This window comes from Alexandromys fortis, unplaced genomic scaffold (assembly GCF_014885135.2).
Source record: "Alexandromys fortis isolate MF-2015 unplaced genomic scaffold, M_Fortis_MF-2015_v1.1 scaffold_33, whole genome shotgun sequence".
Classification (NCBI taxonomy): domain Eukaryota; kingdom Metazoa; phylum Chordata; class Mammalia; order Rodentia; family Cricetidae; genus Alexandromys; species Alexandromys fortis.
This window is the reverse complement of record NW_026067917.1, coordinates 1,414,095-1,477,237: the sequence shown is the minus strand read 5'-3', so window position 1 is coordinate 1,477,237 and position 63,143 is coordinate 1,414,095. Positions and strand designations below refer to the sequence as shown.

Here is a 63,143-nt window from a genome sequence, read left to right as displayed (position 1 = left end):
TTGGACTTGAGTTTTGTGCATGGCGATAGATATGGATCTACTTCCATTCTTCTACAGGTTGACAACCAGTTCTGCCAGCACCATTTGTTGAAGATGCTTTCTTTCTTCCATTGAATACTTTTAGCTCCTTTATCAAAAATCAGGTGTTCATAGGTTTGTGGGTTAAAATCTGGGTCTTCTACTCTATTCCTCTATTCCATTGATCGACTTCTCTGTTTTTATGGAATGGCTGTTTCTTATGCCTTCTATGAGACTCTTTTCCTTCTGTTGGTTTGTTTTGTCCAATTCCAATGTTAGCTTTTGTTTTATATATTTATTATATTATATCATATTATATTTATTATAATCCCTTAGAAGTCCATTTATTTTCTAATGAGAGATCGAAAGGGATTGGATCCAGACTGGGGTGTGGGGAGGAAGTGGAGGAGTTGAGGGAGTGAAAATTGTTATCAGGATATAATGTGTGAAGAAAAACATATTTTCAGTAAAAAGAAAGAAAAAGAATTATTGTGCTAATGTGTTATTGGTTGTTGGCACTACTTTAGATAGTATGTGCTATTATTTTTACTTTTTAAAATATAAATAAGACTGAAAACATTTTCTTAGAAAACTCCAGTTTTGGCCATCTGGTATGAATTATTTTAATCTTGTTTTTCAATATCTGTAACCAGTACCAATAAAAAGTCAGAAAAAAACCTGCTTATACATATAATTACTTTATTTCCTTTCCCCTTGAATCCTTTGTTTCTCCATTATTTGGATGCAATTCTTAGGGGAAATTTTCAAGACAGAAATTGAAATTAAAAAATATTTTCTCAGAGTACTACAGATGCATATTATATGTACCACAGTGAAATATATGATTAAAACACACTATAAACCATGTTTTATATCATAATTACATTAAAGTTTTTATCAATAAAGAAATGAAGCTAAAACAGCATAAAAAGAATTTAGCACAAAAATAATAAAAATTAATGAATTATTTTCAAGTAAACTTTTAAAATGGTTTTAAACTTATTAAAGACACTTATCAAATTTGTAGTAACTAAGAAACAGCACAGAAAGGTAACATATAGCAATCTACATATTCTAAATATACACTATAAAAGATAAATGATCGAGGACCAATAATCTGAGTTTCTGCTTTGGGTAAATAGAGAAAGAAGATCAATTGGAGCTTAAGCAGGTATGCTAAAGCATATAGTAAGAACTAGGACAGAAGTTAATGAAATGTAAAAACTGAAAGGTTAACGGTGCTGGGTGTGGGGGGATTTAAAAGGTGATTTACCTGTAAACATCAGCAAGCCTGATCCGTCTCTGGTCATACCAACCATTAAAAAAGAAAGAAGGTACAATCTGTAGTTCCAGACATGAGAATGTTTAAATTGGTACTGATCCCATGGAGCCCTGAAGTATGGTATTGAAGTCTATGGCTGTGTAAATTCACAAATGTTAAGCCTGTAGAGTGGATTGTGTTAGCCAGGTTTTGGTCACTGTGGTAAAAAGTCCTGGTGAAATGTCAGCTAGCAATTAAGATTCATTAAGTTTATGGTTTCACAGGATTTACTCTATAATCAGCCATGCCATTGCTGTTAGCCCTGTGACCCACCAGACAGTAGTTGGTGGTGGAGCAGAGCTGATGATCTCATAGTGGCCAATAGGCAGAGGGAAAGAGATGGCAGGGGTAGTATAAATGGGAGTCTTTAAGACCATATGTCATATAGTTCTTTCAACTATGTCCCATCTCCTAAGGGTTCTTCTGTCTCCTGATAGTTATGGGCTAACTCATTGATGAGCTCAGAGCTCCCATGATCCAATAAACTACCACGACCCGAAGTTTCAACTCTAAACACTGCTACATTGAGCACCACACCTTTTGATATAAAAGCTTTACAGATATTTTAAATTCAATCGATAGAATAGAGAAGTTTCTCAAAACAAATGAACCAAGCACAGACAATTACTGAAGTCTAATAAATTTTTATATGTTAAATAAATTGAATCACTGAAAACCACAATTTCTTTCAAAATTGTGTGAGGCCTAGAGAGATTAACTGGTGAATTCTGTGTTTAAAAGCATTTATTTTCTAAGAATTTCATCCATGTATACAATGAGATATCATATCTAGCCATAATTTCCCCTTCTACTGCCCCCCATGCCATTCCATACCACTCAAATCCTCATTCCAACTTCATGCCTTTTTTTGTTTAATAACCCATGAAGTCCAGTTTTAGCTGCCCATGTGTGCATGGTTGTGGACCCATCCCCTGAGCACAGGAAACCAACCAGTGGCCACATCCTCAAAAAAGAATGAGTCTCTCTCTCCTAGTAATTATGCATTACCGATAGCTCATCAGTAAGGGATGGGCCCTGGAGGTCTTCTGCCTCATCTATGCTGGAATTTTGATTGGCTTGGTCTTCTTGTTCAGGTCACCGCAGTTGCTGTGAGAGCATGATTTCCGTAGCCATGTCATGCCCAGAAGACAGCATTTTATAGTACTGCTCTCTATCTTTCAGCTCTTAGATTCTTCCCACAACCTTTTCCTGGTTGTACTTTGAGGTTTAGTGGTGATGGGGTTAATATAGGTGTTTCATTTAGAGACAGGTGTTCAGTTGTTTTCAGCATTTTGACCAGTTATACCTCAGATAGATAATTTTGAAAAGATGTATGTTTGCTGTATAGCAAATAGACTGTTTCTAGTTATATCCAGAGTATAAACACACTTGTATGTGCAATAAGAACGGACAAAATGCTGTTCTCCAGAAATCTAAGAACTGGAAAGGGCGGGTTGCCTAGCCTGAGCCCTTTCCCAGGACAGATGCTTGTGACCGAGGTGTGAGGAGGATGTGGTGCTGGGGTTCTCAGCTTGGCATGATTTTCCTGTAGTTTTCAAGCCTCAGCAGAGCCCACAAGCTGCTGTATCATCACAACTAGGACTTAGTTTAGAGAAAGGAACTTGAGAGCATCTGTGCAGTGGTTCTGCGAGTTCTGGGAGTTTGCTTTATCCAGCCGGGTCTTTTTCTTTTTTCTTTCATCTCTGGTTTGGAGTTTTTGAAGTTGTGGCCTAACAAGCCAACATTTTTTACTGAGGCAAATTTTCTCTCTGAAGATTCTCACTTAGTTGTCAAGCCAATGCTTATTATAAAGCATCGTAAAGTTTGTGCCTTATCCTAATCTTTCAGAAGAACGTTTGTGAGCTTCGGAAACATGACAGTAAAATACCCAACTTCTGAGCACAGCATCCACATGACTCCCTCATTTCCCTGATTTCCCAATATAGTTTTATCTTCCTTTGCAGGTTCTTTTCCTGCCTGTCCTCCCCTCCCCTCCCCTTTGATTCTCCCCTCATCCATCCACTTCTCTCCTCTCCCCTTGCACCTCTTTCCCTCTCCCCTGCCCTCTTTCTCTAGTGTAGCACCATTGGAGGTTGCTCCTAGGCATGCCGGGAAATCACTCTCAGAACTATAGCATCATAGCATCATAGTCCCAGCTCTTCATTAGAGTTTCGTACAAGCGCTCTGTGGAGTTTTGTCTCACCAATAAGAGTCTTACCCAAATTTCCTGCAGGGCTCATGCTTGATTATGCTTTGGGCTCTCTTTGTTCGCACTAACATAACCAGTGGTCACAGAAATAAGTCACAGGGGAAATCTCAGTGACATTAAGAGGAAAAAAATTCTAAGCAGAAACCAATAGTCAACTATAAGTAACTGATATATGTATATATCAAACTATATATGTTTATACCAAACATTCCCTATCTATGTAGCTGTATATATAGTTTGGTTATAAATATTGAAATATTCTTGATATAAAAAATCATAGAAAGGAGTATTTGTTCCTAGTTCTTTGAATAGATTGGATTCCATTAATTTGCAAGGTTGAGAAACCACTATCATGCACCCAGATCAAAAAAAAAATCTGCCTTTTCTCCTTCCTTCCTTCCTTCCTTCCTTCCTTCCTTCCTTCCTTCCTTCCTTCCTTCCTTCCTTCCTTTCGTTTTTTAAGAAGAGTTTCTCTGTAGCTTTGGAGCCTATCCTGGAACTAGCTCTTGTACACCAGTCTGGCCTTGAACTCACAGAGAGCTGCCTGTCTCTGCCTCCCAAGTGCTGGGGTTAAAGGTGTGTGCCACCACCGTATGGCTGAGAATCTGCCTTTTCAAAATGATATCTTTTGTACGTTCCTTTTAAAAACAGTATTGTTGATTTTTGTGTAGTGATGGGAACCAGCTTTCTGCAAGTTATCTGGGTATAGTTCATACAGTACTGTTTGTGGAAAAACTGCAAGGAATTTGTTTTCCTTTCTTAAAAAAACAGAGAGAAATGAGATTATACAATATGAGACTTTCAAATTATATTATGTAAATGAAAATAAAATAAAATATATTATCTCAAAAGTGTCACTGGATATTAAGCAAAGCCTAAAGGGAGCCACATGAATTTTCATAAATCAATCTCCTCAGGTTGCTTGGGCTATGAGGCAAGGGAGAGAGAAGTTCAGTCTTTGACATTTATAAGATTGTTGTATGGGGGGGGGTCTAATACAGAAATCACTTACTATCATTCTTTATGAAATGACAGCAAGTTATAAGAGATTATGGCATCCACCACAGCATCAGTTCAGTGGCTATATTTTTTTCCTGACCCAGCAAGGCGGCCCTGTTTGGAAGATGAGGTGGGTCATTGCCAGGGCAACTGGAGGAAGCCAGTTTCAAGCCAGGCTGTTGTCACTGACAAATTAGAGTAATATTCTCTCTCATTTAGTAGAGGGGTAAAGTATTTTCCCACCCAAGCTAGAGACTGCACATTGTTATAAAAACCTTCAATATATAGCACTTATATATCTAAGTAATAAAGGTAAGAAGGCTGCTTAGGCCACCGAGTCCTGAATTATGAATGAAATACTTTCCTGAAAAGTTTAGATTTTATGAAACATGTATTTAGCAAAAGCTTTTCAATTAATTTTAAAGATCACTTTTTAGGTTTTTATTTCCTAAAGTCCCCTTATTCTTTCTATAATTCAATGATTTAATCTCTACTCGTAGATAGAAAATCATAAGCATTGTATTAATTTTAGAATGAACGCCTTTTCTACAGATTTTGTTATTGTAACTTAGGATGTGTGAGAGCCTGTTTAAGAAGAGCTTTTCTAGCCAGGGTTTGGTGGTAGATGCCACTAACCCCAGCCAGGTGTGGTGGGCACATGCCCTTAATCCCAGCAATGGAAGGGCTGAGGCAGGTGGATATCGGAGATTTTTGAGGACAGCCAAGTCTTCATAGTGATTTCCAGGAGAGGCAGCGCTATGTAGAGAGGCCATGTCTCAATTAACAAAAACAAAATCAATCAGTCAATTAACCAGTCAACAAACAGGCTTTCTGAGGTGGGGACAAATCCTGATGTATAATACATATTCCTTATTTCCAGTGCTAGTGTTTCCATCAAGGCTTATCTGAGGCTATCAAAGTCATGCCATTGAATGTAGAGCTAGAAAAAGATGTGTATTAATTCACTGTTACATGTACAAAACACACACACAAGGAATGTGTGTGTGTGTGTGTGTGTGTGTGTGTGTTACTTTTCTGTTGCTATTATAAAAGACCATGGCCAAAAAATTTTATTTTGGCTTAAGGTTCCAGAGGGTTAGAGTTTATAATAGAGGGAGAGGCACGGTAGCAGGAAGTTGGGAGATCACATCTTAACCGTCTCAGTCACACATAGGAGGCAGAGAGAACAAGGAGGAAGAGAGGGCTAAGCTATGAACCCTCAAAGTTGCCCTTCAGTGATGTACTTTCTCTAGGAGGGTTGTACCATATCCCTTAACAGTACCATTGCCTTAGTAAGGATTTCTATTGCTGTGAAGAGACACCATGACCAAGGCAACTCCTATAACACATTTAATTAAGGCGGTGGCTTATAGTCTCAGAGGCTTATTTCATTATCATCTGTGGCATGCAGGCAGGTATGGTGCTGAAGCTGGGATTAAGATACATCTTTATCAGCAGACAGTAGGAAGTGAACTGAGGTACAGTGTGTGACTTGACCATATATGAGACCTCAAAACCCACCTCTACAGTGACACACTTCCTCCAACAAGGCCACACCCTCTCTAAAAAGCCAGACCTCCTAATAGTGCCACTTCCATTTGTGGCTATTTCCTTTCAAACCACTACAACTGAAGAGAAATGTTCAATGAACTGATGGGAGGCATAGCTTATTCAAACCACCACAACACACACACACACACACACACACACACACACTCACCTCACTTTAATATACACAATGTAAAAACACAATATGCTTAACCTCAAGGGCATACAGAATAATAAAGTGTCACTGTTGGTTGACAATGCTTTTGGAGATCTTAGTGTAACCTCTGCTTTTGATAGAATGTGTTTGGTCTGTTTTTATAGAAATATAGAAACTATCACTATTATTAATAGCTATCTCTAACAACTGGTTCATAAAATTCTGGACAATTAGCCTGCTTGCAAATGAGGGAGGACTCTGTCCAGTCTGTGGCTGATGTGTATAATCTTTATGTCCCACTTTGATTGTCAGATACTCTCACTTTTTTGACACTTGTGAAATGGTGTACATTTTATAATCAAGACACAGTCTTTTCCATGGTGTATAAAATAAAGGCACAACTGCACAAGATATGGCATCATAGACTTGGCATCTGTGGAACTACAAAGTATGATAAATTGCTGATTTCAAAAGCACTGATATATTAACTATTTATTGCAAATACAAGAATGCCCTTGACATTCTAAGTATTTTTAAATTAACTCTAATATTGTGTTATAATAGAGTAATAATATTATAATATGTCAAGAAATGCCCAATCTGTCAAATGAAGAGTGTGGACGTTAAAATATTTTAGCTATTAAATTAAAATCAACACCATCATGTTTTGAGAGGAAAATATTATTTTTTCTTCTCATTATTGCATTGTTGTTTATGTCTGCTGTGTGAAGGATAAAATATGTGATAATCTGTTTTTGTGGAAATTGAGGGTATCTGTTTGGTGCTATAGAAATGGTAAATTAGAAGTTGTTAATACAGGAAAAAGCCTACTATTGACATTCAGATGCTGAGTTTGAAGGGCCAGAGAGATAATATGTTGTCTTGAGTTTATTTATATATCATATTTTACAGGTGTGTATAAATATATAAATCATATATGTATGTCAGACAGGTTTCATGTAGCCTAGGCTAGCTTCAAAGTCTCTACATAGCTGAGGATGACCTTGAACTTTTAGTCCCTTTGACTCCGCCTCGATGCCTAAGGAATATGTTTAATGAAGAGCCACATTCTGTGCATGTCCCAACAAAGAGATGTTCTGTGTCCTGTCTGTGTGTGACCTGCTCCAGAAAATTATTTCACTTGTATCATCCTCTATGACATTAGCAGAATCAAGGTAGAGAATGCAAAGCAAGAGTTCTTTGTGGAGTTTGATTGTAGGTTTATGCTTTATTCTCTAAAATAGAAACAAAAGTGACATAATTCCATCATCCAAAACAATAGTTTCACTCAGAAATAAAAATAACAAAATAGTGCTAGAAACAATCTTACACATTTTTACAGAATGTTTTGTGAATATTCTGATTTTTTTCCAATGGAACATTCTTTTGGATGATACCACTGTACCAACCAAAAGCACATCTGAAGGCCTCTGTGCAGGAAACGGGGCCAGTTTGCACTCCCAGAAGATGTGTATGAGTGTACCTTCTTCTCTGCACTGATATTAGCAGCAGATACCATCATTTAATTTCCTAGTTCAGACGCACCAATGGCATCTCATTGTTTTAATTTAATTTCTATCTATTTGATTAAGATGTTTTGGTGCTTAACATTTGATTAAAGTCGAGCTCCTTTCCCCATGTTTAATAGCCAGTGTGAGTGTGAATAGTTTTTTCATGTCCTTTGCTTTTATTTTCACATAGTAATATTTTGCATGCTGCTGCATTCTATAAAAAAGATCAAAAGCTTTCTCTCTGTGTGTCTGAAACATTCTCTTAAATATAATTTTTAAGGTATCTGCACATTGTAAGAATAAGGCTCATTTTTTTGTAGTTAGAAATTATGAAAAATATAGACAACACCTAAAATCATAATAAAAACTCTTTACTCAAAGAATTCTTACATTTTCCTCAGTACTTGGAAGTGGGTGCGGAGCTCATGCATACAAAGCAAGGTTAGTCATAGTCTGATGGATTCAATGGTCAAGTCAAAATATTGACACAGTGCCAAGAAAAACCAGAAACAGGAGCCATCTCTTTAGCTATTGTTTTATACAACTGAACCGAAGAGTACAGATAATTGCAGCACCAGTTGTAGGTCCGAATTTACACTGTTACCAGGGTTATCTATATTTTCAGCTGTTGTGAGAGGGCTGAGGCTGAAGTGAAGGTGATGAGAAATGGTCCTATGTCAGCTAAAAGGAGATAAGTGAAATGGCCTACATTAGCTCCTCACAGAGAATGATCAAGTATTGTGTCCTGATGAGTCAGTCACAAGACATCTATAAGAACTCGACCTTTGTGATTCAGCCTTTACTTACGTAGACATCTGCAAGACTGCCAAGTGCCACATATGATCTGTTCTCTTACAACAGACAATTTATATCGAAAGTGATTCCAGGAAACAAATGCCGTGCAATGAGGAAAGTCAAGCAGAGAAGAGCAACCAACAAGATGTCCTCGAGGGAGTAGGTTACCTCTATGGACATGGGGCTGAGGGCAAAGCTCTCATCACCCAGTGATGAACTCCACGTGTTGTGCTGTAGACATACTCTAGGATGGTGAAGTTGGGTTATTTGTCTCTCAACTGTGGTCCTTCATTGGAGTGAGTTACCCATCACTAACCCTTGCCTTTATAAGATGTTTTGTGTGGGGGTTAAAGTTTTGAGAGAAGAGAGTAAAGTCTTAACCGTGACTCTATGAACAGCTATGGGAGAAGTCACAGATGTTTAGATGACAATGTACTATGCCTTACACAGTGCTCAGCTCTGAGGTAGAAAATGCTCCAAAAAGAGACAAATGCCTCAATTCCATTATGAAACAGTGTTATTAATATTTCAGTCATATTTCTCTGCATCTTTCATAACTAGATTAGATTTCAGTTTCTATTTTGCATTCAATTTCTATATTCGCTACTGTTCTGCAATGATTTCATGCATTATGATAAATGCTTTGTGAACACATATATTTCCAATGGTATTAAAGCTTATTTAGGGATTAAATGCAAATGGAACAACATTGTAAGTGACACAGTAAATTAAGGAATCATTGCTTAGAATTTATGCAGTTTTTGGTTGAGATAAGTTATGAAGTGGTAGATAGACTATAAGGAGGAGAAGCAAGGCTTCATGGTGGAAAATAATCTTAGGCTGGTTGTTGATGACCTAAAGAGAAAGTGGCTCAGATGTTTATAAATTGTGGGCTTAATTGATCACAGGTGCAGAATGAATGAATATAGCTTCTGAAACACAATTCAGTGAACCCCAGGATGCTGAGATACACAGATTGCTCATCACTGGAAACTGAATGTTATCTAACCTGACAAAAGGCAATTTAGGTTGTGGATGGACATGAGGATACTCACTGACTGACCATAACTATACAGCTTGGCTGAACAGGTGGGCGTAGTCTCACCATTAATGTTCTCAGAAACAAAAGACCAAGGCCAGGGAATGGTCAGATTGTGTGGCCTGTAAGATGGGGGAGGGAGCCCACAAGCCAACTATGTGGGTGCCTTCCGGAAGCAGGAAAGGAAAGAGACCTACCCCAGTGGAGCCTCAAAAGTGGGGCGGGGCACAACACAGCCCTATCAACACGTTGCAGCTCAGTTAGAGCCCAGAATGATTTTGCTTGGAATGAGTGAATCCTTTTCATTGGTACACTTGTGTTTCCTTCCTTCTAACCAAGAAACTCCCATGTGTCTCTTTCCCCATCTTTAGTGTTCCTAAACTGTTGTGCAGAATCTCTGTGGAGTCAGGGTTTTTAATCTTCCAGTTTTTACTATTTTTATCTTTTCAACATGATGAGAGATTTTCGGTTTTGGTTTCTCTAACTTTATATTCTTCAGGGCTGGTTGCATTTAGCTGTAACATTTTTTTATTATTTCCCTGTAATTTTCTTATCTAATCAGTTCTCTTTGCCCTGTTTCTTAAATACTCATATTCTATAGTTGTCCTGCCTGATGTATTCTGTTTATGGATTTTTGCACCTGCAGAGAGAGAATTTTTCTCTCAACATCTTATTAAGGATTCTAAAGATCTGACCTTTGCCTCTTTGGATCTTTGGGCAAGTTATATTTAGAGGCTTTGAGGAATTAGAGATTGGTTTTTATGTAGCATTTCCCAATACATGAATTTGTGAGCTAGGCTTGAACCAATATTTTAGGATATAGAGTGAAAAATACAGAATGTGTAACAAAATTGCGATTAGAGGACTGGGTAAGAGTTTATAAGATACACAGGTGGGGGAAAGGCTCCATTAAAGAGAAGAAATTTAAGCTGGTGGAGTAGAACATAGTTCAAAGGTTCCCAAGTGTTTCAGGATACATTGATTTTGGTATAGTTTAAGGGCACCCTTAAAGCTCATTCTGAGCTCTCATTTTTATAATTTCTTTCTCACTTCAAACTTTATGTTTTTCATTGATTTGTGTCTCTGCGATTCATTATAGATATACCTTTCAAATTCACCCTCTGTTCCAGGGATTATTCTTTTTAAATCATTCATTGCATTTCTTTCTTAAACAATAAAGTAAAACAAATTTTTAATTTTAGTTTATTTTTCAAAAATTTTTGGTCAGTTTGGCCACATTGATAACTCATTTGAATAAATCTTTACTTTTCATAAACAGTCAGTTTTTATTTTTATTCATTTGTTTATTAGAAAATAACATTTATGTCATTTTGATTTTTATTCTGATAGTGTAAAGATATAGTAACGTTTGTTGACATTTATAGTGACTTATTTCTTTGTTAGTCTGCTAAAGTAATAATTGTGAATTCATATATGTTTGAAATGGTTCCGTGAAGTGGATCCTCATGCAATTGTGTTTCGTTCTATTTAAATATGAAAGCACAGACAACCAAAAACAGTCATGTAACTGAGGATTATGAATGAGGTGGTCTCCAGTGGAGCTTTTTATCACTGGTGCTGGCTTGAGGCAGTCTATAGGATTTCAGGCTTCAGAGCAGTGGCAGGTTGTTGACTAACAGGTGTACTTCTCATGATAGGAGAAATTCTTTTGCCCATGTTTCTTGTAAATATTTTTCTCTCACGTTATTCAACCTCCACGTGACATCTTGAGATGTGCCTTCTTCTGCTGCCAGGTGCTTGAATTACAACTCTGAATCGAGTATTCTTCAGTTCTTGTAAACCCTCCTTTATTGTGTCTCCAGATGTTTTCACAACTTCTGTCTTCATGGAGCTTTCTTTGGGACCTCTCTTGATACTTCCCAAGATCTCCTTCATATGGCTTCCTGGTAAATGTCTTCTGTTTGTCTTCTAATTTTCTAGATTAACGGGTCTCAACATGTGGGCTGCTACCCCTTTGGGAGTCAGATGACCATTTCACAGGGCTTACCTAAGGCCATCAGAAAACAGATAACTTACATTACAGCTCATGACAGTAGCAAAATTATAGTTGCGAGATAACAGTGAAAATAATTTTATGGTAGGGGACCACCACAACGTGGGGAACTGTATTAAAAAGATCACAGCATTAGGAACGTTGAGAACCACTGATCTAGAGCCATATTTTGTCTTCTACTGTGGCCTTCTTTATTTCATGATGTCTATATATTTTTATTCCAATGACCTCGTGTTTCTTTTCAAAGGTACTGTTGTGCTCTTTTTTTTTATTACCTTGGACACTCATTTTTACTTCTTGCTCTTTTCTAAATGAAAGTTACTCCTTTATCTTTTCGAGCATCTTGAGGATACTAATTTTAAATCCTGAGTCATGTCATTCCATAAAACTCTCCTTGTAGGACGTTCATGTTCCTGTATTGTAATGCTGTGTGTGGCTTTATTTTGTGTGCGGTTTTATTTATTTCGCTCTCCCTTATTCCCTGGGTCCCTTGTTTGAAATCAGATTTTTATTGTCATTTCAGGACTTCTGTCCAGGGGGATCAACGACTTCAAGTGGAGTTATTAGAGTCAGTGGCTAGCTTGATTCATTTCTTAATCTTTCAATTCTGTTTGTGACCTCTTGCTTTCTAGGTCCCACAGCAAGATGAAAAGGGTAGACCCAGGTGGTAGCTGGTAATCGTTTCCATTTAGCTCTCTTTCTTATGGCTGTTTATGTGCACCCTCAACTGCTGCCTTCCAACAAAGAACTAACCTACATTTTCTTTTAGCCGGGAGCACCTTTTACCCTCTAGAATGACACGACTTAACTGCCACCCACTGCAGACCCTCAGACTCAGAATCAGCAGGTCCGCATTGACTCCTTTGTAATTTTCTATTTCTAATCTATTCTACCCCTTTGAAACAGAGATGTTTTTCTAGGTTTTGTATACCAATATGCCTCATGTCTTTTTCAATGTTCTACGATGTTTATGTGTTCAGCATAAGAGTTTGATATGAATATGAACTCTTGCCATTGCATCAGAACTGGCAGCCTAGTTTCAGAAGCCCGTGTTGGATTAGCTGTGGTGATCTGCAGCTCTGGGCTTGGTGTGTGGCAGGTATGTATTAAGGTTAGTAAACTTGCTTTACACTGATGTACTTAGTCTATCTTGATACTTCCTGGGCTTACTAAGAAAATATTGTTAAACAACCCAGAGGCACAATATACCTCCTGGTCCAATAGTGGTGTTTTCTAGTGCAAGTGCTCAACAGTTTGTTCCTCTTTTATTGTAGCATTATTATTATTTTTTTTTGGGATGGTCCTTCTCCTTTACTAGATAAATTAGAGAAAAGGAATGAGTTTGACTGAGTGTAGCACTCTTGCAGTCAGTTTTACTTAGGGAGATTGGTGCTTTCAATACTTCACTCCCTGTTCAGTGAATTAGATCAGTGAACTTTTGTCGGGGAGTGATGGGTAGAACTTAGGTGTAACCACCAACCAGCATCTACCTGGGAGCAGTTGCAGCTCCTTGGCTTGTTTCTGTGAGTTCCTTGGAAAGATGTCTGGGTTGTGCTTCATCAACTGTCAAATTTCACAATACAGAATCAGTCCCAGTATAAGCTACAGATTTACTTGATAATAATATATTACCATGAGCTCATTAATTATAATAAATTAACTACACAGATACAATATTTCATTAATAGCTTGGAACCTTAGCCTCAGTTTTTCGATAAGTCTGAAAATGCTCTAAACGTAAATTCCATTATATATATTTCTTTAAAAAATAAAAAAAAACTTCACAAAACTTACATATGTAAAATACACATGGAGGTAGTAGAAGGAGTAGATAATAGATAGGAGATAGTAGATAGAAGTCAAAGACCACATATCACACAAAGACACAAACCTACAAATCTGGTACTGTGTGTGTGTGTCTGTTAGGTTTATGGTGACTTCAAGTTAGAAATCTCCTTTGTTCATCTCGCTCAACCTTCTAAACACTTTCCCTTTTAAATCTGAAATATATCCCTAATCTTGAACTTAGTTCAAGGGCAAATTGTCAAGGCAATGGGAAATTCAATTTCTTCAAATTTGACTTATGAAACTGACAGAGGAATAAAAACACTGAGGTCTTTTTTTTTTTTTTAAATTTTAGCCCATGGGCATTTTAACCCTCATAAATCACAAATAGCCACAGTTAAACATCCAGTTCTGTAGCTTGCAAATCTCATAGACAGAATGAAGTGGAAGAGAAAAATCCACTGTTCTAGAATTTGTTTATTTGTTTCTTCCCATCTACCAAATGTCCTCCAACACCGATGAAACAAGAGAGACTATGTGAAACCGTATGCAAACGAAAGCACGTGGAATTGGATGCATCATAGCGAGGTTGATATAAGACAGCCTGAGCTTCACCAAAAACATGCTGGTGGAGAATAGCAGTGCTAGGAAGCTGATGCTTTCTACATTCTTACTTCTCATTCTCATTATCCAGTCTTCAGACATATTTTTTTTTTTTTTGAGATAGGGTTTCATTGTAGCTTTGGAGCCTGTCCTGGAACAAGCTCTTGTAGACCAGGCTGGCAGAAGTTGGCGTGTGGTTTCCAGGCTGATGAGCATATATATGCTATGGGTTGCAGTGGCGTTGGTCCATAGAACAGCAGTGAAATATGAGGAGGAAAGCATTCTTTTCACATCAGACAACAGACAATAGCACATGCAATTACCGCATTCTGCCATCTGTTCGTGGAAATGTCTACCCAGAGCTTTGCAGATACTATTGTGTGAACTTGGGGACCTTCAAGCAAGAGTGCTTGGAGAAGTTTTTCTGGAAGAATTAAAAGACTAGTCTCCTTAAATATAGCCAATTGGCCTTATGACTTTTCTTTTAGTATTATCAGCCTTATTACTCCATATTTTATTGAAAATAAGAGAACATTTTGCATTTAGCTTTGTTATAAAAGCATTAATGTAAGATATAATATATGCCTTCATTATTAAGAACTGAAGGATGTGTGCACAAAGGCAAGATATTTTTGATGGCTTATAGTAATGTTTAATATCTACTCATAAAACTATATACATATTGATGTATACTTGCAACTTATTTATGTATATGTGAGGTATATTTATTTTTTCTATTAACAACCTATTAAAGTGTATTAGTAAATGTTTAGTATTTAACAACCAGGGTTTTGGAGAAAATTAAAGCTCTTATGTTGAAAATGCTTACTATTTCCATAGTATAAATACCCCAGGGCTGAATCCAAGCTACTGGCTCTCTCTGCTGCTGGGCATTGAGTTTAGGATGACAATGCTGGCTCCATTATTTGGTGTACTTCCGTTTAGTCAGCAGATGAGAGAACTAAAACATAATGTATGTATAGAATTTGCTAAAAGTAAAAGCTGTGTATTGAGAAACCCTATGTAAACCGAGGTTGCTTCATTTCCCAAATGCATTTATTACCACTTACCAATAGAACGATATTCTCCCTACAGGACCTCCTAGAGTGCCAGAGAAGCACCCTTATTTTTGTGGACATGCTACTCCTTCTATCTTATGTTTACATATGCACACACACACACACACACACACACACACACACACATACATACACACAAGTTTAGTATAAGCATGTCCCTTGCTGCTAGGACAGTGACTACCAGCTGTTCCCATGATATAGGTAACTTCCAGGGGTTTTCATGTGACTGTCTTGGGCATCATGTGATATTTTTGAGTGTGTCGGGGGACAGGGGAATGGGAGGTTAATGGAGAAGGAGAGGGAGAGGGTGGGAGAGAGAGAACGGTAGCATTGTGACTGTTAACTTACAACACATGACAGTTGTTTTCACCTCAGTTTGTCAGTTGTAACCATTGCTGGGAACTTGGTGACTACCCTTTCATGTTTAAGTGCTTTTAGCATATATTACTCACACTACTTACGCATGAACATAATGCATGTACATGTGTAAATTCTATGAATGTTTTGTATTTACTATCATGTTTTATGCATATTATTGTTTTGTGCTACTCATTTGTATAAGTATCTATCAGACTTAGTTCATTTTAATATCTGCCTACTATTTCATGTGTGTGTGTGTGTGTACATTGCAATGTGAGGTCTTTTTAAAATTGTATCTTCTGTATACATCTTTGTGTGGATGTGTGTAAGAACTCTGAGGTCTGCTTTAGGGGTTAAGGTTGCTGGAGTGTCAGTAGAAAATGCGTATTTACACTTTCCCTAAATACTAATTGTGTCCTAGGCAAGGTTGTTACGTCACTGTGTATAAGAGTACTATTTTTAAAAATTCCTGGCATTTTATTAAGTAAATGTTTTTGTCTGTATGATAAGAGAAGCGTATCGTAAGAATAATCAGCATTTATTTCTGCACTTCAGATTTCAGGAAAGGCTGATCTTTTTTCACGATTGCAACCGAGTTACTCTTTTGTAAATTACTTGTTTTATATGTTGTTTATTTTATGTTGACTTAAATTTTTTCACTGATTAAGTAAAGTTTTTTATATATTAAGCACATCATTTCTTTGTTAGGTAATGGAAGAGTATTTATTCTCTGACCTACATTTTTAATTTTATAAGTAAAAAAACCTCAGGTGTTTAAAAATGCTTTTTAAAAATTCTTGTGCCATAAGTATACTTTCTCAAAGTCTTAAAGATTTCTTATATATAATGATTCAGTGTACCTGAAATAGATTTTTGCTTATTGTAGAACAGGAAATTCAGTTTTCCTGAAGTCACTTTTGCTGGCATAATTTCTTGTAAGGTCTGTCCTTATCTACCTCCTTGATTCATGCCCTGTACATAGCTTGTGCCTGGCTCGTCTACATTCCTGGGTCACCCTCTGCTGCTGTCCTTCTTCATATGTTTATTTGACAGTTACACATTGATACCATACATTGTAATTAGAATATTTTTATGTTTTGTAGAAAACAACATATTTCCCAAAGTTGACATATCTGTTCCGTCATACAATAATTTCAGAGAAGGCTGCATAATTTTATGTGAGCATTGGGAGACATTATTTCTGAGTACTCCCAGCTACCCAAGTCCTTATGATCTTAAAGACTTTACTCCATATAGTTGTTGGTGTTTTGACCAGAATTTCTTCTAGGTTAAATAATGTTGCCACTGTGAACTGGAAGATTTTATTTTCTGTTTTCTTGGAGAACTCTTGCTGATGTAAGCACTGTGCTACTGATGTTCTTAGTGTTGGTTTTGTGTCGAGAAGCTTGACTAAACTTAGTTCTCACAAATGTTGGTACCAAGGACAGAAGTACTATATGGAGAAAAATCCAAATAGTGGTAATATTTAGTCTTTCTTTGATAGAGAGCAATATTCTGCTCTAATGGCATTTTTTCCACCAGGGGTGGGATAGGGATTCTCAACTAGACACGTGGCTATGCCTTCTTATACTTAGGTGTGATGAATGAGAAAAGGCTTTCTTTCTTTCTTTTTAGGTGGAGTCTCATTTTATTGACCCCCCCCCCAACAAACTCCTGGGATCAAGCCTTCCTGGTTTAAAGTTTGGGCTAGTATCTTTAATACCACATTCACGGAATCTGCCTTTGTGTACTTCTGCATTTATTGGGGATGTATTAGAAGGATCATTACTTGTGTGTGTGTTACATGACCTCAGTACATATCTGCATTTGGTTTAGGAACTGTATTCTTTTCTTACTTTCCTAGATCTCTAAATGATCAGGATTTAATTAATTCTTATTTATATTTTATTTATTTTTATTTTGTGCATACGTATGTTTTGTCCACAGGTATGTCTATGCACCATGTATATGCAGTACCCATGGAGGCCAGAAGAGGGTGTCACAGATTCCCCGGGTTACAGATAGTTATTATTACCAAGTGAATCCACTTTATACGTAATGGCAGCCAATGTTCTTAACCACTGAGCAATGTATCAAGCCCTGGGGTTAATAGTCTTTTAAAAGATTTGCATATCTTTTAGAAGATGGATGTATGATTGTGCACTGTGTTTGTCTAGGGGCCATGCAAGCCATGAGAGGACAACAGCTCCTCTGGAACTAGAGTTAGACAGCTGTGAACTGCCCATGCAGGTGCTGGGAATTAAATCCAGGACCACTGGAAGAGCAGGCGTTTCTCTTAACCATCAAATCAGCTTACAGGGTTCCAGCTTTCAGAGCTAACTTTTTTCTTTTTTAGGGTTTTTAAGACAGGGTTTCTTTGTGCATGATCCTGGAAATCCTGAAACTCACTTTGTAGACCAGTAGACCAGGCTGTCCTTGAACTCACAGAGATCCACCTGCCTCTGCCTCTGCCTCCCAAGTGCTGGTATTAAAGGCATAAACCACCACAGCCCAATTGGGCTAATTTTTTAAAAAAATAATTTATTTCTTTTAGCCTTTCTTGAGATCATGTAAAACTAAGATAATAACTATTTTTCTTTTTTAATAAGTCACTGTAATAAAGTATGCTGATAAGTATTCTAATATAAAATTAAATATATTAAGGATACATTTTATTTTAAGATTACTTCTGATTCTAGTTTTTTTAATAGTTCTGATTTTTCTAATAGCTTTGACACTTAAATTGAATTGATAGTTTTCTGCTTTTTAATAGTAATATAACCAATATTACGTCTGATTTATGCTATGAAATGTATGATTATTATTTTTGTATTTAACTATTTCAATTTTGAAGTGCTAGAGATGGAACCCAGGTCTTTAAGGATGACAGGCAATTGCTTTACTCCCAGCATAACCCCTCTAGCCCTTGCAACTTGTTTCATTTTTTTTTTACATTAGCAACACTAATTTCATCTTGGGTTGGTTTGGTGGTCTGTTTCTGTTTCTTTGTCTCTTGAGTGGTAAGAAGTATATCTAACTCAAGAAAGAATTTTTTTATTTCTTCTTTCTTCGAAATTTGTTGTCCTTAATTTGTGTCTTATGATATTTTTTAAATCTCGGAAGTATCTGTGTAATTATTTCGACGACTATATTTGAAGTTAAATTATTTTGTTGAATGATAATTATCCTTTTGGGAAAGGACATTTGCTATATTAGGGTTCCTTAATTTTCCACTTAAAAATTAAACTGTTGATACTTCCTTGGAGGAAAATGTAATTACCACATTAAAAGAAGAGTAAAGGGAAAATTTGTCTGCAATGGGATATGTACTGCAGTACATTGCAGGCAATAGTATTAAAGTAGTGAAGAAAAAGCCAAAAGTTGTTTATAGAGGGCATGGGAGGAAATCCGACAGCTTCATTTCTACTCCTTCTGAACCAACCCCCTCCTCTGTGAAACCATTATTGTTTGCTGAAAGTTACCGTCAAGTTAAGGCAATCTCTTAACTTGGTGGGATGACATGTGGTATATGAGAATCTTCATGGGCACACCACTGATACTAGCTGGTATGGAAATGTAGCTTGGGCAGTATCATTATGGCACATTCTGTGAAAGGCATCCCTAGACTGACTTAGTCCTAATTTGGGTATGTTGTTATCACCTTCTCTTTTACTAGCATGTAGGAGTTAAAGCACACCATCCGAAGGGGTGGCCTTGTCACCCATGCACAGTCCAGGGTATGAAATTCTCAGACTTCCTCCCACCTGGTCCCTTTCTCCACATTTTCCTTCCTTGTCTACTGTACATCTTTCGATAAATAAGCTGAGAAAGAAATCAGAGAAACACCACCCTTCACAATAGCCACAAATAAAATATCTTGGGGTAACACTAATGAACCTGTTCAACAAGAACTTTAAGTCTTTGAAGAAAGAAATTGAAGAAGATATTAGAAAATGGAAAGATCTCCCATGCTCTTGGAAAGGTAGGAACAATATAACACAAATGGCAATTTTATCAAAAGCAATCTACAGATTCAATGCAATCCCTATCAAAATCCCAACACAGTACTTCAAAGACCTTGAACTAACAATATTCAACTGCACATGAAAAAGCAAAAAACCCAAGATATCCAAAACAATCTTGTACAATAGATGTACTTTCAGAGGCTTCATCATCCCTGACATCAAGTTCTATTTTAGAGTTATAGTAATGAAAACAGCTTGATATTGGCATTAAAAACAGACAGGTGACCAGTGCAATCAAATAGAAGACCCTCATATTAGCCCACAAACCTATGAACACCTAATTTTCAACAAAGAAGTCAAAATTATACAATGGAAAAAAGAAAGCATCTTCAACAAATGGTTCTGACATAACTGGATGTCAACATGTAGAAGAATGCAAATAGATCCATATCTATCTCCATGCACAAAGCTCAAGTCCAAATGGATTAAGAATCTCAATATAAATCCACAAACACTAAACCTGATAGAAGAGAAAGTGGGAAGTAGCCTTCGGTGCATGGGCTCAGGGGACCACTTTGTAAATATAACACCAGTAGCACAGACACTGAGAGCAACAACAGATAAATGCGACCTTCTAAAACTGAGAAACTTCTGTAAAGTGAGGGACACAGTCAAAAGGACAAAAAGGCAACCTACTGAATGGGAAAAGATTGTTACCAATCCCACAGTAGACATAAGGCTGAACTTGAAAATATATATAGTACTCAAGAAATTAGACATCAAAATACCAAATAATCCAATAGATCTCCTGAGTAAACTGGGAGCATGGGGACCTTGGGGAAGAGTTGAAGCAGGGAAGGGAGAGGCAGGAAGGGGAGCAGAGAAAAATGTAGAACTCAATAAAAATCAATAAAGAAAATAAAAAATAGAGTACATAATTCTCAACAGAGGAATCTCAAAATGCTGAGAAGCACTTAAGGAAATGTTCAATATTCTTAGCCATTATGGAAACGCAAATCAAAATGACTCTGAGATACCATCTTAAACCTGTTAGAATGGCTAAGATCAAAAACACCAATGATAGTTTATGCTGGAGAGGATGTGGAGGAAAGGGGAATACTGCTCCTTTGTTGGTGGGAATGCAAACGTGTACAACCACTCTGGAAATCAGTATGGCAGTGTCTCAGAAAACTGGTAATCAACCTATCTCAGGACCCATCAGTACCACTCTTGGACATATACCCAAAGAATGCTCAGTCATACTACAAAGACCTATTTACCAGCAATATTTTTCTAAGCAGTCTGGTCTCTATTGTCTTCTTGCTCTTCCAGAAAACTTTGTGCTCTAGTCCAAATGTAAATTCGTTCCTCTTTTAAGCTTTATGTCTACCCTCAAAGGGCACATCACATTCTTCCTGTGCTTCCCTTATTTCTATTGCTTGTCAGGCTCCTAAAGCAGAGACTGCCTTACTACTCATCCGTATATTCCTGTGAACACTTAGCTCAGTACCTTGCATTTTGTCTCCATTTTTAAAAACAAAAACACTACTTTTTTTTTGTTAATTTAGATGCACTTCTTGTGTCGTGAAAATTTGACTAACATATGTTTCATACTAAATGTAAGCAATACTTTTCCTTACAAAAATATCATTGCTTCTGGTCTAGTTTCATTCGTTTTATTTTATTTGACCAGATGTGTTCTACTTTGAAATTGGAAAGTAGAAACCCCCAGTCTAAACACAGTCTGCAATGTGTATTATTTGGCTCCTACAATGTTTAAACATTTTGAATTAGTTGCTATCCATGAACTAGTAAAATTCATTTAAATGCTTGAACACTTGACTTTCCTGAAAAATGAGGCAACCTGGTGTCCTTGAACCATCCTCCTTTATGGTAACATATGGACTCTGTTTCATCACAGATTCTGCTGGTCTTGGCTCATTGATTTGTTGTGTCTCTGGGGACTGCTTACCCTTCAGAATTTGAGATCATTGTTTTATTCCAGCCTTTCAATGCCTGGGTAACTTGAGTTAGTGGCCAACTAGTAGTAAATTAGATGCCATTACTTCAGAATAAAGTCTTACCATGATCAGTCACATTAAGTATAGTCGCACTGGTGTGTGTGAAATAAAAAAGTGATTATAGCATTCAAGATGCTTTCGTTTTCTTAGCAGTGGTGAGAAGAGGTGGAGTTTGTAACGAAAGCAATGCGTCCATTTATCAGTTTTGACAGACCTGTTTTGTGATCATTGCACCACTTTGGAGCCAAAATTCTTCCTTTGTCAAGTAGGAAAAATTTATGTCCTTAAAACTTCTTATAGCTTTAACAACCTTTTATGAAGAATCATTTTCTTTACACGTTGTTTGTGCCATGACAATTATACAGCTGCTCAGGGTCTGTGGACTTGACATTCAGTCACAAGGCAGGGTCCTTTCTGTGTTGTGCACACCTGTTTGACACTTTTCAGGCACCCCATGGGTGCTCATAAGAGGTAATTAACTTGAGCACTGTTATTCTGATTATTCCTTCGCAGAGTGCATTTGATGGAGTTGTGCTGCGTGAGTCTACTTGTTTTGACACACACTTAGACTTCTAAATGAACGGGGAAAGTTCATAGACAAATGTCTGTTGATTTCATGAAAAGAACAATGATGAATTGTGCACACCTCTCCCCGTCTGCAGTGAGAAGATCTATGAGGACACTTGACAGATGCTCAGGGGCATTCTGGCTTTTTGCTGAACTTGACTCATCTGAACTTCTTTTTGGAACATCCTGAAGCCTACTCTCTCCCCTGTGTGAATTCATGTCAGACACGTTTGTGTGTTATACTTTATATCTTTCCTAGTAAAGTGAAGAATGGCTCAGTCACGGCTCCGAAAGCCCTCTTTGACTCTTAGGAAGGTGTTGTCTGAGCAGAAGATGAGGCACTCCATACTGCATGTGAGAATCTAAGTCACTTCATGCAGTCTCATCGATGAGCTTGTTGGAGGTATTGTTTCTTGTTTATATTGTCTCAAGAGAATGATGCCCACCCAAATATTGGAGCCTCAGAAATATAGGACGTACCTATAGAATTAGGATCAAGCACAGAAGATGTTCTTTATGAACTATATAAAACTAGCATCCAGAAGAAAATCCCTCCCCACTGTTGTGAAGCGTGTGAATTCATGCTCTCCTACTATTTAGAGAAAGTTCTTGTTAAAAGCTTTGGGGACTGATTTTCTCTAAGAGAACATCATAGCTATAATTAAGAATAGGTTTAAATTGTGCTGATAATTATCCTAGCTGACATGAACATCTACATAGATGCTTAGAGGTTTAAATTGTCCCAGGTGAGTTTTATAAGCAATATACTTTTTAGAAAAAGAAGCTGAAGTAGGTAAATAGGGTTTTTAAAACTAAAACGTCTGCTGTCTGTAAATAGGTTATGTTTAGAATTGCTCCTTTTGGACCTGTTTATCTGAATTTGGGCCTTGTAATACTGATAGTGAAGACCAAAATAAGACTCTAAATAAAGGAGGATCACTTGGATTGTTGGACATTGAAACAGAGGTCTTCATTATCAAGATGCAGTCACTGAAAGCTGTCCAAAAGCCACTGTGCTAGGATATTTCCAGCAGAGGCGTCTTACACTGTGACTCAAGAGTGGATCTGTGTGGATCTTCTTGGGATTGTGGTTTCCTGCGATGCCAAAGCACCACTCAAAACGTATGTTATAACACAGGACTCGGGTTTAGTAGGTGGCATTTTTTGGAAAAAAGGTTTGAGACTGTTTTCCTTTGGGTTTCTATTGCTAAATTAGAGCAACATAACTGAAAGCCACCCTAGGAAGGAAGGATTTATTTGTCTTACATATCCTGGGACACAGTTCATTGAGAAAAACCAAGGCAGGAATATAAACAGGGTGGGAACCTGGATGCGGCTAATGTAGAAGCCATGGAGGGTGCTCCTTGCTGGCTTTCTCCAATGGATTGGTCAGTTTGCTTTCTTATAGAACCCAGAGCCACCAGCCTAAGGGTGGCACCAATCATGGTGAGGTGGGCCCTCCCTATCAGCCATCAATCAAGAAAATGCACCACAGGCTTGCTCACAGGCCAATAGAGTGGGATTCTTTTTCTTAACTGATGTTCTCCTTTTCAAAATGATGCTTGCTTGTGTCAAGTCAGCACAAACCTAGTCAGCACAGAGAATCTTCATTTTTAAAATATGTTTAAGTCAGTCTTTCAAATCCATCCTAAGTTTGAGATTGCTGTTGCACCGGTTTGAACAAGTGAAATATTCCTTCTTTTCCCATTTATTCAAGCAAAGCAAACATTCAGGGACATGCGGGTAGAAACTTTAATTTTCATGCTGGGATTGCTTAGATCTGTAGAGGGTTACAATCTGGGTTTATAAGATACGCCTCATATCAGTGACCCTAGCCCAACTCTCAGGTGAGCTGGAATGGTCTTATCCCTGGAGGATGCTGTCTACATTGATGAGTAGATAAAGAGCTTCAGCCTGTGAGGTCAGGCAGATCCCTGTGGAAGAAAACGGTCCACAAACTTGGGTTCTTTCATTCAAAAATCAGTGTCCTGCTGAACTGGAGGTTTTCTCTTTCAACTTGATTAACCATTGGTGTTTATGTAACTTCAATTGCTTACACTCTTGGCATTCTAGGCAGGAATACAAGTTTTACCCTATTTCTAGATAGAGTTTTTTTTGGGAAATAAAATGGTGTGTTTGAGTCTGACACCTCAAACTTGACATCTATAATATGTACTGTTAGAAGGATATTAACATATAGGTGGCACCTTCAACACATGCAGATATAGTTTGACATGTTCTGAAAGGGGAAAGCAACAACCTGATTCTTGCTTTGGGGCTTTCATATCTAACAGATATAGGGATTTGTTGGTAGAATACCTGTAGAGATGTTTCTTAGTAGCCCTGGTTCTGTCTTATTTGGTCCCATAAGCAAGTGATAATTGATCACTTAGCATCAACTAAGAGTTAGAATCCTGAAGATTAAAGAAGTGGAACAGAAGGTGACCACAACGCTAACAAGCACACAGACCAAGCCTTGAAAGGAAACTCTGCCTAGTGTTAGAGAAGGAACTTTCAGACAACATGTAATCATTCTTCTTGTCATTACTCCTGGGCTCCAGGGATTTGCTAGGCATTTTAGAAGCAAGGCACTAGAATGTCTGGTCTTGCTCTGAGGGCATGCACACACGTTACAGAAAACAGAACAGAGTATCTGAGAGATTGGTGGGGGGCACTTACAGACTCAGTTAACACTTTAGGGAAAGAGGCTTTGTTTGAAAGTTTTTTTCTCACATATTTATGGGGGTAGAGTATAATCTTTAAATAAACTATGTGATAAATAATAATAATTACTATTTTCATCTCCTTAAAGATTTATTATCATCTCTGCTAGGGCAAAAGTGAGGCCTCACACAACACCCGCCTGGAGGATAACTTGGTTTTGCATTTCCAGATTTCAGAATGATAAAGAATAAGTTCTGCAGCCCAGACAGTATGGGATTTGGTGATCGGGTGCCACCACTAACACAGAGGAGGAAGGAAATCACTGAAGAACACCTACGTGCACTTCTACTTCCATGCAGTTTAAAAAGCAAGTGGAACTCATCAGTTTCAGCAAAAGGTTCTTTATTGGACCACCAGAAGTTTGTGGAAGTGGCTTATGCCTGATTCTTGGCCACAGTCCAGTTATGATTCAAGGACTTGTTTTTTTCTATAAAGCATTTACTTGAGAACAATAACAACAAAAAAGTTATCATCTCTATGTGTTGAGTCGTTCTCATTTCCTTTCTAATAATCCTTTATAAAGTAAAAAAAAAAAAACTCCTTTTTAGGGAAATCATCATTCTTCCCATGTAGATTAGTACACATTATCCAACAACCCGCCATCCTCCTACCCCCTCCTAGCCTCTGAAAACCACTATTCTACTTGGAAGGAGACTTCTATATTCAGGCTTAAGGAAAAGCCTTGCAGTATTTTGCACCCAAATGGGAGAAGAGCTAATATCTCTCACCGCAGCCATGGTTGTGTAAAGTAGCTGGGTGTCTTCAGACCAAAACTCTTTTAACATGCTTACCTGATCCCTGAAGAGAGTGGCTTGGGGGGGGGGGGCGTCTCTTCTGCCAGTTCTGTTCATGTTTTCTCCATCCGTCTGTTCACTGTCATCTGAGGACAACGATCTGATACTTTCTGAACCAATTTTAGTTCCCTTACATTGTTAAAAATCAAGATTCTGTGTTGGTAGAAGCATGGAGCAAGAAGGATGGCTTAGGCTGGGTCAGCTTTGGATGTTAAACACTTTATTTATAGGCTTTTTTGTTCTCTATGAAATATTAAACTATAAAAGCACAAGGTAAACAGATCTATTTTTAATGTGTGTATATGACATCTTATCAAGTTTTAGAGCAGGCTGAGCAATTCTGTGGTTTGAGGTCAAATGTACATCTGTTTTCTCTCCCCTTTGAGGAGACAACTCATAAAAATTCATTTTCAACAGATGGTTGTAAATGAAGACAAAATTACCTTATTTGGATTAATAACATTCACGCAGAACTTGTTGCTTTCTGATGAAACTAAATCAAGCCATAAATCCTATCAATAAGTAAATCTCGAACTGCTTTAAACTCCAAAAGAACATAGGTAACGACTGGTTGGAACACAGACTTGCACCTCCTCCTCCTGTCTCTAAACCTCATGTTTCCCATATTGGATCACCAATAGCTGCAAAACAGAGATAAATATATTCTAGGAGAGTTAGAGATCTCCTTGAGGCTGGAGAAACGAAATTATACTATGGGTATTCCAGGCACACAGAAACTACAACCAAATGTAAGTTCTAAGGCCTTAGTAAAATAATCTTTTTTTGTTATTTTGTTTTGTCTTCATTCATGAAAATTACACGATTCTATCGTTTTAATATCTTATATTACAGTATAATTATTTCTCTTTCCCCCTCCCCTTTCTCCCTCTAAACCACTCCATATATATCTCCTTACTCTCTTTCAAATTCATGTCTTTTCTCGTCATTAGTCATTGTTAAATATATTTCTAAAAGAATAACTACAACCCTGCCAGTTTGTGTAATTTTACTCATATGTATGGTTTCAGGCTTGACCATTTGGAATTGTATAATCATTGGTGTGTTCTTCTCTGGGGGAGGCTATTTTTCCCATCCTCAGTATTCCTTAATTGCCTGCACTTCTTTGTGTAGGGCTGATGCCTCGTGAGTTTTCTACCCTGGCATATCTTTTGATAGTGTCCCTGTTCATCTCACTTTTAGGCGATTGTGTTGGTGAGAATTTATGGATGTAGCTTCAGCACTCCGAAGAGACACTAACTTATAGCAAATTCCCTGTTCCTCTGGCTCTTATAATCTTTCAATTCCCTCTTCCTCAATGTTCCCTGATTCTTTGGTGCAGGACTTCTGTGGTAGATGTATTTGTTGGCACCAGGCTACATACCTCTTCGTTTTTTTTGGTTGTGGTTTTCTGTAATGGTCTCTGTCTCTTGCAAAGAGAAGTTTCTTTAATGATGGGCGAAGACAACATTTATCTGTGAGAATAAGAATAAATATTTTAAATGACTCAGCTATACCACTCCTTGTCATATGCCCAAAGGACTTGACATTCTACGCCACAGACACTTGCTCAGCCATGTTCATTGCTACTCTTCACAATAGTTAGCAGATAGAAATATCATAAGTGCTCTTTGATAGGTGAATGGATAGTGAAAGTATGTCACAATTCCATTCTATGGAATTCTATTCAGGAGTAAAGCAAAATGAAATCATGAATTTTGCAGGTAAGTGAATGAACCTAGAAAAGACAATATTGAATGAGGTAGCTTGAGTCCAGGAAGACAGACATCTCATGTTCTCCTTTCTCTGAGGCTCCTAGCATGAAGTCTTCAGATGTGAGCACACAGCCCAGAGTAACTGCAGAAACTCGTGAAATAAAAAGAGACCATTGCTTGCGGGGGCGGGGTCAGGAAGCAACAGAGAGGGGAATATCAGGGTACAAACAAATACAAAGGATAAATGGGGGGATCTAGTTAGAAATGCGGAGGAAGATAAGTACAAAGGAAAAAAGAGATTAAAATGACGGTAAGATGTCTGCAAAAGAAAATATTTACAATACATGTAAACATGCATTATAACACATATAATAAATTTGGAGTTTAAATGAAAATTTTTCATCTGGGCCAACAATGATCCTCCTAAAAGTCAAAGACCATCTAATAAAAACCCAAACACTAGACATGTGAAGTCCTTTTTTGGAGTTGTTGGGCAGGTTCATCTAAGAGACTCCCAAAATATTATAGGTTACTGTTATGTCTTTGGTTGCTCTCTAGAGGTGGAAGGTAAGTCCCTATTGCTGACGGCACCATGCACTTCAGACACAGGGCCCAGGGGCTCCTAAGCTGGAACTGACCTGAAAGCCTCTTCCTTGATGACTAGCTTTCATGGTATCGCCTATGATGCCTATAAATCCCAGAAATGGCCAGCATAGCAGGCTGAGTATAAGGGTGCAGCAGTGGCAGTCATAACTGGACAGTAGCCAACATCTCTCCAAATGGACTTAAGACCCCACTCTAAATAAGAAAAATTATGCCTAGTTCCTGAAACCCAGCTAGCTATCCAGGCAGAGTGAAATCACGGAAACTGTAGGAGAATCAGCAATTACCACTTTATCAAACCAGAATAACCTCTAAGTTCTAACAGAATCTTTCCAAATAGTTGGTTCTGTTAGTAGGATTCACAGGGTAAAACATTTGCTTTTTCCTTCTTCTAATCTTCACTCTTGTCCCAAGTCTGATAAAACTGGTGGCCAGCTCTATTGAGAACGCTTAGGCAGGAGGACCCAGTGGGAAGAACTTCAGCTGTTATCATCAGGCCCCTAAGGGGATCATTGGAGCCTTGGAATCCTATGCCTCTTTGCTTTCTGGCTGCTATAAGGTGGACAGATTTGCCCTACTACCTACTTCTACCTTGATGTCTGTCCTCACTTTAAAGTATTCACTCAGCTCTCTCTCACACCCATGCCAAGCCTCACTATTCCCTCCAAACTCCTTTACAAGGTTCAAGTCTTTTTTTGCTATTTTATTTCTATGACCCACGGAGTTGAACCATGGGTTGAGAACTATCCATTGGAATCTGATGAGCTCATGAGAGGTACCCAGCTGGAGACAATGACCCTCCTTGCCTCCCAGAATCTATAGTAGCCACTAGTTCAGCAGGGAAGGGTAGGGGGTCATGAAACCATCCTTCATCCAGGACTGATTATAATCACAGTTGCTGTGGGTCATGATTGCAGTGGGTATGCCTTGCCCAGATAGCTCAGTGATATAGATTAATGTGAAAATGCATTTTTAATTAAAATTTACTTATTTGTTTATATTGATAGAAGTTCTCTGTAGTACAGAATAACTTCAAACTCACTCATGATCCTATCTCTGCCTCTCTCTTGCTGTGATTGCAGACTTATATCAACACATTTGACTTGAATCTAATTCTTAAATTCTACACGAGTTTCTTTCTATAACTCAGTTTCCAAATTTATATTAATTATAAAATGTATGCATATAAATTAGTATCCTATGTTGGATCTAAATAGAAGATCATGTAGATTTGTTGGAGGAAGTGTGTCACTGTGGGGGCAGGTTTTGTGGTCTTAGTTCACTTCCTGTTGCCTGCAGGATCAAGATGCAGCTTCTTCTCTACCCTCAGCTCTTTCTCCAGCACCATGTCTGCCTGTATGCCATCATATCCTGCCCTGATGACAAAGGACTAAGCCTTTTGAACTGTAAGTCCCCCAATTAAATGTTATCTTTTATAAGAGTTGCCATGGTCCTGGTGTCTCTTCACAGCAATAGAAGCCCTAGCTCAAATTCTAAGAAAAGTCAGGGCACAAACTGAGGCAGAGACCATATAGGAACTCTGCTTCTTGGCTTCCTTTGCTTGGCTTGCTCAGCCTTCTTTCTTAAACAACACAGGACCAACTGTCCAGGGAAGGCACCTGGAGCTGTGCTCTTCCACATCAGTCATTATTCAAGACATACCAGGCACAATTGACCACAGGTAATCTTACGGAAGCATTGTCTCAATTAGCATTCCCTTTTCCCATTTATGTCAAAGTTTGTGTCAAGTAGACAAAGAACAGGCAGCATAGGTTAGAATATTTTTTTTAATTCAATTCATGTAGGTATCATGGTAAAAAAAATAATGTCACAGGTTTTCCTATGTACTTCTTTCTAGGATGGATCATACTAGTAGTATCCCTTTTTGTTGACATCTGACCAGTTCCAACTTCTCTCCTTTCAGATCCATTATTAAAACAGACAGTAGTTAAATTGCATTCAAACACAAATGTTCCTCTGACGTTTGTCTCTAGGAATGAATTATTGAATTGTGAGAAATCTCCTGCTTATCTTAATTAGCTGTTTGTACAAAACAACCTTATGAAGTTTGAAGTGGGAATATGAATTTTTCCCCTTCCTCGTGTGTCTTCAGTGAACTGTCTCCTATTAGAGATGGTATTTTTAAATCTTGCTCTTCTTTTAAAATCATTATACAATGTAGCAAATTTCCTTACAGAATTGTTATATTTAACTCTGATTAATTGTCCCCACCATGCTTCCTTCCCCCATATCGCTGGCCCTCTTGCATCCTTCCATCCCCAAGATTACCCTTCTACTTTATTTCACGTGTGCTCTCTCACCCCCTTCACTATTAGTGCCTCTTCCCCACCCAACCCTTTCTACATTTATGGAATCCATTCACCCTCATTTCTACATAACTATTCATGTGTAAAAATTAGATGTTAAGATCTGCATAAAAGGGCAAACACACAGCCTTTGTCTGTCTGAGCCTCAGTTTCCTCACTTAGTATGTTTTTTTTAATTCTATTGTTTTGCTGCAGATTTCATATCTTCATTCTGTTATGGTCAAATAAAATATATATTTATATATAGCACATTTTCATTACCTGTTCATCTGTTGGGGGCATCTAGACTTATCCTGTTTACCTGATATTGTTAACAAAGCAGCAATGAAGATGGACATACAAGTGTCTCTAGAGTAGAAAATGGAACCCTTTGGGTTTATGCCCAGGAGTGCTATAGCAGGGTAATATGGTAGTTCCAAAACAAATCCATTTTAGTTTACACTCACACCAGCAGTGGATAAATGTCTGTGTTCCTCCTTTCCTCATCTGCACCAGCTGCTGTCATTTGCAGTCTTGATGAGAGCTACTCTCACTAGAGCGAGATAGAACACCAAAGTCTGATTTTTATTGTCGTGTTGGCTGAGGATGTCGAGCACTTTAAAAATATTTATATGCCACTTATATTTCCTTTTCTTTTTCTTTATTTTTGTTTTTTGGTTTTTCGAGACACTGTTTCTCTGTAACTTTGGAGCCTGTCCTGGAACTAACTCTTGTAGATCAGTCTGGCCTTGAACTCACAGAGATCCACCTGTCTCTGTCTCCTGAGTGCTGGGATTAAAGGCTTGTGCCTCCACTGTTTGGATTTATTTTTCATCTTTTCAGAACTCTGTTATTAGTAGTTTCATTTATTTTGTGTTTCATTTTGGCATTTCTTTGTTCTTTCTAGATATTGACCCAAGTACCAAATTCAACTGGAAAATGGTTTTCTCCAGATACTATAGATTATATGTGAACTTAACTGATCTCTTCCTCCAATGTGTAAAGTCTTCTCATCCATGTAATCACATCCGTCAATTCTTGGGACTATTTTCTGTGCTTCTCTGCTTCTATTAGAAAGTTCTATTAGAAAGGTATATATCTGTACCTCTATACCAAAATGTATTTTTCTTCATTTTCCCATAGCAGCTTCAGATTTACTGTTAATGTATTTGACACAATTGAATTATTTTTTTTTGTGTGAAGTAAAGGATGAAAGATATGAATCTAATATCTTTTTCCTACAGGTAAATTTCCAGTTTTGCCAGTATCATTTATTGACAATGCTTTTTTCCCCAGGATATTTTTAATGCCTTTGCCAGAATTTGAATGTCTGTAGCATTATGGTTTTATTTCTGGGTGATCTGTTATGCTCCATTGGTCTACCTGTCTATTTTGGGCCTGTACTATTCTAACTATTCTGGTTTTTCTTTGCCCCAATGATTCTGTAGTACAGTGTGAAGTCAGTTAATGTGATATCTCTGAGAGGATATTTTCTGGTTAGGATTTCTTTTTTTTTAAATTTATTTATTTATTATGTATACAACATTCTGCCCCCATGTATGCCTGCATGCCAGAAGAGGGCCACAGATCTCATTACAGATGGTTGTGAGCCACCATGTGGTTGCTGGGAATTGAACTCAGGACCTCTGGAAGAGCAGCCAGCACTCTTAACCACTGAGCCATCTCTCCAGCCCCTGGTTAGGATTTCTTTTGCCCCTTGTGGTCCTTAACGTTTCTGTGTGAATCTCAGAATTAATTTTTGATTCTATGAATAATGTTGTGGAATTTTAATGGGAATTGCATTGACTATGTAGATTGCTATGGGTGATATAGCCATATTCACAATATTGATTCTATCAATACTAGAGCATAGGCATTCTTTTGATTGTCTAGTGACTTCTTCAATTTCCTTTTTAGTATCATAAAGTTTACCCTGTAGAGATCTTCCACTCCCTTATTAAGTTCACTCTTAGATTTTTAAAGCTACTGAGAATAGTACATTCTTAATATTTCTTTCTCAACAAGTATCAGTATATTTAAAAGCTACTGAATCTTGTATGCTAACCTGTAGCTTGCAACTTTCCTCAAAGTGTTTATTGGATCTTAAGTTTTCTGGTGAACTCTGTAGCTTTCTGTTTTGTGTGTGTGTGTGTGTGTGTGTGTTTCGGACAGTGTTTCTCTGTGTACACCCATTTGTTCTGGAATTCACTATGTAAATCAGGCTGGCTTTGAACTCACATAGATCGGTCTGCTTCTGCCTTGCAAGTGTTAGAATTAAAGGTGTGTGCCACCACTGGCCACTTCAGACTCTGTAGTTTGAAGTACAGAATCATGTCTATAAATAAGAATTACTTAACTTCTTTTTTCCCTAAATTTTATCCCTTTTATATCTTTCTCTTGTGCTATTAGTCTAGTTGAATCTTCAAACACTGTCTATACTGAATACTAGTGAAGAGGGGGAACAAATTACATTTCCCATATTTCAGAATTAATGTTCTGTTTCTTCCCATTTAGTGGTCTGCATGTTTGTTTTATGCAGCATTTATTATATTGAATATGATTTATCTAGTTATAGTTTCTCTGGGACTTATATCATGAAGATATATTGAATTTTGCCAAATGTGTTTCCTATATCTATTTGGATGGTTTCCATCTTTAAGTTTATTAATATAGTGTATAACATTTATTTGCAGATATTGAACAAAACTTATATCCCCAACTTGATCATGATATATGATATTCTTAATGTGATCTTGAGTTCAATTTGTAAGTATTTTATTAAGATATATTCAGGGAAACTGGTATAGTTTTCTTGTGTGTGTGAATGTGTGTGTGTGTGTGTGTGTGTGTGTATGTGTTTAATAGCTTTTTGAATCACGGTAATACAAATGTTGTGCCATGAGTTTGGCAGTGTTCCTTTCCATTTTGTGGAACAGTTTAAGAGGTGTTGGCTTATTAGATTTTCCTTAAAATTAATATTGTTGGGAACCCACACTTCACTTATCTTAGGCTTTCTTCCCTGTGGAGACAGCAGATACAACATTTCTAACTTCTCTCCCTTTTTGGTCTCCTGTTACCAGGAGATGTCAGTCCTTAACTGATGGATCAGTTTGGCTAAAATGAAGTTGGCGCTCTTAAATATAACCCTTCCTTTTTTCTTCGAGAGGCAACTGCCTATAGGAGAACCTACTCCCATCTTCCTAGTGGATGCTGCCATCATTACTGATTGATGTGGAGATAATTGCTGTATGGTCCAGTAGTGGGTGAGTTAGTTTGTCTAATTTGGTACAATATTAGCAAGCACACTCTCTTACTGATAACAGCTGCATTTATCAATTCAGCCGTTATAACAGTAAGTGGTCATATTAGCTCATGTCTACTTATACTTTCTTCCCCCACCCCCGATTCTATACTTCAGTAAGAAACAGGACTATTTTAACCAATCCCTAATAATTAGTGTGTACATTGATTCTGAGCACGTTAATCTATTGTTTCCAGACTAATGTATTATTAGGGAAAAATAAACAGCAGGATTTATAAAGCTAACAAAGGTGCTAAATTAGACTTACATTCGTGTTGTTAATTAGAAGAACACGTTTTAGCACCCTCGTCTGAAGTGTTGGAACCCCATATTAAAGATAAGAAACATGCATTTGTTCTATTCAGTTGTGGGCAGGAGAATTCTCCCAGCTGAGCTGAGTAAATGTGTCATTTACTGCTAGATATTTATGATTGTGGTCCAGCTTTAATCTTTGTAACAAAGTATGAGGAAAACCTAGGGGGAAAAGTTGACAAAGTCTAAGTGAACTTTGTCTCACAGGTTCCAGTTAGATAATTTCAGTTTCAAATAGAAGACTGTAGTGTCAGATTTCACTATGGTTTAACTCTGCCAGCTTAAAATCCATCCAAAGAATGTCAGAGAAGACCAGAAGAGACCAGAAGAGAGATGTTTGAGAACCATGATATAATGTCCTCAGTTTGAGTTAATTTAATTAGACCTTAAAGAATGTCTTTAATACTATTATCCTAGAAATATTTGAAATATAAAATATCTCTCAGATTTCTTCCCTTTATGATCATTAGGGAAATGCTCACTTCACATTTAACATTGTAGACATGATCCCAATGCTTCATTCTTTAAAATATCATTGTCCTACCACGCTCACTGGTGTGCATGTAAGTTGGGGGGCTTTGCTTAATGTCTCTAAACTTTGGTTTTGCCATCTTAAAAATGGAAATGACAATCTCAGCATTGTCAATGTCAAGTAAAATTTAACTTTATCCCCCTTTGTCTGTCAAAGGGGGATACCATTACGATCTTGAGTTCACTAATCTTTGTTTTCTATGACTCCTTGGGTTCTCTGTTCCATACTTGCTAAATGCCAGCACTAATCCCAACCACGGTAACTCAAACCAGCATCATTTCCAAAGTGGACATGTTTGGAACTATTGAAGCAGTGTGTATATCCTTTGTAGTACTGTATTTGGTACTTATCAAACAACTACTCATTCATATGTGAAAGAGCATGTTCACATGTATATTAATATATACACTCATATAGACACTTCTACGTAATCACTTGCATCATCCTAGAAATTTCCAGAAGTAATTGTTTGAAACCTCTCTAGATGGTCACCATATTCTCCAGCTTTGTATTTGTGCTGTATTGACATCTCAGAATTTGCCCTATGCTATGAGAGCTCTTTTAAGGTAATGGGATTAGATCTGATCAGATTTGGGCTTGTTGAAACCTGTTGCCTTTAGAAATTCGTTTGCTTAAAGACTGGATTTGATGGTCTAGCTTCCTGACACCAAGTTCACCACTGGAAACATGTAATACAAGAAACACCCTAAAATTGCTTCGGCCAATCTTGAAAAAGTTTGGCCCACATGGTTATTTCCATTTAAACTAATCCCTGCTGCTGGAGGCAACCTAGTCATTTAGTTTGCCTAGCCCCGTTTTTGCCAGGATTTCCCTAGGGTTGCACTATCCGTCTTCTCCACCATCAGGAAACTATTTGAACTGATGTTATGGTTAGGACTTGATTGGCGCATTGTTCAACATTTAACTAGTAGAAATAGAATTCATCCTACATGGCAAAAATTTCCAACTTTTACTCAAATTGAATAATGGTCTTATGTGCTTGTCCTTGGTTTAACTTGAATTGTTCCTTGTAGGAGTTCTTAGCTGTTTCTCTCCCTGTGGATGCTCTTGGTCTATGATGATGTTCAATTAGCCTTTCTTTTTTGACCCTAGCACTATGGTCTTCTGTTCTTGATAGGAAAAAAATATCAACATCACTTCTTGACAGAAGTCTGGTGAAAAGGCTGAAAAGTAGGCATAGAAACTATTGACTGAAATAATTTGAATTATCTTGCTTATACTAAATTACACTGATGAAGTCTACTTTACAAAGAGAGTCATAAGTTTTGAATTCCAGTGTGTAGTCAAGTGTGAACATCTCTGGAGTGGCCACCAGTGAAGATTTGATAATGAGATTGCTTTTGACCACTAAATGATGTGGGATTCCCCTCTGTATGCTGTGAATACCATTGGTTAATAAAGAAACTGTCTTGAGCTAGACTGAATGCTGGGCTTAGAAAGAGGGCAGAGTCAGAGATAAGTCATGGAACCACTGTCAGAGACAGACATGTTGCAACCTTGCCCGTAGGCCATGAGCCTCATGGTCAAATATAAAATAATGGATATGGGTTAATCTAGATGTAAGAGCTATCTAGTAATATGCTTAAGTAATTGGCCAAGCAGTGATTTAATTAATGCAGTTTCTGTGTGGTTATTTCGGGAGTCTGAGCAGCTGGGAAACAAACAAGCAGCCCCCTACAACAACCAAATAAGAGAAGAGACTAACTGTTGAATTGGCAGACTAAAGGAAAAAAACCCGGGGATCTATTTAGGGGTGTAAATTATGTCAGATATGGATACGGGTCAGATTTCTCTATTCTGTCATAATTAGTTTTATACCATGATCAATTATTGTTGCATTTCAACAACAATCATTACTCACACATTTTTCCCCTACATCTTTTGTTGCCATCCTCCATAGTTAAAAACGTGAGTTAACATTCACACTATAGACTGATTGGCCTGAGTTTAACTAGAATTTACTTACTAGCTGTGAGACTTTGAATATATGACTTCACCTCTCAGCCTAAGATTCCCCATCTGTAGGATAAGGATAATGATGCAACTTCATGAAGTGCCTGGGATAGATCATTGGAAAAGTATAAATAAAGATCTATGTGGAATGATTTCTTCATATGAGGGCTCAAAGTTATTGCCATCCAGGGAAATGTTTGACATTTCTAAATGGCTGCTCAACTGCCTAATTCAACTTCTCTCAGAAGTGAAGTAATATTCCTCATGCCTTGGAATATGCTCTGCTCATTTCTAGCTTGTCTTTCCTTAAGTCTGTTGCACATTCCAAAATTTCTAGCGCACATTCTTCATGAGGATCAGGCTGAGTTGGTGAAAGTAACAGTGAAATGCAAGAATAGGTGTTTTGATTTGAAATACAGTAAAACAACAGGAATTAGATGAATACACTGTCGCCAGACACTCCAGCAAGGGTTGTAATTAAGCCTGCATGCGTCTTTATTTTCATGAAGACCAGGGCGGTGTTTCTTTCACATTCATTTGATTTTGATAACGACAATGCACACTTTCATTAAAATAAGTCAAATACATGTGACTTTGAGGTCTATTTTGGAGTTTCCTTTAGTGTACAGCTGCAGTATGGAAAGCCAGTGCAGAATACAAAGCTGGTCTTTAAATGTCTCGAGTCTGCAAGCTCAATCTGAGTAAGGACTGTGCCTGCATCTGTCCAGTTTCTCAATTGTGTATTTACCGTTGACCATTGTACCTAGTATGTGTACTATAGTTACCAAAATTTTCAATTTTGTTCATTGTAATATAAACATTGATCTCTCATTGGCTTGAATATTTATGGTATAGTAGAGACGGCTCATTTCTCGGCCTGCCCATACCAAATAATCACACAGAAACTATATTAATTACAATACTATTTGGTTGATGATTTAGGGTGTATTTCTACCTAGCTCTTACATCTTAAATTAAGCTATTCCTATCAATCTATATATCACCATAAGGGTGTGGCCTATCAGCAGGTGTCTTTCTCCTTCAGCAACCACATATTGTTTCCCTAACTCTGCTACTCTTTATTTTCTGCCTGGCTTTACTCTGCCTTGCCATAGGACAAAGCAGCTTTATTCATTAACCAATAAGAGCAACACATATATAGACATCAGTGTAGTTATTGAAATATATAAATATGTTATTCACCTGAGAATATCTGTTGGGATTGTCTAATCTATATGCTTTCATGTGAATCAGTTAAACTTGGGTTATGACCCTGTCTTAAGGAAATAGCCTTCAGTCATTATTAGTTTGTGTGACTTTTTCCCCAAAGGACATTTTATTCTTAATGAAAAATTGGTCAGTGTGCTAATTTTCAGACTTACTCATGAACAGTTCTGCTATGTTACTTAAAACACTGATGTGATTAAATTAATGCGGTGGTTCTAGGGGATAAACTAAAGGATACCAGGATGTTTCATTACATAGAAAGAACAAGAAGGTTTAAATTAATAATAAACCAATCTAAATTGGGTTGTCTTGAAAGCCTTAACAAAGGTTGTGCCGAGAACTGATGATAATATGCTTTCAAAACTTTACTATATATGAAAATTAACTTGATTGGAGTACTGTTGACAGATTCTGTTTAAAAATAGAGTAGCGAAATGTTAAGATTTTGTGAAATAATGGGATGATTTTCCCTTTCAATGAGAAAGCTAGACTATAAACTTAATATATATTTCCTTTAAAGTGGTCATTTATGCCATGGATATAGTCATGTTTTGATTTTGTAATTTGAATTTGTCTATAGAAATAGGAAAATAGAGGAAAATTGTCATGATTGTTTAATGGCCTTTCTTCATTGTTGAACTTATGCACTTTTGTCAGTTATACCGTGTAGTACAGTTGACTATAAATGATGTTGATTGTTCATAAAAATCAAAGGCAACTTTACAGGTTGAGGGGTTGCTGTTACTGAATACAAATCCTCAACCTATAAAGCTGGCTTTGATTTTTATGAACAGTCAACATCATTTGTACTAAGAGCGGCAGGCTTTGATGATTCTGTCTTAACAATGCTAATGTTTTGAGAGATTGAAATATCATTGGAAGACCGTCTTGCTGCTGAAAATAGCATCACTCTTAGAAGAAAACCTTGGAGAAGTGTGCTGCCTTCTTCATAAAGAAAACAGTTTAACTGGGCTGTGGTGGCATATACTTTTAATCTCAACACTTGGGAGAGAACTGCAGGCAGATCTCTGGAGTTCTAGTCTAGCCTGGTCTACAGAGTTAGTTCCAGGACAGCCAAGGCCACGTAGAAAAACCCTGTTGTAGTGGGTATTCACTCTGCCCATGACCTTGGGCTATCTGGCCATATAGAGGGGGTGCTTCCTATCTGCAGATGTGACCTCTTAAAAGAAAAGAGGAAGGGGGTCAGATCCATTGGAGTTGGAGTTCCAAGCCACGGTGAGCCCCCAATGTGGATGGTGAGAACCAAACTCAGATCCTCTGCAAGAACAGTACAAGTTCTAAACTGCTGAACCATCTTTCCAGTCCTCTTTTTTTTTTTATGGGTGGAGTGAATACTCACTACACCTGTCTCAAAAACAACAACAACAACAACAACAAAAAGCAAAACCTAGTTTAGTTTATTTATTTTAAAGTTCAAAGAAAGACGCAGAGAGGAGAAATTTTTGGTAGGTAAACAAATTGAAAGGTTTACTTTACCTAGGGAAGTCTCCATCAACAGTACAATCTGGGGCTAAATACTTGTGAATAAGGAAGGAAGGAAGGAATGCTTAGTATCCACTTGGTGAAATCAGTGTCCTGTATCAGTTGAGAACTAAAACTTCAGAGCTGCTTTGTCATTATTATGGCTCCTAAGTTGCAACCTAACCTTTCCAGTTGCTATGTCAGTGGTGGCATCATAAAGTGGAGTGGTCACCTGATCATTGGAAACGTAGGAGAGAAAATATACAGTATAACTATATAACATCTATATCTAATGTATATATACCTGCGTGGGTGAAGTCAGGTAAGTTTGCTCTTGTAATTGACATTATAAAAAGTAGGCACAATGAGACATTAAAAAAGGGTGATGATGCCTTCAGATGAGATGTATAACATCGCTATATATTTTATATGTAGGATGAGTATATATGTGTGTTTACTACGATGCATATACAACCAAATAAATAATGTATTATTTCTAAATACTTTGCTTGGGTGTTTCTTACTCATTACAACACTGAAAGCAAAAGACAGTATTTGGCATAATAGATGTTCATTTCCATTATAGTCATCTATGTTTGTCTTGGTGCAATGGATGTACCAATTTTCAACCAATTTTACTGCGAATAGAGAATAAATTCTAGATGGGTTCAATTACTCATAGTTTCATATACTGATACCTTCAAAGTCTGAATCTTAGATGTGTTTGCTGTAATTTCCTGTATGTGCCTCAAACTTCCCATCTCATTATATAAATAATGTCACCTCCCTCCAAGCTAACTTAATTATCTTTTTTTTTTTCCCAAGACAGGGTTTTTCTGTGTAGTTGTGGCTGTCCTGGAACTAGATCCTGGAACTAATTATCTTTCGTACTCTTTGTCTGACAATCTCATGGCCACCCACACAAGTCTCAAGAGATGAATGTCACAGTGCCTTTTAAAACCCTCCTTTCCCACACATCATATCCAATTAGCTAACACGAACAGTTTCTTTGAACCTGTTGCTTTTACCCCCAATGCACTGCTTTAGTTTTCTTCATTGTCTTTTGAATTTGTCTGGGTCCACAGTGGATTTTTTGATATTTTTGAATTCCAGCCAGTCATTCACATCTATCACTAGGTTTTCTATGAAACAATTCTATCATTTTCTATTAAATTAAAAACTACTTCTGCATTTTTTCTTTCTAGGAAAATAGCAGTAGCCTTCACATGGTGTTTTATCTAGTTTATGTCAACTTGACACTAGCTAGAGTCATCTAAAAGGAGGAACCTCAAGTGAGAAAATGCCTCCATAAGGCATTTTCTTAATTAGTGATTGACCGGGAAGGGCCCAGTCCATTGTGAGTGGTGCTATCTCTGGGCTGGTAGTCCTTGTTCTGTAAGAATGCAAGATGAACACGCCAGGAGGATCAAGCCAGTTAATGGCACCCTCTATGCCCTCTGCATCAGCTCCAGGTTCAGCCCTGTTTCAGTTCCTGTCCTGGCTTCCTTTAGTGATGGACTACAATGTGGAAGTTTAGCCAAATAAATTCTTTTCCCCCCAACTTTCGCTTTAGTCATGGTGTTCCATTGCAGCATAGAAACTCTACCAAAGACACCTGGTGAGCAGACTTATTAGTTTTAACATAAGCCAGTATTATCTTTGCATATGGTATCCCAAGCTTTTCTTCCCCACTGATTTTCATCCCGGTCACTGTGCCGGTTCACTAGCTCTCTTTCCAGGGCACCTACCAAACTTTACCCTGTTTATGGTGCTCCCTTTCCCTGATGCCAGCTCCAAGGGCAAACACAGTTAACTGGCTTCATCCAAGCAAGTGGTTGCTCCCTCTCCTGTGCTGTTTATGGACCTGGCAGCACTGTGATGCGATTACCTAGCAAATCAAATTCTCTCCATACAGTGTTACCATTTGTCTTATTTCCTATATTAGGTTTAGAGGACTGCCATGTGCTGATTGCTCCCGACAGCTGTGCAGAAGAGCTCCTAGCACAGATGATAGACTCAGTAAATGTTAGATGAAAACTAAGTAGCTAACATTTATATGGAATTCATTATACGACAGCACTATTTTGTAAGTTTTGTTAACTCATGGACTTTTGCCACAATGCTTGAAAGTGTGTAACATGGCAAGTGAGTTAGGAGGAGAGAATACCAACTCTTTTCAATGAGGAGATTTCTGTAACTTGATTAGAGCACACAGGAGGCAAATGACTAAATGCAGTGGTAACCAGGACATTCTAGCCATTAGGGTAATACCCTCTTCCTATACCCTACTGCCTGTCATTGTATCACATGTCAGAAATCCACATTAGCTAGTTTTTGTGAAATCCTTGCTTTTTGGAGGAAAAACAGAAACTAACAAGACATTAGTTTGAGATTAATATATCTACAGGCAATTGTGTAGATTATATCAGAATAAAGGAAATAAGAGTATTTATCCAGTGTGATCACAGCATAAGTATTAAGTGGGTCATATGAAAAAATATACATGCTCAGTTAGTGATACATTTTAGACGCTTTCACATATGCCATCTGAATTCCAGAAGACAGTATCTGCTTCTAGCTCTGTTATTTGGAATTTTCTAGAATAGAGTCAAGTCTTTTTGCCCTTTCAAGCAACAGGCTGGAAATTGTAGTTGGGAACAGTTCTTCACAATAAGCTATTTGGAATAGTGTGCAAATCCCCCAGCTCTTTTGTTGTTCGAATGGGATAGTTCTGAAATATGTCCAGAGTTTCTTTGCAAATTGAAGTTTCAGATGCCCATCGTGACAGATGTATTAGAACTGTATGCTTGTTTTTTTTTTTTCTGGCTTCCAGTCTATACAGGATATTTTTCCTATATTTCAAAATATTGTCCCTAAAGTCCTTATATATTTTCTATGCCTTATAAGTAAACTATTTTCCCTGTAATGTTTTTTTTTTTCAGGAACTGCTTCTTGGGAGACCTCAACCAAGACAATGGCAGTTATAATCATTACCTTGGTTATAAATGTATCACAGAAAGGTTTGAAGAGTGTAATCATAATAAGAGAGTATACTATATGTGGGGAACTTTTCACTGTTACTGATTATAAACTCACATATAAGCTCTGCTCTGGGCTTCCAGTTCCCTATTTCAACTCTACTTAAAACACGATAATGAAAACAATAATGTCAGCATGAGTAAGGGCTCCATCTTACCTTCTATATTATAAAGGAAAACAAAGCTTCCAATCTGCCCGTAGCTTTCCAGCTTCCCTCTGTGGAGATCATTACATCTTTTGTTCGTCTTTATTTTGTGTGTATGAGTGTTTTGCCTGAATGTGGGTCTATGCACTATTTCATGCAATGCTCATGGAGGCCAGATAAGGGCATAGGATCTCCTGGAATAGGAGTTTTAGATGATTAGGTGGACGTTGGGGTCTGAACCCAAGTCCTCTGTAAGAGAAGCCAGTGCTCTTAACTGCTAAGCCATCTCTCCAGCTCCAGGACTATAGCATCTTATGATATCCTCCCTGTGGCCCTCAGACCTCTGGAGACAAGGAAATGGTACTACAATAATGACTTTTAATGCCGTGGAAGTCCTGGTAGAGGTCAGGTTGTCGCCGAGAAGAATCATGGTCCAGGAAACTGCATACTCTCAAGCTTCGCTTTTATACATTGTGTTCATTTAAATCTCATTGGGCTTTACATTTAGTAGAAGGGGTCATGGCTGTTATTTATTCTGGGAAATTCTGTAAGTCAATAACTTAGATATTCTGTAAGTCAATAACTTAGAAACTTGAACCTGGGGTTCAGAGGGGACTGGGAGTAAAAGGGTATCTTGTGGTCAGAAGTTTGGAGCACAGTTCCTCTGTCCAATCTCACAATCTCAGAGGCTTAGAATGCCGCTTGATCCGAAGAGAGGATCCCTTAGTCACACAATGGGGAAAACAAATCAAACTCTGGTTATTGCTTTGCCTGCTTCATTGTATCATTTATGATTAGGAAAGGTGCGTTCTGTGTTATATAGACCCTTTTAATTTGATCCATCAATTACTATTACTACGCTTCCCTTTGCTAGTTAAAGTTGCTTCTTCAAATATAAAGGCAGTAAAGTACTGGCCTCAGCAGCAGGTTATTGGAGGGAAAAATAGGATTGGTTGTACTTGGGCTCAATCTCAGTGATCTTGTCTTAACAGTTTCACTCTGATGAGAGGTAATAGTTAGCCTTATTTGTGAATATAAGATAAGGTTTAGCATACAGTGGAATTATGTTCAGCCGAGCATCTTTTCATTTGAAAAGATGAAATAGACAAGGAGAAAGCAAATACTTCTGTTTATGGCAGTAGCTCTATTTAAATGTGTTTCTGATGTTAATGCTAAAATGTGTAAAATAGAATATAAAAGTCTTTGTTAATTCCATTTGCCCCAAAGAACTACCATTTGGAATTCTTTATGTAGATTCTTTTCCTCTCAAAATGTAATATACATTATTTTTAGACAGATTGAAAGTAGACAAGTAAAACAATCTACTCATGATGCTATCACATTACACTACAATTTTGCTTGGTATTATTATCTTCTTCTTTTCTAGAGCTGTATTTTTCATTCCTGTGTGTATTAGGATATATACACTGTTGTACAGTGGCTTACATTTCACACTATAAGTGTTTTTCTAGCCATCTTTCTGAGCCTGTATAATATGTATGATGGTGTATTGGCAAGTTATTCTTTTATTGCTTGTTTTTCCTTTTTATTAAGGCTGTCACAAATACTTTTATGTTCACGCTTTGTTTAAATGTTTTATATGAGCCTCTTAAATACAAGAAATAAACTCTACCTCATGCTCACTGATGCGCCCTACAGCCAGCATCAGTGTTGGGTACATGGCACACACTGCGCAAACTTTTATTAAATGGACAGAAATCATTAGGTTATATGGCATAAATAATTGTCTTTGACATTTTAATCTTCCCAAAGTTTATTTTGAATTTGATAGATATATTTGTGAATGTTTCATTTAATTATAGGAAAAATTCAGAAAGGCAGAAAATCTGAGGTCGGGGTTGGATTCTCAAATCAGATTGTTTGGTAGCTACTTAGGAAGTAGAAGGCTTGGAGAACTTTGGGACTGAACCCTTATGTGGTAATCTACAGCATGTAAATCCAATGACAAAATGCAGGACTCTAATTGCTGATCCAAAGAATAGGATCCACGGCTTCTGTGGCCCTAGAGGGAGATGTTAAATTCTAAACTGCCAAGGTAAATAAGAGATAACTATTTAAATCTGGTGACAGAACCCTTAAGCATTACAAGATCACTACTGTATAGCAAGAGTATTACTGAGAGAGAATAAGAACACAACATAGCCTCCTCCTAGAAGGATCAAGCTAACCACTATGGCTATAGCCCTAGTCAACACCTTCATTGTGGCGCTGTGGCCTCCTGAGCCATAGCAGCCAATTAAGGTATACACGGATTTCTGACTCCCAGGAACTGGGGGATAATGAATGTTCTTTTAAGCCATTAAGTTTTGGGGTAATTTGTTATGCAGTGATAGATAACAAACAAGACTATTAAAATTCCTGGGCTTTTGCTTTATGTTTGGAAGATAACAGGGACGCTGTGCCCGTCTCTGTCACTAGGCAAGCAGCTATGGTTGCTTAGTCTTTAATGGGACTGATTTCCATGAAACACTGCTTAATACAAAGGGAAAACAGAGTTTTACCTCTTATATTTTATGAATGCAATATTTTGACGCTTTGTTTAGAGGTTATTTTGTCTAAAGCCTTCATCTGTCTGATGTTGAAGCTGTCATTTTAACTGGTCCAAGGAAGGCTGTCAGATTTAGCAAATGGAAAAACAAAGTGTTCTGAGGAGGCACGGCTCAGCAGTTAGCCGCCCTTCTCGAGTACTTGGGTGTGGTTCCTAGCATCCAGATGACAATTCAATTGCCTCTCGAACGCCAATTCTAGGGGGATCTGACATCCTCTTCTGGTTTTACATGTGCCTGCACATGTAGTGGCGTGCATGCATACATGCAGACAAACACTCACATGTACCAAGTGAAAGTAAGTACATCTTTTTACAAAGCACAAAAATGTCTAGTAATTTTGAATTTCAGAAAAACAGTCAGTGACTTTCCTTACATTGTTTTTGATATGTATTTATGGATAAGCAGAAATTGATACTAATTCGAAGTTTAAATTTAAATTGTGTCCTTTACGGCTGTAACCCTATGAGCAGCAGTGTATTGCAACCCACAGTCAGGGGGTCTGCTAAGAGGTAGGCTCCCAATCAGTCCTGCTCTCTCACACAACCCTGTGATGCTGATGAAAATGCTGCTTTGAAAACACATCTCAGGGCTGTGCATGCTTGAAGTTCTAATGTCGTAACCATTATGAACGGCCTTTGAAAGAAGCTCAGACTCATTAAAGGATAGAACTGAGGTACTTTGCCTCAATCAATGAGTCTCATTCTGCAAATGAAAGTCCAGCCTGATAGCATTAATGGAAGGCAGCTGTGGATCCTGATGTTCACATAATAGCAAACAGGATGGAAGGATGTTAGTTCCTGGACTTGATTACATTAATATAATGGTTGTAAGTATGCAGACATATTATAAAGAGAAACAATTTGGGGGGAAAGATGAATCAATTTTAAGAAGCTTTTATATTTATGTTTAGTATATGCAGATCAATATGCATTAAAATAATTATGTGAGATACATAAAGGTACACAGTATACACTAAGAAGCCTTTTACTACCTGCTACTAAGAGACTTAAAACTGGTATGCAATTGCTCCCTAATTAGAAATGAATGCTTCTTTGCTTATGATCTTGGACTTAGAATGTCTGTGTGGTTTTAATTGTATAAGTACATTTATGTGTATAATTTACATGGTTTCCTTTTGCTGAGAATGGTCTTATGTAGAATACGGTCCTGTATGGGTAACAAAAGCAGTAGGAAATAAACTGGGGAAACAAAAAGAAAGGAAAACTCCACACTCACAGAGTTGGAATGAATGCCCCAGAATTTGTTTCTTTGCTAATTCTATTCTATTTCTGTTAATGCACTCAAATGCCTCTAAATACTTCTATTTTATGGATTAAATAAAATCTATGATAATAGAACACTCACCTAGCATGCATGCAACCTTCGGTTCAATCCCAGTACCACAAAGAAAATGAACAAAACAAAAAAGAGAAAACCTTTGATTTTCCTTTCCCTGGTGTCTCACTGACAAACATGGTTTGCTTGCTCTGGAAACATGTAGCCATGTTTGCGAGGAGTAACTGGAAACCTAACTACATACTGAGTCTCTTTTCGTGGTGAAGGATTGCATTTGCACGTCTTTGCAATTAAGTATGGACTAAGTATAATGTATTTTATAGACACATTTGTTTGTGGTTGACTTCAAGGAAAATGCACTAGGTTAAATAGAGACCTTCTTACATTTAGTAATAATGCAAAAAACACAACACCCAATTTTTTACAAAATATTTTGCTTATCTCAACAAATCAAATCCCCTTAAACAGGCTTAAAGCAAACACACTTCCTGCAACGGCTGGGATAAAATGCGGTCGTGCCTGCTCTCCGTTTAGTCTCTCACTGCAACGTCATGTCTTTCCACGACTCTACACTGACTTTAGGTTTTTGATGTGGTTACAATAAATATTATATATTCATCTTCTCATGACTGCAACTTGTGCTGGATAGTTATATGCCAAGTTAATACAAGCTAAGGTTATCTGAGAGGAAAAAACACTAATTAAGAAAATGCCCCCATAAGGTCCAGCTGTAGGGCATTTTCTTAATTAGTGGTTGATGGCTGACAGCCCAGCCCATTGTGGGTGGTGTCATCTCTGGGCTGGTGGTCCTGGGTTCTGTAAGAAAACAGGCTGAACAAGCCTCAAGGATGAAGCCAGTAAGCAGCACTCTGCCATGGCCTCTGAATCAGCTCCTGCTTCTGGCTGCCTTCGATGATGAACAGTGCCATGGAAGCGTAAGCTGAATAAACTATTTCCTCCCCAGGTTGTTTTGGTCATGGTGTTTTGTCACAGCAATAAAAATCCTAACCAAGACAGTACCCATACTATAATATACCAAGGATTTATTATCGAACAAGCGAGAGCCTTGTTTCCTGGCATTTAGCATGGGCGATCTCTCAAAGCTAGAAAACGATTTGCGTAGGAACACGGAAAGAGAGGAACTGGTATTTCGTTTCTCCATTTAGAATTCTCGCAGTTGATCCCGTTCATTTGGAGTGGTGTATCAACCTAAATGTTTCATTGGTTCTGTTGCAGCTGAGACAAAGTCGTATCACTCTGAGCCAGACCCTGCGATGTGTCCATGATTGTTGAGTGGCTGAGTAACCCACAATCTTCAAGGCAGATGGGAGAAATGATGAAGTGCCTAAGAGAAAATGCAGACCACCCAGAGTCTAAGAAATGAAGCCGGACCTAAAAGTACTTGAAACCTAACCTCTGAGGAAAACAGAAGTTCAGCATAACTGGCTCTCCCCACGTTTTGTCCCCAGTGTCTGCTTCCTCAGTGACTGTGCTAGGTTTGCTCTTGTTGGTATAGACCATGGGAATTGAATTCTGAAATCTCCAGTGACCATGGAACACATTAAAAATCTATAATTCAATGAGCTTACCCTTCATTTTTGAGAAACTTTGCCATCAGGGCTTTAAACTCTAGTAATTTATTTCTCTCTTGTCTGTACCAAGCTGAGGAATTCTAGAAGCTGAAGTATAGATTTATTTGAATCAAGGGCTGTGTAGTAGCCTCTATCTATTCCACCTGAGAATACAAGTCTCAATTTAAAGCTAAAATTACAGAAGAATATGATTCTGATTTTCTTCCTCTGACTGCATTCATCACCAACACTCTTGTCCCGATTGTATTCTCCACTGCTAGTTACTTGACACTCTCTTGCTGAAGAGCTGGAAAATAGTATCTTATTGGTATACAACACTAAACTTATACCCTGTGTGATTTGGTTTGGACCAATAATTGTTCCTTCCTTCTTTTCCTTTCTTCCTTTACTCTCTTCCCAGTGTCTTACTATGTAGACCAGGCTGACTTTGAACTTGTGGTCATCTGCTTGATTGCTAGACATGGCACTAGGTATGGCCACTATGCATGGTTATATAATTTATATTTTGTTCTAATTATTTATTGAGTCTTGGATTCACAATAGAATTTTAAAACAGCTATTGTGGAAGATGTTTTTGATCTTTTGTCTATTCTGAGCTCACTGTACTGACCTTTGCTACTTTCTAGATCAATATTCTTATTTCATAATAATAAAACATGATTTTCCTAGGAATTGAGTGGTTTTGCATAATAAATTTTTTGATATAAATATTATTTTTATTGAAACATTTATTTTTAAAAGAAAACAAACTATCATTTTGCATTTTGCATACTAATACCAGTTTTTACTCCCTCCTCTCCTCCCATGGCAGACGCCATGAAGCTCTGGCCCAAGATGGCTATAGGTTAGAATCTTCCTGGTAAGCCACCACCTCGTGGTGCTACACACATTAATAGAAATGGGTTAATCAAGATGTGAGAGTTAACCAGTAAGAGGCTAGAGCTAATGGGCTAGGCAGTGTTTAAATGAATACAAGTTGTGTGTTGTTATTTCAGGTGTAAAGCTAGCCATGCAGGAGCTGGGCTTGACAAAAAGCAGGCCTGCTCGCCTCATCACTACACAGACTCACAAAGACAAACACAATATGAAGACTCTGTTTTCTTAGACATTTTCAGAAGGATAACATTGAGAAGCAGGTATGGAAGGTGGAGAGGAAGGTGGAGAGAGAAAGAGGAAGAGTCATAGTGGGGAGAAGTGCATGGATGGCAGGAACTTCCAGAAATCATCAGAGGAAAGAGTATGTATGGTCTAATAATCTCTGTAATCTTGTTTTGTTTTACTCTTGCGTATCTAGGTGCATCATCAAATCTTGTCAATTCTCTCTTCAAGTATGCTTGGAATTGAACAACTTTCATGCTACTGTCACCTCTGTACTGGATCAAGTCATCTCTGTCTATAATTGCAAACACATTCCAAATCTGTCTCTTGCCCCTGTCTTCCTCCAACTTATTCTCAACACAGCAGTGGTCAGGAAGATTGGGCACAAACTTAAGTTAGATCAGCCTGCCATTTCCTGAAAATCCCTATTTTAGTGCCTTCCCATCCTAAACTCAGACCTCGAGTCTTCTGTAAAGTACTAAAGTCATCCTCACATTAGCTAAAGCCTGGTGAACGTCAAAGCAACCCTGATTTTGGATTGGCAAGATGGCTCATTCGGTAAAGGTGCTTGCTTCCCAGCTTGATCATATGAGTTCCAGGACCCACATGATGGAAAAAAGAACCTACTCCTGTAAGTTGTTTCACAATCTTTCATGTACATGCACATACACACCACACACATGCACATAGGAGAAAGAACAAAGAGAGAAAGAATGAAAGAAGGAAAGATTAATTGATAGTGGGGTATGATTCTCAAAATGTGGATTCCATTTTTTGTTCTTGTATTATGACATCTGCTGACAGCGCCCTAGGCAATTGAGATGCACATTCAGGGGAGCAAATGACACCTGCCCTCCATTGTCTGCCCAGTTTCTTCCTCCTTTTATCTTTCCTTCCATCTTACCCTCTCCTCTTTTTTTTTTCCAGTCCTCAGTAACCTCTGAGTACAGAGGTTTCCTGATTCTTCCTCAAACACCACAGCTGTAAGCCCAGCACAGTCTCTGAGCTAGCTAATGCTCTTTCCAAGTATTCAGATGGAATATCGTGAACCTCTTTCAGATCTTTAAATCCTTTGCATAGGGATTCCTGGAAAATTAGGAGGGGCAGGGCTTTGATTAGCCTCTCATCATTTCTTTCTTTCCTGAACCAAACTATTCAAGATTGACCAGATTGCATTTCACTCACAGAAAAATAACATGCCATATGATAATTTAGCCTTTATAAACCTTGGAAGCTGAGATTGCGAGGTAACTGGTCTAAAAGGCTGCTGACAGAGTCAGAGGCGAGACTGATGAGCTTTCTGAAGATGTGCTCAGAGCTGTCTTACTTAGAAAAGGTCATTTGAAGATGGAAGTAACTTCACAAACACATGTAGAGGCAAGGAATGTATATAGAAACTCTGATAATATCTGGGGTCTTCTCTAGCACAAATATGTAATTCTATTCTTTTAAACTAATGCTCATAGAGAAACGTAAGTATTCATTATATAAAAAACACTCAAGGAATGACTTTGGATGGGTTTAGCTGCTTAATTCACTGTAATCCAATTGATACCCACCGAATTTTATCAAATAACCATGTAATATAAATAAATTGCATGCTCTTCTTGTAAAAGGGAGGTTCGAGGCCCTTTGGTCTCACTCTTCAAAATATATCACAACCCCAAGAATACCACCCATCCAAACCTTTGAGACTTGATTTATTGAATAACATCATCTCTGTAATTAGGATGGTGTGGTTTATTCATACGGCATAAAAATAATTATTTTAGAATGCACATGACCCCTGGGAAAGATCCACTTTAAGCCGGACGGATTGCTCATGCATATTTCAGCAGAAGAGTTTTTAAAGTGCTTGGTACCTAATGGATGCTCAACAAGTCTTTGGAGAATGAGTAAATGGATGTAGTAAGTGGATGGGTGGGGGGTTACAGATGTGGGCTCTGTCCTCATAGATCTGGCCTGTGTCTGTGATTAAGTCTTAGAAGACAGAACAAAGAGCAGGCTTGGAAGAGTGGAGTAACCTGGAGGGATTGCTGCATGTCTGGGGATGATAAATTTTTGTATTTGTATACATGGCTGACTGTGTGTGTAGATGAGCTCAGAATGACCCACGAAAGACCTCACCCAACATTCAGCAGATCCAGAGAGACCAGCACAGCTCAGAAGACTATTGTCACATACCATCTCTCAAGAACTGCCCGTGTTTCCTTCTGCTCCCCTACTTAAGACCTTGCTGGAAACTTAGAAACACCAAACACAACTGGAGGTTCTCCCTCCTACTCCAGGCCCCTGTGGTAGGAAGGGAGAAGCTTCAGCTTTAATTCAGGTTTGAACTTTTGATTTATGACTGAAATAAAATGTTTTGTGATTTAAAGTAACTCTAGGACTTTTTTATTACCTAAGAGTGCCCAGAAAAAGTAATGGGGCTGTGCAAATGTTCAACTGGAGGCAATGGCAGTACTAACCCAACAGAATAAATTTGAAGAGACAGTGTGAAATAAAAATGAAGTTGTTTATAATTCTGCCCTGTGAGTCATGCTTGTTCCGTGTGTCTACCTCACAGCCTGCGCTGATTAGTATGATATCGATTCTCATGTCAGCCTGGAAATGTTTCTGTAGCCCATCAACCACATTTTTAGTTGGGGCTGAAATTTTCAGTGAGCTTTATTTGAAGCCAGCATGAAATTATTAAACGGGGTTAATTTTTTTTTTCTCATCTTTAAATAGAGAACTCTTTTGGCCTTCTTTGCCTAGGGTAGTTGAAGGTTATGGTTAATCCAATCTCTGTTGTTAGTGGAGACAGTTCTACCAGCACCAGGCTCCAAGCACCCCTTTTTTTTTTGTAGTCATGTGGTCACATAAAGAACAGCTCATGCTGCTTTGACCTGGGCGTTTTAAAGCCACCAAGGGGCTGTTTTTATTGGACTATATTTTTTCTTGATAGAGCTATAGCAGTGAATGGACAAAACTGTGACTTTCCTAGGAAAAATGGCAACTTCGCTTTTCTAAGATTAATTGTTAGCTTGAAATTCAGGGCAGCATAATATAGCATTTGTTTGTAACAGATACAGTTTCAGTCCTGAACGGTTGTCACGGAAGCTGGCAAATGGCCCTTCCCTGTCCTCATGGCTCAGACTTTCCAAAGCGTCTTGATGTATTGAGATCTGCAGCCCTCTGAGCTGGAAGATAAGGGCTGTCTTGTGTTTCTTTTATTTCTCAGACAGCAGCCGGGCATGGCGCTCCGCACACAATAAGTGTCAAAGAAAGCTATTGACTGAATGTCTGGCTGTTTCCGTCATTTAGAATGCATATCGTTGCCTATTGTTCACATTTGAAACCCAGCAGCATCAGCACCAAGGCTCTGTGGTTTCCCTGCCACATTCCTTTCCCAGCGTCGCCTCATTTAGACTCATTATTAGGCAGAGCATCCTCTCTATTTTGACAGTTAAGATGGAAGAAATTGAAATTTCAAAAAATTAAAAATTAAAATTAATTAAAAAAAAGGTAAAGGATAGACTCACAAGAGGAGTGCTCAGGCCCATTGAAAGTTACCCCCAAATCCTAGTGTCTAACGTCTTTAACTTAAAAGATTTCCCGTTTTGCCAAAGCACAAATTACGTGATTCCCTGTTTTCTTCCAGAAGATCACAAAACAATCATTTTACATTAACTGTGATTCCCTGCCTTTGTGTGTAAATATTCTCAACATTTTTATCTGGGTGTGAATAAGAATATGTAATCAGCCCTTTCTCGTTTCTGGGAGTGAATTTTCCTTTTGTGTTCTCTGCATGGGCTAACAGAGGAAGGGCATGTGGAGTCGGTGTGTACAGCTGTTTGTCCCTCTGCTGTAAGATGAATAACACTAACCAGTTAGACTTAGAAACAGGAACAGCCTTAGGCAAAGCTGAGAAAGCTGCCTTTAATATCCACCTATCTTTATTTTCTTACTATCCCTTGGCAGTGTCCTTCCAGAACACGATGTTCGACCTTCTGCTACCCTTGATATGACCAAGTCCAAACTCATTCTAGGCATCCACTTGTTTCTTCCCAGGAGAGATCTGCCAGGCAGGCTTCTCTCACCACCTTTCTCTGGGTTCTGAGCTGCTTTCAGGTGTCCATCCTCCAAGCCTGCTTGGTATCTGGCTGACAAATATGACTAACTGCTCTATCAAAAATTAGTCATGTCCAATTACCATCCAATGTCTTACAGAAGAGATGCATTAAATGCACACGGAAGGTATGTAAATCAAGCGTGAGTAATGTACGGAAGGCTGAGGAAGATAAGGAGAGTTAAAGGACCAACTGCTGAGAGGAGGAAGTGCATTATTAGCCAGTACTGGCTGCTGTAATAACAGACTGGATAGCTTAAACAGACATTCCTCTTACTGTTCTGGAAGCTTGATGTCAGAATCATAGTGCTACTGGGGCTTTGCAAAGGCTCTGATCCCACCTTGAAGGTGGCCAGTCTCATCCTATACACTTCCCCCTATCTTGTTGTGGGTGAGTTTGAATCTAAAGCTTAAATGATTGATGTAATTTATCTAAAAATCAAGTGGAGAAATAATTATCTGTCCCCACAATTTTGGGGCAAGAAGTAAAAACCTGTTCGATTTGTTTAGCCCTGGCATTTGTGTATGCTGGACTTCAAGGATGATGCAAGGGGCTTTCAAGAGTCATTGACTACATTCATTATTTGTTCTTCAGTTTTGACAGTTCCATGTACATAAACGATGTATTGTGGTCATAGTCACCCCATTACCTTCTGATATTCCCCTTTCTTTTCCTCTGAACCCTTTCTCCTCATCCACTCTCATCCCAAAGGCTACACCATCAGAGAAAATGACACACCCTCATTTAGTACCTGTTAACAGACCTCCTCTGGTAGGCTTCCTGGACACCTCCTCTATCCATGGTGGAAAGTTAGAGTGTTTCAGTCTTGTGCTGGTATCCATTAGTGCTGTGGGTCCACCGTTACAATGGCAATATATCTGTATGGCAACATACCATAGCTTTCTTCCCAACCCTTGTCTCTTTGTGAAAGTTCATTGTTCACTTAGTTTAGACACTCTAACCAGGTATAGGTCTCTGCATTGTTGCCTCAGGAATAATCTTTAGAAATGAATAAATGTTGTGATATACTTAGATATACAGGGTTAAATCGTGTAACTAAAAGTTGTTAAGTAACTTGGGATCATAAAGACTTGTCAGAGTGTAATAGATAAAGAGACCAATGAAGATGGAAAGCGTGCATAGTCAGAGTTCTGCCCAGACCACAGATAATAAACTAATTTTGATACATGAACTTGTGATATAAAATGCTTTAATGACGTGCATATAAAATAACATGATTGCATCTGACTTGTTTATTAATTCAAGGATGCTAGTTACTAACATCACATTGAAATCCTTAGTGAGTTATGTACAGTGGAGGGATGTTTCCAGATGTGCTTCTCTAGAAATGTGTTCACACTTTATTTAAAGTCAAGTTTTGAAGGAATTCCCAGGTAAGAGGCAGTTGTAGAACAATCAATTTAATACTAGTTTAATTCAGCAGTACTTGAGTGCTAATTAAACATCAGCACTCTTCTAGGTTCTTAGGAACACTAAAGACTGAGACAGTTTCTTATTTTAATGGTGTTTGCCCAGAATGGTTAAGAGATAATACCAATAACCATCTATAATAAATGCCAAGCCAGCAGGCCATAAATCAGGCAGGCATGACTGAGTATCTGGATTTTCACTCTAGATTGAGCGGTTGGGGTGTGAAACATTCAGACTTAATGTGTGCTTCAGATGACAAGGAGTCAATCATATAGACAAAAGGAAGGATATATTGCTATGGGAAGCCGTGCTTTGTGTAAACACACCTGTGATATGTATGATTCTCTGTGTTTATAAACCAGCTACAAAGTGGTATGTTTGTGTGCAGCACCATGGACATGGTGGATGAAAGGGAAGCTTGAGAGTCCTACTGTGCAGGATGCTGTACGTCTGGGTGCCCATCATTAAGATCAGCAAGAATTGGTTCAGTAACAAGTGAGAGACGATGGTTTAAGCTATAAAGATTCTGTGTTTAAGCTTGAGCAAGCGCAACGAAACTAAGACTTCTCCGAAGTTAAAATGCAAATGGCATGGTAGATATTGGTATACATAGTAGAAGACAGGGATGGCTTCTCAGTAGACAAGCCTGGAAACTTGAAAAAACTTATCAGAGGCAACATAGACTTAGGAATCATGGTCAGGATAAGGGTTTTCGAGTGAGAGCATGTTTTCACATGTTGATCTTGCTAGCAGTCTCCTGTGTGTGCCAAACTAACATCACGGGTAATGTGTGGAGCACACTGGTGGGAACACGGGGCCATGGTTAAGGATTGAAGAAATACCTCTGCAAAATTCAGCTCTAACACTCCATCATATTTTTGATTTTTAATTTTTTTAAAATTCAATTTATATACTAATCACAGTTCCCCTCCTTCTCCTTTTCCCTCTACCTCCCTCTCAACTCAGCCCTCCGTCACTCCTCTGGAAGGTAAGGCCTCTCCTGGGGAGTCAACAAGGCCTGGCACATTAAGCTGAGGCAGGACTAAGCTCCTGCCCCCTGAATCAAGGCTGTTCGAGATATCGTACTATAGGGAATGGGCTCCAAAAAGCCAGTTCGTGCACCTGGGGTAGATCCTAGTCCCTCTAACAGACCAAGTTACACAACTGTTGTACTTATGTAGAGAGTCTAGTTTGGTCCCATGTAGGCTCCCCAACTGTTGGTCTAGAGTCCATGAACACACCTTTTATCATCTTAATATGAGAGTGTTCTTGGTGAATATGCTACGTATATATGTATTATAAGGAATCTGCATTTTATGTGTAACATATGTGACACATGATATAAATTAATTTCATTGTTTTCAAATTTAGTCCTTTTATCTAAACCTCATATTGTCTCAACATAAATTAAAATAATTCCTTTGGGAAATGCAAATGATAAAAATATGACTTTAAAAAATTTTTGACAAACAATGCTGCTATGAACATAGTTGAGCACATACATGTCCTTGTGGTACGATTGAGCATCCTTTGGGTATATATCCCAAAGTGGTATTTTGCTGGGTCTTGAGGAAGGTTGTTTCCTAATATCTGAGAAATTGCCATACTGATATCCAAAGCGGCTGTACCAGTTTGCTCTCCCACCGTAATGCAGGAGTGTTCCCTTTATCCCACAACCTCTCCAGCATAAGTTGTCATCAGTGTTTTTGATCTTGGCTATTCTTATAGGTGTAAGATTGAATCTCAGAGTTGTTTTGATTTGCATTTCTCTGATGGCTTAGGATGTTGAGCATTTCCTTAAGTGTCTTTCAGCCATTTTAAATTCCTCTGTTGAGAGTTCTGTTTAGGTCCATTTTTTAATTGGATTATTTGTTCTTTTGATGACAAATTTTCTTAAGTTCTTTGTATATTTTAAAGATCAGACCTGGGCAAAACCTAAATGCCCCTTGAATAAAGAATGGATAAGGAAAATGTGGTACATTTACACAGTGGAGTACATACACAGTAGAAAAAATAATGACATCTTGAAATTTGCAGGCAAATGGATGGAGCTAGAAAACATCATATTGAGTAAGGTAACCCAGACCCAGAAAGACAATTATCATATGTCCTCACTCATAGGTGGTTTTTAAACATAAAGGAAAGAAAACCAACCTACAACTAAAACTAACCCAGACAACAATGAGGACCCTATGAGAGACATACATGGATCTAATCTACAGGAAGTAGAAAAAGGCAAGATCTCCTGAGTAAATTGGGAGCATGGGAACCATGGGGGAGGGTGGAAGGGGAGGGGAGAGAAAGGGAAGGGAGCAGAGAAAAATGTATAGCTCAATAAAATTTATTTGATAAAATAATTATTTGATAATTTTTTATTTGGTAAAACCCAGCAACAAAACACCCATCATACTTTTGGTTTAGAGACCATGTTAGTTATATCGTGTTGGTTGTAGCTGTTGCTGTGACAAATACCTGGAAGGAACAATTAAAACAAAGATTTATTTTATCTTACAGTTTCTGAGGTGTTTAGTCCTTGGTCACTTGGTCTTGTTGCTGTGGGCCCGGGTGAGGCATCACACTACAATGGAGTGTGGAGGGGATCTCTTCATGGCTGAAAGAGGGGAGCGGGGAGCAGGGAGCCAGCAAGAGATAGGGGTTAAGTGTCTTTCCAGGAAACACTGCCAGTGAGCTACTTCCCTTACTTAGATTCTACCTGGTACTTTCTCCTCTCAATAATATTATTAATCCATCACATTATCAAGGAATTAGTCCATTGATTAGGTCAGAGCCTTCAAGAACCAATCACTTCCAATAACCTATCACAGAGTGACCAAACCTGCCCACCTAAGTCTTTGGAGAAAGCGTTCACATCCAGGTGGCTACAGAAGTTAACATTCTTTTACGTTTCCACGCCCCCTTTCATGTAGGCAGGGATCATGGGCTTCATCATGAACACTGTGATTCGGACATACAGAAGTACTTATCTTCAAAGACGAAACACCAAACAGAGTACCCTTTGTGTGGCTCATTTTAAAATTCTGAGTGAATCAGCTTGGCTATTCAGCGTGTTGCCTGGCAGTTGACCATACTCGACATTTGCAGAGCTATGAGGAGGGGCACAGAGATGAGACTGAGGATATGGACTGCTCTATTCCCAGAAAACAGGAGCGAGTGGTTACTGCAAAGTGTATCCACTACATTTACAACGAGGCAGAGGGTACTTTTTCTTTTTTGGCTATTCCAGCTCAGTAAATAAAACCCGTTCTTCAAGAGCTAGGTTTCTGGCAGTAACAAGAGAACTTTTAATTAATATCACAGTTATTTTTAAGAACTTCTTAGACTGAACTAACTTTGATCATCTTTTATCTTCAGTTTCAGAGAAAGACGAAGACATTTCAAATAAGAATGGATTCTCAAAATAGACTGTGTGGGTGACTTTGTTGTTGCTGTTTCACTTCTTGTTCAAACTATGGTTCTCACACTATCCACGCGGTTACCTCTGGGGAAGGAATGAAGAACATGGCTTCAGCGTCTGCTAGCAAAAAAGAAGTGTAACCGGGGTGCTGCTGGCAGAGGAGACCCTTTCCTAGAGCATGCAGTGATTCTGATCTCTTCTGAAATGGGAGAAACCTTAAATCATACAAGGAGAGAAAAGCTTCAGCGAAAAGCAAAAGTAAACACGACTGTGTTTATTTTTGTTTCTAGTTATGCTAGTAAATTCATAGGGATAATTCAGAAAGATGGAAAAGGCAAAGTGTCTAGTTAAACAAACTGTTTACATTTTTATGTAGTTTTAAACATTTATTGTTTGACTACAATTTAGAAAAGGAGTTATTGGTAAAAAGCAAAATGAAAATGTGTTAAGCAACTGAAGAAGCTTTTGTTAAATTCCAACAAATGCCAAAATCTTGAATTCTTGATTTTTTATGTGTCTGGCAGTAGGGTTGACCTGTAGCCTTAGGAAAGTCTGACAGGAAGGCCAGCATGTCTGGAAAGTTAATGACAGTTGGGCCAGACTCTGACCTTTGAGCATCAGGGATTTTTCTTGACTGAGCACTTAATCCAGGTCTCTCCTCAAATGATCCTGTCTGACTGAGACTGGAAACCACTCCTTTCCAGAGGAATTGTGTTGTAAAAATTAGTAGGAACAAAATATTTAAAACAATAGACTGTACTGAAAATGGTTTGGTTTTTATCTCTGATCGTTTCTCCTAAAACTTACTTTCATCCTGTTAGTATTCACCTCTCTCTCTCTCTCTCTCTCTCTCTCTCTCTCTCTCTCTCTCTCTCTCTCTCCATCTCTCTCTCCCTTTCTTTCCCTCTTTCAACTGCTGACAAATGATTTTTCCATAAGCCTTGATTCATTGTAGCATGATTTTTACCACAATAGCCCGAAGCTCTTTAGTATGAACAGTGGTACAGTTAGGTTAAAGCACATGCCCCAAGCTCCATCTATCTCCTCTGTGTGCATCTGATTTGCACTTGCCCCCGAAATACTTGAGAATATGGAAATCTTCTGCTCTTCCTCTTTCCCCTGATTTATTTACAATTCATAAATTCTTTATTCCAAGGCCTCCCTCTTTGAATCATTATTTTGGGCACTGCCTGAAATGAAATAACACTTACAGATTTTTCTAGAGCTGTTCCACACAGTACATTCTGTAAGCTACTGGAACATAAACCAGGATTTCCCTCTCACAGGCATGCTGCACGATGGTCTTTGCAACGAGCTTTTAAGCCCATTTCAAAAAAGTTCTCAGCAGATCTGGTGCTCTGGTGCTAGGTTAGGATAGTAATGGAAAATCGGGTCCCTGACATTAATAAATCAGGTTTAGAGGGGCATGAGTAGAACCTGATTAGTACATGCTATGTACTCAAAAACAATGTTAGCTGTACAAAGTATAACCCAATAAGTACATAGTGCATTCTCAAAACAGTGTTGGCTGTACAAAATAAACCTAATCATTATATACTATGTGTTCAAAACCAATGTCAACCATACAAAGTAGAACCTGGACTTGCAAAAGACTACTGGAAGTTGCATTTTGGTGAGAGGATAGCGAAAGAAAACAGTGGGTGGAGGATTAGAAGAGGCACTAGCAGAGTATAAGCAGATGGAGATGGGGAGGAAGGACAGACAGTTCAAGCCCGGAGGACAACAGAAGAAAAGCGCACAGGTTGAAGGCAAAGGAATAAAAAGCAAGGCTTCTGAGCTGCCTTCCTCCTCTGATGCAGAGGGATGTAGATGTTAATACACACAGGGAAGAAGATAGTTGTGATGACCTAAGGGTGGGTCAGGCTTTTAGTGAGGGCTTTGTTTCACAGATGGAGGGGATAATTGCTTAAGTGAAAATGTATGTGAGATTGTGAGGCCGTCAGATACAGCACAGGGCCTAGTGCGGCTGCTTTATAGATGGGAGAGTTGTGATATGAGTGACAAGATCGTGTTGAGAACGTCTAAGCATTTTTTAACCTTAGATTTCTGGGTATATTCCCATCCACTAATACTAATTATCAATTAGTCTATAAGTATTTGCCCTTATACCCACTCAACCCTCCACAAGGAAGCTTCTCTTTGCAACAGACAGAGACCACTACAGAAAAACCACAACCAATCAAAATGCAGAGTTGTGGCGTCCACTCCCATCGGATACATCTACGTTATATCCTAATCCTAAGACTCAGGGAGCACTGGAGAAGAGGAGGTTGAAAGATTGTACTAGTGAGAGGATCAAGGAGTTTGCTGTTAAATGGTCTCCTAGTAATGTCAAATGCTATACCTATAAATCTCATGAGTTGAACATAGATGACATCATGGAACATGCCAGATTCAATGGGGGAAAAGCCCATGAAACCTCAGCCCTACACAAAGAACAACAGTCAGCTACGAAAGCAGGGACAGGTATTCTTCCCCAAGGTAGAGCCCACCAATTGGTTGTTCAATGCCAAATGTTCAGCCCTGAAAACATACATGCAAGTAACATTATATGGACTGAACAGGTTGTATTTAGGAATATCTATGCATTTAAAATATGTATGTGCTTGTGATACACAAGAGGTGGTCATGAATTTGAAAGAAAGCAGAGATGGCTATAAAAGAAGGTTTGGAAGAAGGGAGGGAAGGGAAAAATATTGTAACTAAATTATAATCTTAAAAATAAAAAGAGAGGGGACAAATGAGCAGGTATGTTTTTTCACAATCCTATCCACTTCTTCCTGCTATCTACTTTCTAAACTATATCCTTTCTAGCTTTGAAATTAACCATATTACCTAATCAACAGCTATTTATCATGGAAGAAAATAATAATCATTGACATTACAGTACACCAAGATTATTTGCCAGCACATAGTATACACCAATCCAAGTCCCTCCCAGGTAGTATTTTTGTTCTTTCTTTATGAAGTTTATAAGGTATAAAAATAGTTTCACAAACTGCAAATAAACTAATACTGGGAGGAGTTAATCATTTGCTTAAGTTCATATAGCTGAAAAATATTATATCTGGTGTCAAATCTAGGGCATAAAATCTGGGGGGTTGTATTTTTAGTGATATGACTAGGTTATAGGCATTCAGAACTCAGGCTGGTATGCTTTTACTGGGTTACTCCATTTATAAAACGAATGTCTTTATAACCATTGAAATGAGTACCTTTCAGGTGAAACATACATTGGCCCCATGAAGAACTTTGCACAAATTTTGGTTAGTTTAAGGATGCTGGATATCTGAGTGAGATTTGTCTATTCTCTGCTTTTTTAGTCTCTTTATGTCACTGAGCACTTTGTACCACTCAGTGACAATCTCTGGGTATTTAGTGCTTTGCGTGGTCTCTAATGAATGTGTTTTCATTTATCTTTTATGTATCATATTCTTTCTTGTATGCAGCAAAACCTACTTTGAGTGATGAGTTCTGGGTGGCAAAAACCCATTTTGCACTTTCCTTCCCTGCCTTCGTCTGCCAGTTGAACAGAAACACATCTCAAAGTGCTGTAGTAAATGGTTTCATTGCAGTCTGACCTATCTACTAACAAAAGTTCAACTGTGACATTTAGTTCATTCACAGACTTGTGTAATTATTAACACAATCTACTCGATCATTTTCATTCATCTTTTTCAGCTTTGTTCCAGTCACTTCCCTATCGCCAACTCACCACCTACCAACCCAACCATAGACATCACTATTGTTTTTCTAGCTACTGATTTACAAAATGTGGGAGTCTTGTGTATGGAGTCAAGTATTATTTTCTCTTTTTTAACAGACTCTTTGCCTTTTACATGGTTTTTTCAATGTCTGAGAAGTTATCTTGTTGTAGTAAGATTAAGAGTTTAATTCTTTTAAAGAAACCAGTTGGATGGTGGAGGTGCACATCTTTAATCCCAGCATTTGGGAGGCAGAGACAGGTGCCTGTCTAAAACACCTGATTGGCTAATAAAGAGCTGAATGGCCGATAGCGAGGCAGGAGCAAGAATAGGTGGGGCTGGCAGGCAGAAAGTATAAATAGGAGAAATGAGTAATAAAAAAGCAGCAAAGAACAAGGAGAAGAGAACAGCAGGGCCAGCCACCCAGCCACCCAGTCACTCAGCCACCAAGCCACTCAGCCACTCCGTCACCCAGTCACCCAGTCACCCAGACACCCAGTCACCCAGACACCCAGTCACCCAGCCAGCCAGTCACCTAGACATTCAGTCACCCAGTCACTCAATCACACAGTCACTCAGCCACTCAGCCAGTTTGATTTCTGATGTACCTAAAAAGATTTTCCTGAAACCTCAAACAATACCATAGGGGATTAGGAACATTAAGCCATAAATTTGGGAAGGCACAGTTCAGTGAATAAGAGTAATATCTTTTTGGGTATCAGGATTATAGCAACTTCAAAAAAAATTGGGGCAGTGCGTTATTTTTCTAATTTTGGGGAGAAAATTTTGTGAATATTTTGTTTAGTTCTCTGTATGTTAGATCATACTTTTTTTCCATTTTGAAGATTTTTTTTCATTTTTTTCGTGCTTTTGCTATGGACCTTTTTTAAAAATTATTCTACTTGGACTAGGATGGAGTTCATGGAGCCCTTTGGATGTAATTGTTTAGAAATTTTGACTAGTGTTTCTTTGGTTAATTTATGGCGTCTTTTCCATATTCCCTCCTCCACCATATACGTGCAATTCATTTTGTGCTATATTCCCCGAGGCTCTACTCAATTTTATTTTAATAATTTACTCTTTGTAAGAGTATTTCTTACCCGAGTACTGTACTGGTCTCCCCATCACTCTTCCCACTCCAACACCTCTGTGGCCCCTTCCCTCTCCTATTCGTGTCTTTTTGCAAACTGATTTTTCTTTCTTTCCCCTTCTTTGTTCATCTAGCACAGTTTCCATCTACCTGCTTAAATGTTCTTTGATTCTTTCTTATATCTACACAAGGCTAAGTTTGATCCCCTCTACAGATTTTTTTTTTAATAATTACTATTCTTTTCAGTTACAGAATTTCTATGTAACTTCCTATCCACCTCTTTTTCTGAGACATTTTCCTCTTTATTTTTCCTTTCTGATATGTCTGTTTCATGAGGAGTTGTTATCCTTTATGTCCTTAGGAAAGGTTTCCTTTAGTTCCTTAAACATACTTACAATAGCATATTTGAAGTCTGTGATGTCTGACATGCAAGATTTTCAGAGGCAGCTTTTGCTATGTATCTTAATTTCTTTTGCTCCGTGTCAGTCACATTTCACTTATATGCACATATCACAAGTTTTTATTGACTAATGGAATCTAAAGTATTATATATATTTTTTCGTTTCTATTTATTTATTTATTTATTTATCTGTTTTTCTTTTTTTATATAATTTTTTATTGAAAAAAAAATTTCCGCCTCCTCCTCGCCTCCCATTTCCCTCCCAGTCTCCC

At 38.1% G+C, this 63,143-nt stretch overlaps 1 long non-coding RNA gene across 1 annotated transcript; it reads left to right on the top strand.

The window, feature by feature from the left end:
• Positions 1-26,215: 26,215 nt before the first annotated feature.
• LOC126500199 (uncharacterized) lies at positions 26,216-47,343 on the top strand. Its single transcript, XR_007591273.1, has 3 exons — positions 26,216-26,258; positions 29,124-29,230; positions 47,245-47,343. It is a non-coding gene; the product is annotated as an uncharacterized lncRNA (long non-coding RNA).
• The last annotated feature ends 15,800 nt before the right edge of the window (positions 47,344-63,143 follow it).